This window comes from Charadrius vociferus, unplaced genomic scaffold (genome assembly GCF_000708025.1).
Source record: "Charadrius vociferus isolate BGI_N301 unplaced genomic scaffold, ASM70802v2 scaffold315, whole genome shotgun sequence".
Lineage (NCBI taxonomy): Eukaryota > Metazoa > Chordata > Aves > Charadriiformes > Charadriidae > Charadrius > Charadrius vociferus.
In genome coordinates this window covers 1,503,514-1,575,602 of record NW_009648453.1, presented here as the reverse complement: position 1 = coordinate 1,575,602, position 72,089 = coordinate 1,503,514, and the positions used below count along the sequence as shown (strand labels likewise).

The 72,089-nt window shown below is 41.4% G+C and overlaps 1 protein-coding gene across 1 annotated transcript; it reads right to left on the bottom strand.

The window, feature by feature from the left end:
- Positions 1–13,036: 13,036 nt before the first annotated feature.
- PPP1R1C (protein phosphatase 1, regulatory (inhibitor) subunit 1C) lies at positions 13,037–68,968 on the bottom strand. The gene is made up of 5 exons (XM_009885618.1): positions 68,888–68,968; positions 66,579–66,639; positions 46,208–46,245; positions 44,389–44,449; positions 13,037–13,125 (listed from the first exon to the last, which is right to left on the bottom strand). Exons 1-5 carry the CDS (start codon positions 68,966–68,968, stop codon positions 13,037–13,039), a joined length of 330 nt encoding a protein of 109 aa, XP_009883920.1.
- Positions 68,969–72,089: the final 3,121 nt, after the last annotated feature.

Genomic DNA, 72,089 nt, shown 5'->3' with positions numbered 1-72,089 from the left:
TCTTTCTTATAATGGGGAGAGTTTTATAGCATAAACTTACTTATTGTTCTTATTATCCTCTTTGTTCTACTTCAGTTGTGGTTTTATTACAAAATTTTGAAATGGGGATACAGGGCACCCCACTTCCCATGTCCCCTTAAAACCCATTCAATATAAAGAAAGGAAAACCAATACTTTTACATCTCTGAATCCTTAATGTCAGACTAAATGGTCATGCAATAAGACATCCTCAGCTCACGTATATTAAATACTGGAAGTAATAGTATAAAAAATCTATTGCTATGAATTTTCATTTGATCTCTGTTGCAGGAGAAAAGAAGAACTCTAGCTGTTCCTACCCCATGCTCTCAGAGGCTGTTATCTGTCAACTTGTTCTTGGATCATCCTGTTTCTGTGGAGAGTGATTGGACAAAACGATCAAAAGTGTAAAACCGAAAACCCTGAGCTGGTAACTCAAGGCACTTAACAGCTCGCAAGATTTCAGTTGTATTTGTTGTTGCTATTTCCTCTTCTATTCTGCTTTCTTAAACTAGCCCAAATACTTTTTTCAGCCAAAGTTGGACCTCGCTTTATTGCATCACTGACACCAGACATCTCCAGTTAACCATGAGACATGTGAAAACACGACATTTATCATCTGCCCGGGATTGCTGTAACATGTCACTGCTACTGGCATCCAATGGAAATGGAAAGTCAAAATGAAGCGTTGTTATAGATACTTGTTCATGCAACCATGCTGCATGCAACATTACAGTCCTACTTGTTAGCCTCCTTAAAATAGCTGAAAATAAAAATACGTAGACTGTACAGGGAAGTTGTGGAGTTACACTGACCAGCCTGCGTGGATGATGATTCTTCCCCACTGCGGTGGCTGCCATATGGAGAGAACTGGTGTTTAAAAAATCAGTATTTGAAATATCTCTTTAAAATTAATTAAATAGCATCCAGTATTAAAGATGAAAACATTCTCAGTCCTATAGTATTTTGGAAGACATCAGCAATGGTGTCAGACCTACCGTGAAGCTGGTGCTTAGTGTTTTGTAGGGTGGAAGAGACAGCTGCAGGAATACATGAAAATTGCTTCACTTCAGCAAAATAGTGTGTTGCCTCTCAGGCAGAACTGGAAGGTGACACTGAGGCCTTATGTCACAATTTGTCTCAAATGCAAAGGCGACAACATGGATCCAGCAAATCCGTGCTAGTGTTTGTTTCATTAAAAGAAAACACCAGACCATCTTTCTCTGAGAGGCGGTGAAAACGGAGCACGCAGGCAGTTACCTCTGCAAGAAGCCTCAGAATGAGCCCTCCAGCCCAAACTGTGAGACTCCATTTTCATCTCCACTTCCCTCGAGCTGCACGTGACCTCCCTTGGCTTGCCTAGGCGTCCCACGCAGCTGCAGCCAACCTCGTTTCCCTCTGCTGGAACCCGCCAGGAAACTTCCACGCTCCCCTTCGCGTTGTAGGCGCTCAGGCAGCTCAGGTCGCTGCACTCCCAGTTCTCCTTTTTGGACCCTGTGGTTATTACCTCACTGACCAAAAAGTCTTTACGATCAGCCATGGTCCACTCTGAAGAGGACTCGTGGGGGCGGTGGCACTGCCCTCTATGCAGAGGCCAATGGACAATTGAGACCTATGTGCTCTTCATCTGCTGCTTCAGGGATCGAACCGGAGCTCAACAGGCATCAGGCTCAACCTCAACAAGGTCACGCTTTGCCCCGACTGAAGAAGGAATGGTAAAACAGTCACCCTAGACCGAGGGACACTTCCATGTCCGTATCTGTTGACTGTCTCTTTTCTGACAGCGGAGCAATTGAAATTGATCTGGGAACAGTGCGAGCTCCAAGCCCTGGGATAAGGGCATGCCAAAAGGTGGAATTCCTGTCATTGAATATGTAAGCCATATACACGCTATGCACAAGTAGTGTGCGTAGTTTTAACTTAAGAAATGTTTGTGCATATAGGATGTAAAAAGTGCATTTAAATTGTTTTGTGTATCTGGTCCAGGGCTTGTATTTAGCATGGACAAATTTCTGTACAGTGCAGTTAACGAATGAAATGTTAACGAATGAAATTGTATCATATATGTTATAACGCAATCGCTATTTTTTGCTAAGAGTTAAGAATTTATATATTCTCTGCTAGTGTTTGAGCAAATTATTAGTAGCCTGGACCACTCCGTGCACCTTTGCATCCTTTTTGGGAATGTTGGATTCCTTTTTTTTTTTTTTCCTTTATAATAAAATGTAAACCATCTTATGGCTTCTTATTGTCATTAAGACAAGAGAAGAAACATAATGGTCATAACAGACTTTTTTTTTAATTGTAAATTGCCATATGCTATGGCAGTGGAAAATCTTGTTTAAGATCTGAGGACTCGGGACCTTATTTCAGGTATGTTGAGCATCCACAGTTCCCACCAAATTTGTAAAGAAGAAAAGACGACTGATATCTTTAAAAACTAAGCTAGTTAGGTATTTGTTTGTTACGGAGTTTTCTTCAACATTGTAATTTATGATTCACTGAGACTGAAAGTCTGGAGCAATCAGAATTTAGTGTTTTTATTGTGTTTTCAATTTCAGACTTTTGCCATAGTTGAACTTGACTTTTATTTCTGTGTCTCTATCCCAGCCTGATTTATATATTCTGCAAGAATTTTCTCCTGGAAATACAAGCAGAAATTATAACTGCAGAGTACTCTGAGCATCCTGGGGGGGCTCTCAGTGTCCTGTTATTATAGCCGGCACCAGGATCTCCCATTGCAGAAACTAGAAGGAGCTCCTGATCTCACGGGAGGCACTCATTGCCTGCAGAACTCATTCATTAATATAGAAATGTGATTTGTGTATGAAAAATCCTATTTGCTCTTTTGTATTCAGTTTTAATCACTGTGGTAGGTGTTACTGAAATACAAGAAGAAGAGTCCTTAGTTTTTCATTAATGCCAGCTGATTCTGTTTCTTTCTTCCTTTATTCTTAGCAAGACTTTACCTGGACATGACCCGAAGCTTAGTGTGTTGTTTGGATGAGGGGAAATTTTCTTTGGTGGAGGAGACTGATATAGCCAACACGTGTTAGTTAAGGCTTTGACCTGGGGTGAAATTCACGTTTGGATGACAAAAGGCTTCTTAGGAGGGCCTCTCCCTGAACAGTAGTTTATCTCTGAAACCTCTAAGGCTGCGCTACCAAAACACTGCATGGGGCCATAAGAAATGGTGTTTGTATATGCATCTCTCCCACAGCATTATGGGCATGTACCCCTGCATTGAGCACACTAAGGAGCTGTAGCTATAGATTAGCCCTCAAGAGTTTTATTTTGTATTTTTATCTTGAGATATCTGACAGATATATTATGTAATATTGTTATGGGTTATGATCTAGCCGGTATTTTTTTATTTAATTTTCAACAAGGCGATCTACAACTGTGTGTTTTTATTCTGCTGTATTTGTCCGTATTTCCTATGATGATATTCCCAAATAAATTTGATTTGAGGGCAAGGATTGTCCAGCTCCTGAGTGTTAGTTACAGATTTGCTTTCCTGAAGCATGTTTGCTCATTTGCGTATGGTTGTCTTTGAAATGTAGCGGAACATAAATCGTTCTTTCCAACCCTATTCCCTGCTTGTGACTCCACACTTTTTCCATACCTGTGCCAGTTTGCCGTACAAGCTCACTCGCATCCTCGTAGCACTCTTGAAAATAATTTCTTGAAGTGAGTCTTGTCTTCTTAGCCGTTACTGCTAAAATAGCCCTCACATGAAGAAAGCCATAACCAACAGAACATTTTTTTACCCCCCAAAATTCTTACTCTGGGTTGGTATTTATAGAGTCCCTGGGACTGTTCATGTTAGCAGCAACTCTTCAGGAAGGGTACGACTTTCAGAGGCACCTCCATGGCATTTTGTAGATCATCCAAGTTCAGTGGAGCAGGTAGTAAACAGGACGCCTTCCTATGCAGATCGGAAATGAATGGAAAGAATCCCATTGACCTAGAGGTGTATCAAATCCTGACAAGGACATGATGGAAAAAAATCAAGACAACTACTTTATAGCACGTACTTTGCAGTTTCTTTTTCCCAGATGCTATCCCAGCTACATGAGCAAAGGACCTCCTTCTGTTGTATAGATGCCGTAAGTCAAACAAACCACTACTCTGACCAAAATAACATCAAATTAACAAATAAATCAAGATCTCCAGTGGTAAGTGTCTAAAATGTATATTTGTAACAGATTATATGGTTATTACGTGAGAAAGAGGAAAATGTAAGTACAACATTCTTCAACAGCAACTTAAAGAGATTTAAATTTACAGTAGTTTAGCAGAGAAAGGTTTGTCTGAGAGGGGAGTGCATCCACTTTTAAATCGTTTTTTGAAAATCACATCTTTGAAAACTGGTATGGAAAAATGAGTGGAAACGGTGTTTAATATGGAAAAGAGTGTCCTCTATCAAACACACTATGCAAACATTTAGACCACTTCCCTGGGATAATTTCACTTTCCTGGTCATTTAATTATTTAATGGGTCTCCAGAGACCCCTTTTCCATGTCCCAGGGCAAACATTCAGAAGTTTTATCAAACTGTGAATGTCTTAAGTAGTCCTCTGGGAACAAAGCAGCAAGTCATAACCACAAAGTTATAAATGTGAAAAATCTCTTATAAAAACTGGGAATTTAACTGTTTTGGGTTTTTGCTGCAAAATACTTCCCTTGTGCTCAGGCAAGTACTTTGCTTATAGCCCTTTTGTGAAGAACTGTTGGAGAACTTTCCATTAGCTGAGCTTGGATAGATAATACCTGAACCAAAAATGCTCTTCTGACAAATTACATAATACATGAACTTTAAAGCTGATGAGTTTTGTGCATTTGTAACATCCTGTATAGATCATTGTTACAAACTTGAAGTGATAGAAAATTATACAAAAATAAGGTAGTCAAAATCAAAATGGCAGGTAAAATCTGGGCCTTAAGCTGGAACATGGTCAAACAGAATAGATGTTTTTTCCCTTTTGTTTGGACTGTAGTAATAAAGCTATCTCATCGTCACATAGGGCCTAATGCTGACGCACTTACAAGCAACACTCCTGAACCTGCAAGGACTTTCATTAGAGTAAGACTTTGGGACTTGTCTCATAATACCATGAACACACATCAAATAACATGAAAGTATTTGCTGTTTATTTGCATAAAGTCTGATATGATTATCTTAATCCAAATTCAGTGAGCCAAAGGGTCAAATTCACCTATGATGCAATTGCATGAAATCCAAGAGAGCCGGTGTCATTATACAAAGAATTAATTTGATAATTGGATAGAAATTAATTGTCTCTTGCTTTCTCTGTATTTAGCTGGTTCACTGATTGCTCTCTGCAGTGGAGGGCACTCTGAGGGTCTAATGAGTCTGTAAAAAGCACTACTCAACTTTAAGCCATCTTAAATTCTTTTATAAAAATTCGACTTCCTTTTCATGGAGACCTTTCTCCTTTGAGAGAGCACTGTCTTTATCTTTCCAGTCAGAAATGAACATTTGCCTTTATTGTTTGGGGTACTCCAGTAGATTCATAGATTAGTTTGGGTTGGAAGTGACCTTTAAAGGTCATCTAGTCCAACTTCCCCTGCAGTATGCAGGGACATCTTCAACTAGATCAGGTTGCTCAGAGCCCCATCCAACCTGACCTTGAATGTTTCCAGGGATGGGGCGTCTACCACCTCTCTGGACAACCTGTTCCAGTGTTTCACCACCCTCAGCGTAAAATACTTCTTCCTTGTATCTAGCCTAAATGTTCACTCTTTTAGCTTAAAACCATTATTCCTTGTCCTATTGCAACAGACCCTGCTGAAAAGTTTGTCCCCATCTCTTGTATAAGCCCCCTTTAGGTACTGGGAGGCTGCAACAAGGTATCCCCTGGTCCTTCTCTTCTCCAGGCTGAACAACCCCAACTCTCAGCCTGTCCTCATAGGAGAGGTGCTCCAGCCCTCTGATCATTTTTGTGGCCCTCCTCTGGACTCACTCCTACAAATCCCAGTCTTTCCTGTGCTGAGGACTCCAGAGCTGAATGCAGTACTCCAGGTGGGGGTCTCACCAGAGCAGAGTAGAAGGGGCAGAATCACCTCCCTTGACCTGCTGGCCACGCTTCTTTTGATGCAGCCAAGGATACGGTTGGCCTTCTGGGCTGCAAGCACACATTGTCGGCTCATGTCCAGCTTTTTGCCCACTAGTACCCCCAAGTCCTTCTTAGCAGGGCTGTCCTCAATCCCTTCATCCCCCAGCCTGTATTGATACTGGGGGTTGTCCCAACCCATGTGCAGGACCCTGCACTTGGCCTTGTTGAACCTTATGGTGTTCACGTGGGCCCACTTCTCCAGCCTGTCCAGGTCCCTCTGGATGGCATCCCACATCTCAGCCATGTTAACCACACCACTCAGCTTAGTGTTGTCCACAAACTTCCTGAGGGTACACTCAATCCCACTCTCCATGTCATTGATGAAGATAATAAACACTACTGGTCCCATTATAGACCCCTGAGGGGCACCACTTGTCACCAATCTCCATCTGGATATTGAGCTGTTGACCACTACCCTTGGGATGCAACTATCCAACTAATTCCTCGTTCACCGAACAGTCCACCCATCAAATCCATATCTCTCCAGTTTAGAGAGAAGGATGTTGTAGGGGACTGTGTCAAGGGCTTTAGAGAATTCCAGATAGACGACATGCGTAGCTCTTTCCTTGTCCACTGATGCAGTCATCATAGAAGGCCACTAAGTTGGTCGTGCAGGACTTGCCCTTGGTGAAGTAGTTCACAACTGGAATGAACGGCAGCGTATTTGTGTCAAGCATTGTAATATGATGCACCATGCATCTTTATTTTAGCTTTTTTTTTCTGCCCGAGAAAGACTCCTATGCTACTCGTCACAAAAGACCCCTATTCTTCTAGTCACAAGGTGGTTTGTGGTGGGGCAGAATTAGGACTGCAGCCAGAGTGGTTCTGGGGGACGTGTGTGTTCTCAAGAAAATAGTAGGTACAGGAGCAGGGCTACAGAGTTGATATTTCCAGGAAATTAGAGAATAAAAATGGCATGAGCAATTTAAATATTATTTATAATTGACCTTCATGTCTGTTTTTAATATTCAATCTGCTGAGTGTTTAAAAAAGCAATTAAAAGTTCCATATAATGTTAAAACCCTTGATAAATGTAATAAACAAATGACATATTCAAAAGAGAGAATCTATGTCCCATTAGGAGAGAAAAAGAAAGATGAGAGCAACATATGGCAGTATAATTAGCATGATTAGGGAAGCACATCAACAGAATTTATGCTGCAGGGAAAATGTAATAAGAAACCAACACACTTTCCTCACTGCCTTGAAAACTGCAAATATCGCTCTCTGAAAAGGAGAAGATGCAGAAAGGCTCTCTGGCATTTAAAGCTGTAACTTGTGTTCTTCTGTCGTTATTAAAGATGCACACAGCCATCTGCAAACCATTTATTTTTTGCAGAGTTCACATTGTCCCATTGCTTTGATTAATAAGGAGCAATATTACACCTCAGCTGCTTTTCAGAAAGATGCTATTTTGGAAACCTAATTAATACTCGTTCCACAGTTAGCTTGAGGTGTTCGTTAGTGCCAGATACTGAGTTCTTATTTGTTTCTCATTATGTGGAGAGTATTGCTTCTCAATGCCAACGTTTTTGTTTTGCATTTTGGAATAACCTTTCGACACCCCGCTTCCAACAGCCCTCCCTTCAGAAGAGCTAATAACACCTGTCATCATTATTTTAACATGCCTATTATGTCTGTTGAAGACAATGTGGGCTATTTACATAGCTAGACTAGCCTGATGCACAGCAAATATTCCTGCCATTTTCTGAACAGTTGGGCCAAAGAGAAAAGCAAAATTGAGAAACTTGGCAACGCACTTCAAATCGCCGCTTGCCACTAAGGGTCAGTATATACTAAGCAAATGAATCTGACAAAATTGAAAGAGTCTGGCCTAGCAGTAGTACGAAATATTCTTTCTGCTCTAAAAAGCCCAGATCATTTAATAAACCAAACCAAACCAAATCAAACCTCAAAAAAACCTACAGCAGAAATACCCCTTCTGTAGATATTGGACTTGTATAAACTCCATCATCCAATTCTGCTGTAACTGGAGATTACTAGCATGTTACCACGTGGCCTGAGGTTTAGTAGAGGGTGCACAAATATCTTGCTTGAGGTTTGCTCAAAGTGCTGCTATTCTCAGTGGAGGATAAAGGAGCCAATACAGCAAAGCATTGGAGATATTTAGCATTCACTTTGTTGCAAAGTATAATGCACAGTGTGAAAAGGTTAAATGTAATTGCCCATGTCAGAACAACTGAAACCCTTACTACAACTCACCGCTGCACTGAGAAGAAAAAAGAAAAAAAAAAAAAAAAAAGAAAAAAAAGACCCATGGGCTTGAGCCCAACATGGATGCCACAGGTTTTTAAAAAAAAAAAAAAAAGAGAAAAAGAAGAGCCATGGGCTTGAGCACCAACATGGATGCCACAGGAGAGGAAGAAAAGGGAGCTTTAGCGACATCATGTTCTAAATATGCCCTTACATTGTACCCCCAGGGCTAGGGGATAGATGATGCCTTATGTACTCCAAGAATAAGGTCCCTCACAAAAAAAACTGTGTCTCAATCTGTAAGAGAAAGAAAATGAGAGGGGCACCCTGCACCGAGGTAGGGACATTTCATTGTATGGTGCCAGCTGCTCGGCTCGTACCAAAGCAGCTCCACAGCCCACAGGAGTCCCGCTTAGCTCCTTCCCCAGACACCTGCAGCACTGCAGCCTAACTGGACCAGCTCTGGAGAGGGCTTGGACAGCCACCCAACAGTTTCTCTCATGGAATACAATAAATACATCTTTTAAAGAGTGAAAGCCACCACTGACCTGGCCCTTGGTATGGTAGTCTGTTAGAGGAAGTGCAGGCGGACTGGAAGTCCCTTCCTTACCGACTGGCCTGGACCTTGGACACCTGGACCAAGCATGGGCAGCAGGACTTCTGCCTGCAGCCCCACCTCAGAGTCAATGCAATAGTTTTGGTTCAGTAACACCAGGAGTGCAAGAACTAATGGTGACTTTTCAGTTTACATTACTGGGGACAAATAATGACATTATGAGAAGGCAGTGGGGTAGTCTTTGAAGACTTCAACGGCATTTATGGCTATCTGAAAAAAAAATGCAAGAAATCCAGTGATTAAATTGATAACAGGATAAGAGAAGCTTTCCTGTATGCTACACATTTCCCCAAAAGAAAATATGCTGTTGGCCAAAACCTGTGGCCATTCTCAAGTGAAAATCCTCTGACTTCAGTGGAAATTATTCTTTAGGAAGGGCTTTTAAATCTTGGCTCTTACTTTGTATCTATTTAAATATTATCTGGTGTTGCACCTGGAGAATAAACAACATATACCATCCTGTAAGTCAAGCTATGGAATTTTTCCAAATAACTTATTAGCACAATGTCTCAATAAATCTCTTTGAAGGGAAGAACCTGTCATGGAATAACAAGTACAGCATAAGAAAAAGAAACAAGGCTGTAAAACGCAATAACAAAACGCCTTTAAACCACTGTACTTTAATGACTTAAGGGATACTGGGAAAAGACTGAGATCAGTCCGAGGAGACAGCTTCCTTTCAATTCTGCGAATAACATTTCCTGCAATAATCTGAAAGCACGAACAAGAGCAACCGTACCACAGCATGGAAAGGCGGTAGATTTAGAAACATAGAGGAGGGAAGGCGAAAAAGGCACTAATCAGTGTTGCTCATTAGGAAAGAACTATGCTCATTACTTGCCTGGGCGGGTTTTCTCTGCTTTCTTTTTCCATCAGCCCATTTGTCAAAAATGAACAAATACAATCCATCTCTCAAAATCCTGCTCCCACCGAACCTGTAAGGCTCCTCAGCAGGAGCAGGTATTGTGAGAGGAGACAGCTCAAACAGGGAATGTGTCATCACAATTTCCCTTTAAGGTATTTTCATATTGGTGTTTTCTTTGAGACACTTGGCGTTCACTAACTATTTATCTACTTTCTCAATGCCCTATTGATTCATTTACACTAAAACAAAAAACAGAATCAATGGATTTTTTTGTTTTGTTTTAGTCCATGCTTTGGTGACATACACGTGTTGGGCAACAATGATTGATCACTGACTCCCATGAAGAGATTGACATCATTCGAGTGTCCCTACATGGAGCTCACCATGCTGTAAGACAACCGGAGCTTTCAATTACACGCCAAAGTATATGAGAGGCTCTCTATTTAGGGCTGCTGTTTTTAAATGTCAGAGGCTGTGCCAAAACCCAGAAAAGATGTAGTTTAGTAAGCAGACTGCTTTTTTCAGACCTTCCTTTCTGATTTACCCACACCGAGACATTTCTGTCATGGGGTTCACTGACAATTCACTGCAGCGTTTCAGCTCTGCTTCATGATGACCACTTTTTTCTGAGCTCTGTTGTTATACTGATTCTTTCCTTATAGCTCCACTTGCTGTATGCCTCACAAGTGGAAGATCAGACAAACAGGGTTTGCTTATCATTTTAAGCTAAAAATGACTGATGTATAGAAAAACGTGCATCTTGACTTTGTCCTTCAGACGAGGTCCCTCCGGAAAATGATGTCAGGATGGATCAATAGTAAAATCTCTGCAACAAGTCCTGTCCCTTTGCAAGAAAGGAGCAGTCTATTCCTGTACTCAGACATGCTGCTTGCATAACCTTGGGTCAAGAAAGAGAGAAAGAAACAGGCTTTTAAAATTATAAGACACAGCTGGAATATTTAGAGATGGAGAGATGATAAGACCTGGATTTAGAGACGCATCTAAATACTGGTGTGGCTATCTGAGGCTCTTATTGGTCCTTGATGTTTCATCCAGATCATGTCTGTAAAACGGAATTATCCTCTGCAATAAAAATCCTGGAAACACTCAGATCCAGTTCAAACTAAATCTTTTATTTTTTCCTATTATTTATAAAGTGTAATCATCCTCAAGTCCAACAGTCATCCTGAAACAGGGTGTTGCTCAGTGACAGATTCTCCAAGCTCTTACCAGGTATTTTGTGCTGCCTTTGAAATGTTGAGATTCTGAAGCGTTTGATACCTTGTCTTGGTATCAAATGTTATAATTCACACACATTTTTTCATTTGCCCATAAGTCCTAGAGAGTCCTCATCTGGCCTATGGGTACTAATAACCAGCAAAAAGCCATTAATATCAAAAGCACTTTATTAACAAGCAACAGAGATAGATGGTGTGAGGTGAAACACCGATGGCTGATTGTACTCCTAGTGAAACACCACTAGGAGTACAGTGGTGACAAGTGACTACATGAAGGGCCTGGTGCTGTGCGAAAGCAAAGCTGTGGCAAAGGTGGGACCAGAGCCCAGCTCTTCTTGCTACCGTTCCTGTATTAACTTTGGTCCATTCAAATGTTTTCTGAAGGGTCACTTCCTTCTTTTTGTTGTTTGTGGCATAAAAAGCCCTCAGTCCCCTAAGTTCCGTAGCTGCTTCTGTACAGCTGAAGAGTCCTTCTTTTAGTCTGTCTTGCACACCCATGCTGAGCTGGAGTCGCGGATCCTGTTTGCAGTGTTTCTACAGAAAACAGCAACAAAGAAGGCAGATACAGGGATACAGACGGAGGGCAAAAAGATGGCTCCCAAATATAAAGAAACACTTGTTGACAGATCCTATTCTCAGCAGGTTTTCATGGAAGAGCTCAGATGGAGAGTGAAACCACCATGCAAGGCACAGACAAAAGGCTCTGTGTTTTCATGTGCTTCCTTTCCTTTTTTTGGTGTTTGGGGTTTTTTTTGCTAGCTCAGCCCTTTAAAAGAGACTTAAAGCAGGGGAAGGCTAAACCGAGGGTAACACGTTGTATCAAAGGCAAAATTTAATACAAAACGACAGTGAACTGGTATAAAAAGTGGCCATTTTTAAAAAAGGAAATGATCTGTCAAGCGTGACTTTGAAGAAGCATGGTTTTCCTTCTCCACTTTATTTCACTTTATGCCATAGAGTTTGCATGGTCTAACAAAGAAAAATGTTGGTATGAAGCATGCCAAACTTGAACCAAAAACCCTGGGGCTCAGACACAAGCTGAATCACCACAGCTTGGTATGCTGCCATTTACTGGCTGAAACTGTGACAAAGACAGAGTAGTCTGGCCCTCTTCCTCAGAGAAGGCTTCACCCTGGACTTGCTGCAGGTGACAAAGGTGAATATCGGCATTTCCCCTGGCTCAGCTGGTGCATGGGACCCTACTCACGAGTCTCGCACACTCCTGTGTTTCCCCTGATCCCCATATCGACACTTTTTCTAATGCCTCCGGACAGCAATGGTCTTCCATAAGGAGAAGCCGTTTCGGGTGATGTGACCAGGCAGCCTCAGACCAAAAGCAAGACAAGTACTGTAAGCGTTGCATATCCAGGGAACACAAGGAGGAACGTCTTTGCATCTGTCTTCACTAGACTGAGTGTCATCTCCGCTTACTCTGTTTCTATCTACATTAATGTAAGTAACTCTAACAATAGTGGAAAAAGCTGCTCTTAACTGAAAGGATTATTTTACATGAACATTTCACTGCATGTTAGACAAACCCACTGTACAACATGCAACCATGTCTAAATGAACATATTGTTTATTTTGTAGCTTTTAAATCAGTTTTATTTACAACAGGTCTTAGAGTATAGCTCACGCAGTAGTTAAGCTCTGGCAGTACTGATGTCAGGTCACTAACACATTTGCAAATTACATTTCTAAGTCATAGAAAATGAAAGAAAAATGACTTTAAAATAACTGTTTTATCTTCGGGTATAAGGATCACAGAAGACATTTGCAGGCGGCTGTAAAACCCAGCCGAGGGCACTCCCCAGGGAGCCCCGGCGCCACCGGCACGCCGAGCGCTGCGGTGCGGGGACACAAGCAGTGGCGAATGGTCGGACGCACGCGCGGCCGCGCACTTCGGTTACTTTCTGTGACAGGGCCCGAGGCAGCTCTGCGCTCCTTAATGGCCCCACTCCTCTTCCCTTTCACTGACTCCCTCTTCTTCCTCTGGAAACGCTGAATCAGTCTGAGTCTTCAGATGCTTAATCCCTGAAAATATAGAAGTCATGGTTAAAGTTATGTTAGCTCGTGTCAGACATTTTTTTCCTGAAAGAAGAAACGAACAAAACAAACGAACAAACTAACGGCCAGTTTTTTAATGCCCATACTGACTGCCTTTTTCACGAACCTCATAGTTCAAACAATACTACAGTGAATTTCCAAGAGAAATACTTTCTTCCTTGAATATAGGATCTTTCGACATTTATCATGTTTTACTGAAAAAACTGCTGAAATATGCCTTGTAGAACAGAACAGTATTCTCTTCTCTTTTTTCCTTGGTAATCCTTGATGAGATTAGTATTTTCCATGCCAAGCAGGTTAAAAGTTTTCAAGGCTCAGACAGTAGACATGGGAATTATTCTACCAGAATTTCAACTTGAGCCTCCTTCTGAGACTGATCATCTGAAGGTCATCACTCACGCGGACCCCGTGCCTCATGGTCACAGCTTCCCACATGCACCAGAGGTCTTCTCCAGTGTGTGTCCCCATAGACTGCACACAACCTGCAGAGCTGTCCTGATGCAAAGAGTGCATCACACAACACCATGACAAGATTGGACCATTTCTCACATGGAGAATGTATTCTGTTGACCTCCAGATACCACATGGGGCTGGATGAAAAGGATAAATACCTATCATGGGATATTTGGAAGTTTAGGTTTGAGGAAAGTTGTGAAGTCCCTGCTGCTGGCCAGTTTCAGCCAGCAAGTGAAGTACATTCTATGAAAATTACTCAAATTGCAAAGTTACTTTCCCTGTCCCTTGTTCAGTGCAAGCAAGCAGGCCTCAATGAATGGGCCTAATCCCATCTCCTCAGCTCCTCCTTGATGTGACAGAAGAATTCAAGTTAACACAGGAGGCAAAATCAAGCTAAAAAGATGACAGAGAGGAGAGAACAGAGATGAAGGGTTGTTATTTTCTAAAAATCAAAACAGCAAATGCAGAAGGTTAGTTTCTGGTTCTCCTAGTTTTTTGGGAAAATATTGTAGTGGGAACATAACTGTTAGCAAAAAATCCATTATTTCAACAAAACATAAGACTGAATTAGGTTTTCTGGTATCATTATGGCCATAACATGGAAACAGTTTTGGTTTCATTACAGATCATACATATTTCTACTTAGAATTTCTAATTGTCAGAAAAAAAAATAATCTTCCCTTATGCATCAGTTTCGCTGTTTGTTGAGGAGAAATTGCACCCCAGCCGCTTTAGATAACCACAGCTGGATAATCACACACCCCACTGTCAGAGCACTTGTAGAGGCACAATTTTCAAAAAGGAATGCACCCTTAAGGCATACAGGGCAAGATCCAGATTACCTCAAACTACGAGTAAGAGGAATTGATGGTGTATGTCCAAGAGTCATGGCCCCAGCGTCACTTAACTTGGAGGTTCCTACACTTCACTATTTATTTCCACACCAGTCCAAAATATGAGATAGTTTCTTCCAAATGCATCACTTGAAAAAAATTTCAACGTAAGTTATTCCAGTTCAACAAAGTTACAAATAGCTGAAAACAGGATCTTACAACAGGTTGTACAACAGGAGTGCAGCCAGCTCCCCTTCCAACAGGAGCCCATCATTGCTCTGTGCTGGGCTCTGGACTCCTCTCTCTTTTTTTCCACACAAACAACAGTACTTGGTTCCCTGGGAAACTGTTGTTCAGACATAAAACAAGCAAATGAATTAATGCTTCCAAGCCACAGTTCTTGTAAGTGCGCCCTGCAATAACCAAACCATTTCCAATTAAGTAACCGTGATACATGAAGAAACACTTAGGGTGCTCAGCTACCACCAAGGTGGCCTCTTTAGCAACGCCCTTTAGTAAGACAAATACTTTAAATATGATTTCACCTAACTTAATGGACGTTCATCTCAAAATGATATTGTATTTGTAGGACAAATTTGTCTCCTGTTTATCTCTGGACTTACAGAGGCATTTCTTGCACATTCACAGTGCCTTTCTAATAGCTACTATTCAGTACTTCAAACAGGAATTGCTAGGAGCCAGAATGCGTAGTTTTTTAGGGAGTTTCTCAAAGACAAAAAGGAGATGGACAGAAAAGAAGGCATGTGATATCATGGAATGGTATTTTTGGTAGGACTAAGACTTGGCTATGTGGTTAAATTGCAGTATTCAATGTGAAAACTGCAAAAAATGGAGACAAATGACATCAGTGAGTGTTACCCATTGATTTTCAAGTAGCAGGCAACTATCGGTCTTATTTAATGATTTTTAATATCCTCCATTCTACAGCCTGCCTTCACCTCTGCCAGTCATTTAATACCACAGTGTCATTTGGAAGTAAAGACTCACAGGGTTTCCTGCACTGACCAATAAGTATACAAGACTCGATGTCATTATACACAAGCCTCAAGATGTTCTGACAGCATCAAGTTGTCAGAATTAACTAACCCTATGTGTGGCATTATGAAATAAGATGCTTAGCTACACAAAGAAGTGAGTTAGCATGAATCCTGGGCTGCATCGAAATAAGTGTGGCCAGCAGGTCGAGGGAGGTGGTTCTGCCCCTCTACTCTGCCCTCCTGAGACCCCACCTGGAGTTACTGTGTCCAGCTCTGGGGCCTCAACATAAGAAGGACATGGACCTGTTGAAGCAGGACCAGAGGAGGGCCATGAAGATGATCAGAGGGCTGGAGCACCTCTCCTATGAAGACAGGCTGAGAGATTTGGTGTTGTTCGGCCTGGAGAAGAGAAGACTCTGGGGACACCTTATAGTGGCCTCCCAGTACCTAAAGGGGCCCTACAGGAAAGATGGAGAGGGATTCTTTACCAGGGAGTGTAGCAATAGGACGAGGGGTAACAGTTTTAAACTTAAAGTTTTAGACTAGATATTAGGAAGAAATTCTTTACTGTGAGGGTGGTGAGACACTGGAACAGGTTGCCCAGAGAAGTTGTGGAAGTTCCATTCCTGGAAGTGTTCAAGGCCAGGTTGGACAGGGCTTTGATCAACCTGGTCTAGTGGAAGGTGTCCCTGCCCATGGCAGGCAGGTTGGAACTAGATGATCTTTAAGATCCCTTCCAACCCAAACAATTCTATGATTCGATGATTCTATAAATCAACGTAAAGGTAATGAAATTCCTGTCAGTAACATACGAACATGCGTGACAGAAAAGGCTGTCGGCTTTCCTGAAAAGAGATACATATTTCATGCACAAAGTGTCAGCCTTTTACAGTGCAAAAAATCCGTGGTAATAAAAATACTTAGTTAAATGATAGTAATCATATTCCTAGACTGGAAGCGTAACTAGCCACCTAACCTTGCAGTGGCTGCCAAGGGTAGTCAGAAGGCATCGGAGCTGGGCATGCCCCAGAGCACACCGACACATTCATCCACAACTCTCGCTCAGCTAAAACAATTAAAGAGAAGAGGTTGTCACAGTGGCCCTCAAGTGGGGTTATTCAAGCTGTGTGTCCTGCCCTTTGCCAATACAAAGCAAGTGACAAGCAGGTAGCGAGGTGGAGCTCTATCGACAGAGATACTTTTTTTTGTGCCTGTTGGATCTATTCATACCCAGTGTCTTTGTTTAGCAACATCTAAACTGTTTGCTGAGAGGTTACATTCTGGCTAAAGTCTGAGTGAAAACTTACTACTCAGGTCACTCCAACCATTTTTACAGCTGCTACTATGGTAACATTCATTTATTAGAAAGGATATTTCCTTCTCATCTTTTCAATCTTCACACACCAGTAACACAGTTCATGCCCTTAGCTTTCTCAAATAGTAATACTGGGGCACCAGAACGCTGTTGTTTGGGGTTTGTTTCTATTCATTGGTGAAGCATGGTAGTAAAGATGAGCAATAAATATAGACTCTAAGATTTTACTCATAGAAAAAAAACAAAACCAAACAACAAACAAATCCAGGATATTTGGGGGGATATATGGGGGATATTTTAGAAGATGTTGTTCATAGATACAGCAGATCCAAGAAAAATGACATCATGTTACCAGTTTCACATAAACTACTCAAGCTTCATAATATAGGTCCCAAATAGGGAGGACTGTGCTGATCCACAGAGCCACACTGTCTCATCAGTGCCCCTTATGTGAGGCAGTGGGTAACTCTGAATTTGGGGGCACCCTCACCCTCCTGCAGCAATGTGCCAGCACTGTCCTGATGCTGTTTTGTTCCTGTCCCTGCTCTGGCCCCCAGCCCGGGTCTTCCTGCCCTGATCTCCCCTTGTACGCAGCGGTGGCTTGCAGGCTCCGAGCCGTCCTGCTGACACCACCAGTCTCCGGTCCCCTCTGCGCCCGACCCGACTGCCACACCACAGCCTCACGCTCTGCCTGGGGCTTTCCTCTTCGTCTGGGAGGTCTGACAGAAAAAAAACCCTTCCAGCCCAAAGGCCGCCCCTTCTCATCGCTCGCTGACAATGATTTCATACCCACAGTGTGTTCAAACTCACTCTTATTCTGCCTTAAACTGAGCACTGCCTCTTGTTGCCTTTTTCCCTTTCCCCCCGCCTGCACTCCCTTTTATGCTTTTAAAGCCAGCAGGACAAGAATTGTTTTTCCTCAAAGGGCTCATATTTCACTGCAGGTAATTCAATCCAATTAATGCTGATGAAGAAATCCTTAATGCCAAGCCATATGCAGCAGCCGTACTCTAATACACTCTGAACTGGTAATTCTTTTTAGACGAAGTCACTGCCTCAAAGCGTATTTCTAGATTACTTATAAATTATGAGTGCAAATGGGGCAACTTTCTGGCATTTTGCAGTCACATAATAACATCTATGCTGTTTAATCAACAGCTGTCTTTTTGCTTCTCTCCATCTGACCAAAGCACCAGATTAGAAGGCTAAGCAGTGTCACAAGATATGAAATAACCAAGTGTTCCTGAATTAAATATCTCCTGGAAAAAAAATAAAAAATTGATTCAAGTAATTAAGGCAGCTCCCCATCTTAAGCAATTAAGGCAGCTCCCCATCCTATTTAACACTTCTTCCTTCACCCTGCTTCACTGCCCAAGGAACAGTGTTGACATTTACCAAACTCGGGATTGAAGTCTGGTTGGCAATTTGAATTCCCTAAAGTTTGAAGGGTTATTTAGTTTTATGATTTAGAGCTGATCCTCTCGCTATCAAAAACACATTTCCAGATTTTCAGAAAGCAGTGAAAGGCAAAGCTGACCCACAGTCAAAGCAGCCTGATTTTCAGCGTTTCAGAATTCAAATCACTTTGAAATTATCAAGCAAACAAACCTGGCCAAAGAGGATAATGGCCAAATAAAAATGTCTACTTTATGCCAATCCTAAATGAAATACGTTCTGGTTCCCTCAGCAAAAATGAGAATACCAAAACAAAAAATCTTGCATTCATGCCACTAAACAGGAAAAAGAACTTTTCTCTTTTATGGAACATTTTGTTCTGAATTTAACAGTCAAACATGTTTTGACTTCTCTGAAACTCCTTCCTCATTTTTTTTTCCCCAACTGAAATGAATTTTTGAATTAAAAAAACAACAGAGAAAGAGACCGAAACTAGTGTCATGAAAAACAGCATTCACCACAGGCCTTTGGCTAAGTTAGAAGCAGTGGGAGGCGGTTGTGAAGGTGACAGAGACCAGAAGAGCTGGCAGGGCTTCAGGGGCAGCCTTCTCCAAGCACAGGAGGGGCCTATACTGATACAGGAGAACAAGTAGCTGTATCAGAAGACCACCTTGGCTAAGCAAGGACCCCATGACTGAGCTCCAATGCCAAAAAGATGATGCATATAGTGGATGAAAGTGAAGCTAAGGTAAAAATGAGGAATATAGAGAAAAATACAGGCCCACAATACAGGGATGGTGTTAGGAAAGCTCAAGTTCAGCTTGAGTTGAAACTAGCAAAGGTTGTCAGGGGCTACAGGAAGAGTTTCTTCTCCTACCTTCACAGTAAAAGAAAAACAAGGAAGATGTGGGCCTGTAGCTGAGTGAGATGAGTAATCTAGACATAGACAAGATTGAGGTGCTTAGTACCTTCTTTGCCTTGCTCTGGACTGAGAAGGTCTACCAGGCCTTTGTGCCCACAGACAAAGTCCAAGGAGGAGAGGAAAGGTTGAGTCAGCAATCTCTTGAGAAATCTTGACCCACAGATGTCCATGGGGCTGATGAGCTGCACGCAAGTATGCAGAAGGACTAGCTGGTGTCAGTGTGAGGCCGTTCTCTGTCGTCTTTGAAGGGTTGTAGAAACCAAGAGAGAGCCTCAATAACTCACCATGCATTAGGCTGTGCCTGCAATACTGTATTTGTCCCCCACGTAGAAGATGACAATAGACGTGTTCAAATCCAGTGGAGGACACCAAGTTGGTCAGGGGATGGAAGTGCATGACCTGTGAAGAAAGGCTGAGGGACCTGGGCTTGCTCAACCAGGAGAAGAGGCAACTTTGGGGCACCTAACAGCAGCCTGCCTGTACTTATGGGGAGGCTACCCAGAAGTTGGAGATGTCTGGTCATTAATTGGAAGAGAGTATATTCTGACTGTATATAAGGAAGAAATTATTTCACTGACTATATTTAAACACCGGCGTGGTTTCCCGGAGATTCTGTAAGGTTTCTCTCCTAGGAGGCTTTCAGTACTGGACTAGACAAAGCCTTGAGCAAAATTTGGTGCTGATTCTGCTTCGTGCATCGGGTTGGACTGCGTGCTTTCCCAAGGTTCCTTGCAACCCAAGTGACTGTACGATTTTACAAAACCAAAACTCAGTAAATCCATCTTAGAGTTTATAAAAGTATATTAACATTAACTGTGTGACTGAAGGCTATGTTTTGAGCCAGGTGGGAGATTCAAAGGCCTCCTTTCCCTGGAACAGAGATGAAGTGCCTAGTTGCACCAGTCAGACTGATGTCAGGGAAAAGGTCTTTTTTCACTCCTTAAAATCAAGGGGCCAGACTAAATCAGCATTTCAGTACTGATTTCGGGAAACACACAAACTCATAATTAGGTTATGTGGCCCATTGTGATCAATATATACATATATGTGAACTAAATATATGTAAGCTATATATTTTTTCCCAAATACAAGGGATGAAAACAACGGGATTAAGGGCTTACATCCGACCAAGTGCCACTGTATTTGCAAAATCAAGGAAGGTGGGACACCTCTCACATATGACAGATATATCTACAGACAAAACCTCACATAGAAACCACAGCCCAGCCGTGGCCCAGTGCGTAGAAACATCAAAGAAAATAATTTCATTTCCTGAGAGGGAGGCATAGGAGCGGGCTGTCCTGCAGATCGAGTCCTGGCACACCTAGTGCCCGTTGCCAAAATGGTGCAGATTTCTGCTGGGGTTTCAGGGCTGGATCATGTGTCTCAGTCACTCTCGACTGGTGCATGGTGCCTGAGGACTCCTGACTATCATTGTAGTTAAAAGAATATGCCCTCTGCCTGCAGATTTAACAGATTTTAAAACTATATACTGCAGTAATAAAAACAAAGCCTACGCACTACTGTTACAAAAGAGATGGCTTTCTTGCTCAGCTAGTCATCCATACAATGGAAGTAACACAGGCTCTCAACACTTCACAAGATGTTTTGCCAGATGTTTCCAGAAGCGTGAGGTGCTCCATGTGAGGAAAAGTCCTCCCTTCTGCCGGTCAGTGCCAACGGGAGAGCAGTGAGACTCTGCTTGCGACAGGCACTGTGGCTCAGCTCAGCCGAGCACTCGACCCAGCCCCTCTATTTTTCCCCTCTATGATTTTCATCAGTTCAACAGAATACAGCTTAACCTGCCTCCATTCTCAGCATTTCCGACTTCATAAAAGTTTAGAAAAAGCAGGTTTAGTCATCTTCAAATGTTCATTGTCAGCTACACTGCCAAATTTATTTAGAAGTAAGAAACACATGTTTTGTCTTCCCTCCTTCCCATTTGATGAAGGTGTCAGAAATACAGCTGTCATTACTGGTCATGGAAAAACTCAAAGCTTACCCCCTGCACACGTACTGGACACACACATCTTAGGTACTTTGACCTTCTTGATCAAAAATTCAGTTGTTTGGCCAGAAAAAAAAAAAAGAAAAATTCCTACATATTGTTTGTTTGGTTTTTTATTTGTTTTAAACAGCTGAAATACAGAAGGGTATATACTCCATGCAAAAGCAGGACAGTAAACCAGTAAGGAAAATGCTGTCGTTTCCCAAATGCCTATTTTGAGCTTTCTCGTTTCCTCTTTGTGTAAATGACCTGCTATCTACCTCCCTCATCTGTACAATCAGTTCCTGAAACCTTTAATCCATTTTTACTTAATTGGTTTGTTTAGATAAGCTCTCCTTGCATACAGGTCAGAGTTCAGTGCATAGGCTTTTGTAAGTAACCCCTTAAAAAACATTAACCCCACCCTTAATCCTACTTGCCTCCCCAGCTGCTGCCCAACACTTCCTTCTACCATACAGCTCACCAAAAATAATGCTCACTCTCTGCACCTTACCTTTTTTATTTTCCTTTTTTTTTTTTTCCCTGTCACTACATCCTTCACTTCTTTGATCAAGTTGCCCTTGCACTGAGCCTGAAAGCTTTCTGGCAGAAGTCATTGTGATCTCTGTTTTCATCTTTTCCACCTTGATACACCTCTGATACTTTTTGCCCTGGTTCTTCTTCCACTGTTTGTAACACTTTTTCCTTTGCCACTCTCTGAAGGTTTTTCCCCTCGCTCCATCCTCTGAGGATGGGTGGCAAAGGCTGCAAATTTTATTCTACTCTTACTGTATTCCCTATCTTCCACAGTATTTTTCTCAAATACAGAAATAACAAACACGTTTATAAAGGCTCTGATGAAGAGAGTTTGTTCCTCCTGTCCAAATTAAAACTCTAGAGTGCATATTTGGCACAAGCTTGCAGAAGTCTAATCCATTATCTCAAAGTGGTCAAAATCAAGCTCTTGATCTGCAGTCTTTTCCAAAATGATTAATTCATTTACTATGGACAACACCATCATTTTTTCCCTGACATTCAGGCTTACACATTTCTGATCTCTGCTCTTCTCTAGGTCACCATATCCAATTTTCATCTAAGTCTTGTACATTTTTCCTTCTTAATGTGTCCAATATGGTATTTACCACTTATCCAATGAAAACAGTCATGGAAACTCTCCTTATCCTGAGGTCTTCACTACTACCACATCTCCTTCTCTAGGTTTTATAAATGTACCTTTGCTCCTGCAATCCATGTTCTGCAGTTACAATCACCTGAAACATTTCCCTGATCACTTCCTATGCCACCACTGAGCAACTCACTTTCCCTCTTGAGTGCCCTCCACTGATTCCTTCCAAGAGTTTTCAGACCAGTGGTGACTATTCATGCTTTCAAGGAAAATAAAGTTTCTTTGCATATTACAAGCACCACCTGTTCTCATTTCAAATCAGGAACTGATACAGCTCCATTTGCTGGGCTTTTAAATGTGCATTTTCATCCTTTCTCCCACATTGTGCTGAATACTGGAGAGATACAACTATCAGGCTCCATGGCCACTTCCAAATCCTCCTCAGAACTCTCTGTTATGGTATTTGAGAAATAACCTGAGAACATTTCGGTTGCCAGCACGCTGAGACAAAGACTGTCACATTCCTCCCTAACACTCTGTAGCCATTCCTGGGTTTGACTGCTGCACCCCAGCTGGGAGTTCCCCGGTGCAACAACCGACTTCTGTTAAATGTTTGAACAAGATTCAATGCAGCACAGTCCTAATCCCTGGTGTGGGTTCCTGGGTGCTATGTTAATATCAATACAATGAGAAGAATACAGTAGTCAGTGGGGGGTTGCCGAGTATGAACCAAGAGCTAGACTGTGACTGGTATTTGTACGCAAACAGAAAATGCGTTTCACATACCTTGCTTTGTGTTTCTTCATTCCCACCTACAAGAATGGCTTCGGTCTGCCAACCTGGCAGCAGTTATTTCCTCTTCTGATGCTCATGTTCATAAATCACATCAGATCACATGTGGTAGGAGGTTAGCCCTGCTTCCAAGCAGACCCAGCACAAGAGCAGCGGCCCAGCCTCGCTGAGGGTGGCAGCGCTGGCACCTTTGCCCCTGTGGGTGTCCCAAGGCAGCCACTCTTTTGGGTGGTCCCTGAGCCACCAGCAGTCCACAGAACATCAAAAAGTAATCTGTGAAGTGACAGCAAAAAAAACCACACGCAGACCCTGACCTTGACAATCCCCATGTGTGAGTGATAAAGTAGAAAATATATGAGGGAGAGAAGACAAAACAAAAATAAATGGACATGGAAAATTTTGCTTTATAGATACGGGCAACTGTAAACAAGTCTGTCTGGTGTAGTGTTTGGAAGTTTCCTAAAAGTTAGGTTGTTCTTTGTTGAGAAAGACTGAAAAATGCTGCTATGTGGAACTACCTGAAAGGACTCTGAACTGTACTTGTACCTGTAAGCCTTTGTTAACCAATGTTTCACAGCACAACAAAGCTAATCACTTGAAGCTTGGTAACAACACGCAAAGGTCTGCCCTTACTCCTGTGGTCAATGAATCTGACCACAACCAGGTCATTTGTTATTACACAGAGCTTGGTTCCACTCCTCCAGAAGTTAATGAGACTTTCCCTTACTGTTTCCAAAGAAAGAAGGGTCAGCTTTTGTAATTGATCTAAATTCCCAGTTATAAAGAGGAAATAACTTCAAACAGATACTGTTTATTTATAATTAATGTATGTAAAATACTATAAATTAACATTGTATGTGGCTTTAAAGTTTGAGCTATGAGATAAACAAAGTGACACAGAAAATTGGCACACTAGGTGTTCTCAAACTCCTGTTTAAATTATCCAAGGAAAAGCAAAGGCAGGTTGTCATTCTGTCCTTTACAGCTGATGGAGCTTTCAAAGGGCAGCACCCATGGTGGGCCTTCGACGTTTAGGATAAAAAGAGTTTGAACCACACGTGTGGCATCTTAGACTATGTTGATATTTTAGCAAGCTATAAATCAGCAACAAAACTTGTGTGCTACATTATTTTATACCTAAGTGCAGACTGAGGAGGAGAAAAAAATTCTCACGTCTGCTATGATTGTGAGGCCAAGATATTATTCAGTCATGCAATTTCATCTCTTTTTTCTTTTTTCCTCTAATGTGCATCTCTTTCAAAAGCGCTGATGACTAAATCAAAACAAATGATCTGAAGCACTCGTAATTCTGACGAGTTTATGAAGGTCACATATCTGATCTGGAGCAGATCAGATCATTGGCATATCCAGCAGGTCACCATGGCCTCCTAAATGTTTGTGAATGATCATTCGGATACCAAGCAACGAGGATTGACTAATTTTGTAAATGTCTGAAAGTTGTTACTAACTCGTCTCTTAGCTCCAGCTGTACAACAGTCAGTCTTCATGGCGAGCCTTTTAAATGGCAAATTTTGGGGCTCGTGCTACTTTCTCCACAGTCAAAAGACTTGGTGTTAAACTACGACAATGAAGACCGTATGAAATCGGATAAACTCATGTTCCAAATGTCTGGCTGCTTTCCATTTTGTTCTCTCACACAGCACTTTCTACTTCATTTTTCCCTCTCAGAAGTCACTTGAAGCAGCACTGGCTCCATAAGATGAGCATGAAGGAGCAGCTTCAGCACAGAAAGGCTTTTGTCAGTCCTCCACAGGCTGGCCAGAACATGCACCGGAGACAGAGGTCAGCTTCGCTGTGGCTGAAGGGACTGCATCTCCCACTTACGGTAGCCAAAAGAGTAAACAGAGAGGCTTTTGTCACCCCAGGCAGCTTCTGCTAGTATGTAAACATCTCATTTTGCTGGTTCCTTCCTTCCCTCGCTAACTCTCAGACTGCAGAAGTCAGCCAGTCTTCAGAGTTCAAATGAACAGCAGAAGCCCCTGCAGTCAGCTAAGTGGATGTTTCAGCCTGTAACAATCTCAGCCCAACACTAATTACTCTTTGGAAAGCCAGAAAACCTTTCTTAGCCGATTCTGTGGAGGATGGCTCTTGGTCAAATACCTCAACAACAACTTGAGCAGAAAAACATGCAGAGACGACTTCCACATTGGTCATGAAGGCAGACAGTACCGCAAGGCTCCGCTCCTGCACGGCTGCGTGTGCTGGTCTGGCTGGGCAGCTGGAGGCTGCAACAGGGAGAGGACTGACGTTTTCCAGCTGACATTTTTTCATCCCAATTTTTCATAGTTCAGAGACAGGCTGAGAGCTGATGATAAGTGTGCTTGAATTTTTAACCAGCACAGGCAGATCCTCAAAGGTGCTGTGCTCTGACGGGTCTTGGGAAGCTCGTTAAAAGGTCAGAATCACCCCCAGAAAGCAGCCGTCAAGGATGCCAAGTTTTACTGGCAATGTGTTTATTTGCTGGAATTGCTAAACCCTCACTTTTAACACCAGTACCCCTTCCAGCCAGGCAGCTCTCTGTCTAAGAGTAGATCAAAATCATGGGACTGGCAGATTTGTTCCCTTATGTCAAAGGATTACAGTAATACCATCAAATAAAGGGCCACATTTTCAAACCTGAATCAGCTGCCTCATAATAACAGAAGCCAATAGCTCTGCTACTGTCACAAAATACATATTAGAACTCCCTGGCCTTAAAAGTTTATCAGTAGCATTTTCAAAGCATGGCTTCTTTAAGTTAAAACGTCTTACATTTTCCCAGGCAACTTCTGTCATTCTCATAATTCACCACGTGCTGCTCCGGGATAGTTTATCTTTCCAGTTTGAGACACTCTGTAGGCTGACTACCTTAAAATAAGCTGTGAGGAAAAAAGCAGGGAATAGGTTTTACAGCTAGAAAATCACATCAGTCAAGACTTGGGAAAGCTGATGCTCAAGACAATATGACACTATGCTCAATATTTTGACTGCAGCATGTAAGTCTGTTTGGAGGTAGGGACAAGACAAGTTTTAGTTATGTAGTCTGCTATGTACAAAATAAAACAACGTTATTGTCCCACCTGCTGTAAGCAAAGGAAGGGAAAGGTTAAGGATAATTAGATAAATCTTAACTTTCATAAGAACTCTTAACTTCTGTATTCTAAAATATATGCCATCATTCAACATAAACTATGGATCAAGTGTAGAATTAAGTTGAAGGGTGTGCTTTATGCCAGAGATACAATTATATACAAATAATGGTCCTTTCCTAGCCTTACGATCAATGAACATTTACAAAAGTGATCCTCCTCTTGTCTCTAGGAATAAATGCTTTGTTCACAGGCGCTATTCCTTTTTGCTGAGGATAAAAAAAGAGTTCTGCTCCCAATATGTTACTATAATAAATGGAGATTTATATGTGAGAAAGCAAATTGAGTCTCATACCTATTTACAGCGTCCAGGCGGGTTTTGAATGTCTCCAGAGTGGGAGACTCCACCACCTCTCTGGGCAGCCTGTTCCAGTGCTCCACTACCCTCAAAGTAAAGAAGTTCCTTCTCATGTTAAGATGGAACTTCCTATGTTCAAGTTTATGCCCATTACCCCTCGTCCTATCACTGGGTGCCACTGAAAAAAGACTGCTCCCATCCCCCTGGCATCCTCCCATTAAGTATTTGTATGTATTAATAAGATCCCCCCTCAATCTTCTTTTCTCTAGACTAAAGAGACCCAAGTCCCTCAGCCTTTCCTCATAAGAAAGGTGCTCCAGTCCCCTAATCATCTTTGTTGCCCTTTGCTGGACCCTCTCCAGCAGTTCCCTGTCTTTCTTGAACTGGGGAGCCCAGAACTGGACACAGTACTCCAGATGCGGTCTCACCAGGGCAGAGTAGAGGGGGAGGATGACCTCCCTCGACCTGCTGGCCACACTCTTCTTGATGCACCCCAGGATGCCATTCGCCTTCTTGGCCGCCAGGGCACATTGCTGGCTCATGGTCATCCTGTTGTCCACCAATTAATTATCTCTGATCTATTCCTGCCAAGAGTGGCAACCAAGAACATTTTCTCTCTTCTAAATTTTTCCATCACTAGTTCTTAATGGGAAATCTCTGACCTGCTCTCCTGGCCGCTTCTTGTAATACAGCACAGTTATTCAAGCTTTTATCTTTTCTAATGAAAACTAGAAATGCATCCTTCTCCAAAACTGCTGTTGAGGCTGCACAAACCAGTCTTCAGAGCAAATGTGTAAGTATTTCTAAGGGATTTTACTTCAGCAATTAATTTTTGGGGAAAATGCTGTGTTAGAGAACATGAACTGAAGGAGTCTGAGCTGTTTGGATGTTAGGTGGGCTGAGACTTGCACCCAGTTGGGATGTGAGGCAATTATGGTTGCCATGGTATGGAAAAGTATGCCATGACAGAATAGTTGCATGGCTTTTTTTTCATAACATATACTTTAACTTCAAATAAAATCGCTTTCATTTGAATGGCAATTTCCATTAGGTTTTTTTTTTTTTTAAAAAAGTATTGTCTGGCAGAGATCTATTTATGGTGGGGACAGATAAAGCAGTACACCTCTGCTGAAAAATCTGCAACGAAGGTATCCTGTGGCACTGGCGGTGCCTTTGACACTGGGGAGGGCTGTGGCAGTTGGTCCAGAGCAGGGCAAAACCGCGGCACACTGCTGTTCTGCCAGCACACACGACAGAAGCAAAGTGAAAAAGGAAACTGCTGCTTAACTACAAACTTCTGAGCAATAAGAAAAAAGTGTAGCATTTTTATCTATCCTTTGCTGACAGTAGTTTTCTCCCAAATAAAAAGAAATAGGTGATATAAGCTTCACATAGTAAAGCAGAGGAATGCAATCTTATGCAGCAAAATAACCTCTCGATGGGTGGCAGAACCACTGATAACAATAACAACCACCTTTTCACTCCCCAGCTTGACCCTTTTCCTGAGAAGATGATTTTATAGATTTCCTTTAGAAAAAAAAAAACCAAACCAAATAAACAGCAATGTCAAAAATAAATGTACATAAATAAAAGAGAATAGCTGCATTCCCTTTGTGTAAACAAATATTTACCTCACCATATGTTTGTGTTTGGTTGGGTCTCTGGATGGCAAGGAAGGGTTTTTTTAATCCCAGGGCCATTTATAGATGTAAACTTCAATCATGTGAGTAGGATTCTCGTCCTGATCAGCTCTGTTTGTACTGCCCAGGCAAGACTTTGCACTGCGATACAGCCGCAGATCACACCCCATTGGGCAGGTAAGGTTTACCCAGAAAGTTTCTCTGCAAAACTTAACTAACCTATGTAGGAAGAAAAGTTTATTTACGTATAGAATTCTGTTAATGATAAAAGGCAAGCTTAAAAAGTAGTATATAAGGACTAAGGGGACACAGGTACTTCTGCAGTACCGAACACCACATTAGACTTGAGGAGATAGGAGACATATAAGACCACATCCAGATTCACTGCCCCAGTGTCATGGTTTGGCCTCAGGCAGCAACAAAGAACCAGGCAGCCGCTCGCACAACTCCCACAGTCGTGGAAAAAAGAAACCGTCAGGGCAAAACTCGAGGGTTAAAAGAATGCAATTTAACAGAACAGCAAAAGGAAAGATGAAAACGCGATTACAGTACCGCCGGGCCCGGACCGGCGCCGCCGCAGCCCACCCCCGACTGCTCTCCTTGCCCCGGCTAGCGCCTCTTATAGCCCGGGCATGGCTCACGTGGGAGGGAATACCCGCCCCCTGCCGGCTCCCGGGGAGATTAACCCCATCCCTGCCGGAACCAGGACACCCCGGTACCCAGCAGATGTAATTGGGTTATCATACAAGGACCAGCAGTTAAATTTAGGTCCAGTCACAGATTAGATGTAGAAAGATTCTGGGGTCAGATTTCACCAAGATTTTAGTTATGGCCCCTTTTGCTAGAATTGGAAATGCTCACCCTTAGTGACACAGGGCCAGTGCCACCACTGTCTCCCTAGTTTTGGCCATGCTGCAAAGGTTTTTGCCCGACACAGAATTCTTTGTTAAACATTGAGGAGATTTCGTTTCCTTTTTTTTTTTTTTTTAAGTGCAAAAATATGGGACTCTCCTCCTTGTTGTAATAATGATAAATCTTGTAAAAAGGTAACATGGTCAAAACCTTCCTTGCTTTACCTCCACTTCCTAGGGCTTTATTTGCCTTCTTTCCTGCTCACTGCTGTGGCTACACAAGAACTGTCCCTGTGGGATGTCCAAGGGCAGCCTGGGTTTGTAGCTAAGCACAGATACCCACCGACCTTTAGGTACCTAAATAATGAAGGCAGTTGCCTGTGATTCCTTATACGGTCAGCTGAGAGAGAGACTTCCAGGACTTGGTTCTTCACTTGGCAGCCTGTAACAAGCCCAGGGTAACTCCACGCCTGATTTCGTTTAAGAAGGATGGAATCAGGCCAGAGCATTTATAAAAATGACAGTAGTAGACTTCAACAGCTGAATAGTTGCACTTGTTTGGAGCCTTACAATATTTGTTTGCTTGTGATTGGAAAAACCCTGCAAATTCACAATTTCCTTTATGAGGAAAAAAACGAAAAAACATTTCACCAAAACATTTAATATTAGCAATACTGAAACATTTAATTTTTCTTGGTTTGTTGAACATAAAAATCTAGACATGCTATAAGAAAATTAGTTTGTTCAAAACACAAAGGACATTAAGTTTTTTGCATTCAAAACCTCACTGAAGATGCCTTACGAAACATTTTCATCTCAACAACTTCACGAGCCATTTCCAAGCAGCTGTATTTCAGTTTTCTTTAGGCATTCTTATCTGACTTCAATGTTAATGGACAGCATTGTCCAGCTGCTCTCCTTTTCCTGGACAACTGCACTGTGGCTCTACTTTTTTGTATTTTGGCTGACATACGGATTTTTTCTGAGGTTGTGAAACCCAAACAGAAGAGAAAAAACTTACTGCCTCATCCTGAGGGGAGAGAATCCTTGACAGAGGAGGGAAGGCTGGAATACTCAGGGGCAGAAGCCTGAGCACATGGTGGGGTGAATGAAGTCCGGCATGTAACGCCTGAGTGGCTTTTGCTGTTTCACAGCTTCTTCTGTTTCACCCCAAGGTCTGGTATGGCACCCTAAGCATTCTTTTCGGTTTATATTCCATATTTTTTACTTTTTGTTATTCTTTTTGTGGCTATTATTTCTTTCCATGGTCTGGGGCACAGCAGAATATTTGTTAGTGTCAAATTTAAATCTCTTGCTGAATACTCTGTGCAGCCTGAGATTTTTAGGGTACAGATAAAAAGCTTTCCAGAGACTTAGAGTTTTTAAAATGAAGACAGGAGCAAAATCTTTGCTGGTCAGCCAAAAATCCAAGGCGGTGTTTCTCTGTCACACTTCCATGTGCTGTGCGGCTTTCACTTTTAATTAATCCAGTCTGTTTGGTTTCTGTCAGAAGACTATAAGCTTCTCTGTTAATTTGCTGATGAATCCCCTACTGAGTTATAATTATAATCTTCATTGTGATCCTTCTTACGATGACAAAGGAGATAGGATTTTGGCATCAGCATAACCTGACATCAGTAGTATTGTAAACTTTGAAATGAGCTCTTCTTTTAAGTATTTTATAAACACCTTCAAAATTACAAAAACATTGTGATGATTAAACAAGCGATTGATAGGTCAGTGTTTACATTAAATTATCCCTATCGCAGTCGCTTCATGGGTGGCATATGAATAGCAGGCAATTACCTTTTTTTTTTTTTAATATATTACAGGTACTGTAGCTGTAGTCCTTACATCCAAGCAAGAATCTGTCAGGAAGAGTGAGCCTTTTCAGTTTTCACCCCCTCAGTGTCTGTGAGCTGCTGAGATCATCTCGAGCAGACTGAAGCTGAAGATGGCTTGAATCCTGCCCCTCTCCCTATGCAGCAGGCATTTCAGGCTAACCAAAGCAAAGCCTAAAATATTAGTTATGAATCGAGTCAGCTTAACTACCTACGAGCATCGGAGTATTTCTGGAGGATCAGAGCCAGTCCCTTTTCCAGTTTCATTAACACCCCCGGGGTGCTGATGATGTTTTTCTTGTGTTAAGAGCTAACTAATTTGGGGCTTGTAGCCTGCCCTAGTACTGATCTTTGATACTGAGACATTTTCCAAGGACACAGTATCGCTCAACCAAACTGACATTTAAAGAGTGCTCTTACAGGAGTAGGGAATGTACTGCCACAAAATAAGATGTCATCCAACAGACTGGAAAGTGAAATTCTGGTATGGGCAGCTGCAGGTTGAAGTTTTCATGTTTGTCACTACCATGTTATGATTACTTACATAATACATAAGTAAAGTAGCCATTGAATCACAGAATTGCTGAGGCTGGAAGGTACCTCCATGGATTGTCCCTGCTCAATGCAGGCTCAACTAGAGCAGGTTGACCAGTACTTTATTCAGAATATCTCCAAGGATGGGGACTCCATAAGCTTTCTTGGCAACTTGTTCCACTGTTTGACCACTCTCACAGTAAAAATCCCAAATTTTTTCTTATATTTAAGTTGGATTTCCTGTCTTTCAATTTGTGCTCATTCACTCTTGTCTTCTCATTACTCATAGGCTCCTTATTTTCTAGCACAGAGAAATGTAGTTCAAGGAACTGTGCCTATCACTACTGTTTCATAGACATAACTTTATTTAAACATAAAATTGCATCTTTAGTCTGAAAAGTAACTACATAGAAGAGGCAGTGCAGATGGCAGATAGATTTGGCTAATTTTCAATACCATTCCTAGTGTTCAACACAGGCTTTTCCAAAGAATCTGCGCTCTTAACTCCTAAATGCATGCTGGCCCCTGAGAACCCAAGCCTTGTAGCCTGCAGCTAACAAACACACTAAAGAGCTCCAGGAGGCAGCTCTGGGCACTGACCTGCTCTGGCTGCACTGACCGACCATTGGCCACGTCCCCAGTTTTGTCTGTGCCAACAGACAACAGGCTCCCAGCCTGGTTTAGGGAGCGGCACAGGCCACAGATCATTTTCACTGGGTATTTTGGATGAGTCCCACAGTCTGGGAGCATAAAAGGGTCTGCAGCATGGATGTGAGCTGTGTGGAGCCAGCTGGCCTCGGGAGAGAAACAGGCCCTCATGCAGATGGAGCTGTGGGACCTCACACTGCTGAGCATTTTGCAACTTAACTGTCTACCTTGTTCTCCTACCAAATACACGCTTAGGACAAGAGAAGCTTTTCTAGTTCCTTTTTCACATGTGACAGGTTTGTAGGTTTTAAATATGCTCAGAAGTGTTGGTGTTGACCTTGTGCCCAGTTACAGCTCTTCAGACTAACTGATACACCCTGTGTGATCTCTCATCATTTCTACCTACTTAACTTCACCATCAAGTCTGAGACTATGCGAATATTTTTGTGTGCTGAAACCTTCTCAGACACACCAGGCTGCTCTGAAGGAGCAGGGATAGCACAGCTCCCTCTAGGTTGGTGCAGCTGCTTGTGGGGGCTGAGATTTGATATCAAAGCTGGAGAATGAACAACATGAGGTCCTGCAGCACGCAGCAACCTCCAAACAGAGACCCCAAGCTCACATGTTGTCCTAACCAACCTGAAACTGAGGTGGGGGACCAGCCTGGGCAGCTAGGTGGCCTTGTCCGCTGGCCAGGCAGGCAGGCTGGTAGGGTGCTGAGAACGTGGGGGGCACATGGAGCTTGGTCTGGTAGAGCTGGGCTGCCTCAGCAGCAAACCAGCCATGAACCACCAGCGAACCAGCAGGTGCTGGAAAGCCTACTCGTCAGGGCTTCTGCTGGCAAGTCCACTCAGATGCAGGCTGATGCCTTTAAACCTTAAGAGATGGCTGGCAACCTGTTAAGTCCCACTGCTGCAGCCAGCAGGAAGGGGAAGAAGCAGGTACCTCTGTTAGTCCTATCCGAGGGCTGAACTGTGCTCACTCACACTTGCTGATCAGTTGGCAAATGGGAAGGGAGACACCTGGTCCCAGCATCTGGGAAAACAAATGACCCTTTCCCACACAACACCAAATCACAAACTTCTGGTTCTCCAAAACTGCCCGACCACAGTGACTTCAACGAGAGATAGAGAACTGTATTGCTTTGCTGCAAGGAACAATTTTCACAGGGTACAAATCCCTTGAATCAAGGGAGACAAAGCAAAACATGATGATTTATGGTGTTTTGCACAATAATATAGGTGGGTCTTCCTGCCTCTAAACAAAACATAAAACAATTTAGTACTTTAGTACTAAATACAAAACAATTTAGTACAATAATTCTTATGCACAACCAGGGTGCTTCTCTGTTTGGAAATGTGCAACCGCAGCGAACCAGAAGCCCTAGCTCAGACATCAGAGGGGATCTGGGACAGTGCCTCTGCACTGCTCTTTTAGGAGAGGAGAAAAGAGAAGATGAAAACAATGAAAGGTTTATTTTGACATCTTCAGTGATATTTTAAATTTTAAGTGTTTTCATTTTAACTCATTAAGCTTACTGACAACTGAAAACCCACCAAATTCTTATATTTAACCTTTTTTGGTTGCTGGTGAATTAAAACCCAATATTAAGAAATCAGTTATTCAACATAAATTGCAGTCACAGCAAACTGTTTGCATTACAGTAGATACAACCGGGCTCACTTTGCTGTTACCATGGGCAGCAAAACATCAGGGGCAAAATCTTTAGTGGCTCTTTATTGTGTGAGTGACTTGAGCTTGTGAGAAACCTACCTCTTCTGGTTTGCCTAAGGCATCAAAATACCCCAGAGCCAGCATCCAGTACAACCAGAATGTAATTACACCATGGAAGCACACTATCTAGCACTCATATTAACAGTCAGAGCCTGAAAACAAGTATTGCTCTCAATTTTCCTGGAAAGCACAAGCAAGAATATTAGTTTACTTAATTTCATTGTGGAAAATGTAGACAAAGTGCAGAAAAGGTAGACACTTCTCTAAAGGCTTAGATGCATTCTTATCAGAGTCATAGATTCTGTAAAAATGAGTTTTCATACTATTCTTACTTTTGATCTTGCTAAGAGTGTGAAGAAAGTCAGGCTCTAACCACTCCAGGGATTTGGGTAAAACCAGTGGCATGCAGGTGAAATGTAGTAATAACCTAACAGATTTTAGTTGGAAATTATAAATTGCGGTCAGACTTTAATGTAATGCCACTCCTTCTCTTATAACCTTTCTTACCTATTTCCAAAAATTTCCAACGTGCTTTTTCAGATAAGAGCATTTAGTAATTCCCCAGAACTAGTGGCAAGGAACTACACCTATGTGTCACCAGGGGGAGCTTGCATGCCAAAAATCCCATTGACTTTTTTTAATAACTCCGCTATCTTGGGCATGGCAAGGAGACTGAAAGCTGAATTTATGTAATTTCTCCTCATTCCTGAAAGAAAAGGAAAAACCTGCTGCCTCCCTTTGCCTTTGGGGGGTACAGCCAGCCTGTGGGTATGCCATTACTCTGGGATGCAGGCAGCTGCTCGCTCTGCTGCCCCAGTCGTTCGGCCCCTCTCTTTTGCAGGGTTCTCACTGCCTCCAGCTCCTCTCCTCACCTTTCCTGGGTGTAATGTCTCTCTTTCCAGGGTTTATCAGATGCTTGTTTACACATACTTCTCGCTTTGTGTGCAACATATGCAGTAAAGGTGCACCCTGAGCTGAGAGAATCACAGCAAACATTTTAGGCTTCTTTTTCTGCTTCTGAGTGGTCATAAGATCCCTCAATTCTTATAAATGTATTCCTAAAATTAGTTACTCTGTAGAACACTCAGAGCCTGCTGATAATCTCTGGCTATAAAAGACTCATGGGATTACATTGGTTCACAGGTTGGGTGAGCACTGAAAAACCTGAAAAATTCTCCCACTGTTTCAAGAAAAATTAGCAGCTACACCAGATGAGAACTTTTTAAACAACATCCTTCTGGCCCGTGCAGCTCACAGGAAAATGAATCCCTTTTCAGATCCATATGTTTGCTGCAGTATTTCCTGTGTTTTTCTGGTCACATTCACACACATAATTCATGCGAGTGTTCAGTCCTAGCTGTGGGCCTGAAAGGATGTGGTTGAAATCTTCAGGCTGCTCATGTTCTTGTCTCCATGCCAAAGCTCTGGTGGATGGTTTTGGGAACTCCGTGTTCCTGCTAAACTGGGCAATGTCGCATCCCAAGGGGTGAGGGAAGGGAGAAATTACGGAGGGGAGGAGAACCACACGGCCTTCTTTAGAAAATTTTTGCTTTTCAATAAATTCAGACTAACAGGCCTCCACTTCAAAAGGAAAAAAAAAATCATAAAAACCCCATACAACACCCCCACCACGAGAAACCCACCACAGATGGTCCCTAAGAATCAGAAGCAATGTTTCCCTTAGCCTGACCGCAAATGTCAGGACCACATTGTTCAGAGACAGAGACATCACAAAGCTGATGTACTGCTTGGACATTTACTCGGGTCAGAAGGAAACGTGATGGTGGAAAGTGAAATAACTAATGGGAAGCTACTGCCCCTGAAGAGCATCTTGTGGGCAGGAGCTGCTCTCGAGGAGATTGTCGCATTTCTCAAACCTTCCAGCCCCGATCCCAGAAGTGGGTGCAGGTGGTGGGAGATGTGCTGAGGGGCTGCGAGCCTGCGCCTACTTACAAGTGCTCATAAAGAACAGCACAGCTGATGGAGTTTCAGCTGGAAGGGGGTGGGATGATTTCACTGTACCAGTCACTGCTCAATGCACGGTGGTGCCATTCATGCTATACAAATCCACTATGAACTTTGGGCTTGCCCATAGCTTGTTGTGCTGTTTTTTGATAGCTCTGACTTTTGGAGGTGGAGATTTTTAAAAATTGAATCTGACTTTGTGGAGAGGAGACATTAATAGACACAGAGGAACTGTAGAAATACGTAGTTAGATACAAATGCAGAGAAGGCTTTTCTTTTAAGGGTAAATGTAATGAGACATGAGCTCGCATAGTATGGAGGCTTTTTAGAAAAATACTTCTTAGAGAAGTACCTGTGTATTTATACCCTGTACCTACCTCTGTCTCCAGAAGACCCCAATATAAAAGGAGTGAGCTCCCCCACCGTCTCCCAGGCGGGGCTGTAGGACGAGCATGCTCTCCCCAGTGGGGCTGATCCGTGGCAGGAGGGGTGAGGACCTGACAAATACACTTACCCCCGCTGTACGCATGATCCTGCAGCTCCTGCCCAGGAGCCCAGGAGATGCCAAACACTGAACGGGAGCAGGATGTAATCTAGGTCTTCATTCGGTCATCTTGCTTGGGATCATATTCAGGATTTTAAATGCTTGAGATGAAACAAAGGGGTAATTATTATTTATTACAACAGGGCTCACTGGAGCCAGTGTCTGCCATGTGGCTTGGTTGTTAACCTCCAGCATAGAACATACAGCTAAAGCCAGGAAATAAAATTTAAAACCTTGCCAAATTACTGGCTTCATGAGAACCTTGCATCTTCTCCTACAAAAATATTATCTTTTCTTCAAAAGCTGTTTCAGTTCAGAGCACAACACTGCCAAAATCTTTGGAATTTCGCTATAAATATGTCTTATGATATAAAGTAACCAGAACAACACATGTTACCCTTCCTGGGTTTTCTACTTCGTATTTTAAAATAGGTACTAAGTCTCCCACATTCTCTTTCTGTAATATTTCATGGTGTTATCTCTTAAAAGGTTGACTTTTTAATGTCATCTATTACTGCTTAGAAGCAATTAATAATATGATGTTTACACTACTCTATATTTAGTACAACAATGCTTAATAACACTATTTTCAAGTCATAAATGCTGTTTCATGGACATTTGTAAGATTACCCTTCTATCATAAAAATAAAGTCATACCCTTAAAAAGAGGCCAGTTTAGTATTCATTGCATGAAGATTAGAAAGAGACATCAGATATGTGGCCTTCATGCTGTACCGTATGACGTCAGTGGAAATACTCCCCTAGACCTTGGTCCATGTTGGATCAGGCCCTTCAGTCGCACGTGGTAATTTAGGGACCCATATTAGTGCTCGGCTCAATCTTTTCTTTTTCATACACCAGGTAATAGTGGCAGATGACGAGTTATAACACAAACATCCCAGTTTTGCTGTAGAGCAGATGTCAAGCTTAATCTCCACTGAACACCTCGGTCTCTCTAAAGGTACTGTGGCATTTATTGCAGCCGAGGCCAGAGCCATTTTGAAGCAGAAGCCGCCAGCTGTGTGAAATGAAACGTATTCAAAGCTGCCAACACTAAGAAATTAAATACAGACTGTGGTGGCGTCTGCCAACTTTTTCGGCAGTAGCAGAACGGTGGCAGCCAACTGAACTTGAGATGGCAGCAATCTAATGTATCCCATTCACCAACTCAGTGATTCACTAATTAATTTAGCCCAATATTTTTTTCAAATTGTATCTATTGTCTTCATACTACGGTACAAGTGTGACGAAGGAGAGAGAAGGGTAGAGAGAGCGAGAAAAGGAGATCAAGCACTGGAAGGTAGCATCTTGGAAAAGAACAGTACCATAGCCAGGAAGCTTGTTCAAGGCCATACCACATCAAGAGGTGTGTTGCATCAAGGAGCAGTCTGATTAAGACATGGGTAAGAACAGTATATAAATGAAGAGAAGAACTAGTTTTGAAACCAAAGCTGCACCTTTCTTTAGTGACCTGGTCAGGCAAAAGGAAAAAAAACCAACCTAATGGTACAAGACTGCAGCCTGAATTTTTTTATCCCAGTGCTTCAGGGGGTCCGGGCAGTTGTGGGACTTCCACCCATGAAACTAAATGCACTGATGGAGCTTTGTCATGTCACAACACATGAACAAACAAGAGCAGTGCACACCAATAATGAGGCATAGCTTTGCTTTCTGTTACCCAAGAAACAACATATTGAGACAGACCTTGTACCTAAAAGGAATGGATTGAAGAATGGGTGTCACCAGGCTAAAGAAAAGATGCTGCTCCAGGAACACTGCAGCTCTGCTCAGGGATTAGAATAGGACTCAGGCCTGACGCTGGGGATTGCTGCAGCCACTGGATGGTGCCTGCTTTCGTGGAGCAGTCCTACCCATCCGCACAGTGTTTATCGCAGCCCTTTAGCCCACTGGAGAAGCAAAGGGGTCTGAAATACACACTCAGGACTGAGGATAATTGGAAACTATCTCTTTCTCTTGTTCTGGCCTCATGCTCATGTGCAGCACGCTCACATTAAGAAAAAAAGGATCATCATGGGAAAGATTGGGAAAATGTAATACCCTGTGACAAAGAGACTTACCCACATAAGAAAAGCCTGACTGAGCAGCAGCTCAATCTGTGGATTTTCACAAACTTGGGCTTGGTGTTCAGAAAGCTGTGTAAGATGTATTCTATTGTGGCTAATATTAATTTCCTAAGAGTTAAATTTAAGCCAGTGTATGAAGCAGAAATCATGCAAAGACGCAGTATTTTTCTTTCTAGTATAATACAATATTTCTTGTTCTTACAACATATGTGTTTAACTAGAGCTAGAAGCTCTTCACAGAGTTTGCCATATAAGAGGGCAGCCTGTAAAATTACACGAGTTTCTGTAGTCACTGCTTAAGATTTACAAACTTCACTCCTCTGCCACTGTAAAAATCTGTAAATTTAGCCTGAGATTTTTGTTCCATGATGATTCTCATGGGGTCCAAACTCAGTGCTTACCACACTAACAATAATCCTCTGTGTCTCCAGACTCTATCCGTGTTCCTTGTTAACCTTCAGTCACAAAGTAATGAGATGCATCAGACATCATCAAGCTGGCCTAAGGGGTTACGAATTTGGATGAGGGCCACATACTGCACTAATTGCTTCTAATAAATTACATATTTCAGGAGGGACATCATGATTTTAATCATTTATTCTGCATGTTGTTTCCTTTGGAGAGAAGAACAAGCAGGCGCTAAACAAGCCGAGCATCTGAAATTCATGGCAGAAGCTAGAAAGAGCTCATTTAATATCAACCATCATTGTAAATACTAGAATTATGCATGTATCAAATCCCTGGGTCTGAACACTTTGGGAACAGCCTGTGAGTCCTGGTTGTTTTAATGAGTCAAACCAAAACGATGTCTTTGAATGTTCCTTAGATTTATAACAACTCAGATTTAATCCCATTTCAAATGTTGTAGCTGGGGCCTAGCTCAAGAAAAAAGCCTTTGTTTCTATGCAAAGAAAAGTACATTAAGAGGGGAATTTAAAGGATGTATTTCCCCAAAGTCTGAGAGTCAAATGTACCTTTCACCTCTGTGGGGAAAGACTTTAATTATGATTTGATGGCAGCTGATCGCAAAGGTGGTCCAGTGAACACAGAAAGCAGCAAGAACTTTCTTTAAAGCCCCCTGAAATCAGTAGGCTCTTGATGCTGAACTAAATAGTCCCCTGCAGGGTGCACTAGGATGAGTGAAGGTTTCTGATTTCCCTGACCTCTAGCACACCCACACAAGTAGGTTCACTGTTAACGAAATCCTTCAACCACTTGGGAATGTGCACTTCCTTCACAGGGGGAGACCTTGATGGTATTTAAATAGCTGCTAGTATTAATAGCGATAGCTGGTAGATGATGTGGAGACTTTGGAGCTCTAGGGAGCAATGCAGGTTTGGGAACAGCTCAGGCTGTCTTCTGTTTGTCTTCGTAAACTTTGCTTCCTATCACTGCGGGCTGTGTTTCCTTTCAAGGATGAGCTGAGACACCAAACAAAATGTGACTATGTAGGTAAAGGAAACCTGCCTGGGCACAAAGTATGCCTTGTGATGGAAAGCTGCAATTGTAGCTCTGAGACCCAAAAGCACTCTTTTGATTTTAAAGTGGTAAAAGCCACCAAGGAAGCACCGTTACCTGGGATAAGTCCAATCTGCGTCTGCCTTGGCCATCTAAGCTGCCTTCCACTTGGTGGCTCTCTACCTGGGAGGGTTATCGTCCCATTTTAGACTTCTCTGGCAAGTGTGAGGGGAAAAGGGTAAGAATCTGGCAAGACTTCCAGTGGCTCCGCTAACTCACTGACCAGAATAATGAAGATATCTCTAAAGATGCTATCTGGGGATGGGTGCATAGGTGGGTGGATGGATGGATGGATGGATATTTGTGCTAAAACAGTTGGGCACCTCACTTTGATACAGAGAAAAAGGACTAAAGATTTCTTCTTGGTTTTGTCATACAGAACGAGAAGCAGATCAGTAAATAGGAGAAACAGGCTTATGCTATGAGAATTGACTGGAAAAGATTGCCCTAAGTAAAACTGCCGACTCTTCAAATTGAGAAACCTTCCTCTGGTTGTTTTTATGATGTTTTTCATAGGGAGGGTCAAGCCAACCTCCACACAAGAAGAGCTTAAAATGAAATGATGGAGAAACGATGGAGATTCAAGATTAGCGTATTAGAGCATTGGAATTTATAGAAGGATGAGAGAATCTGAAGTTCAGACATAAAAGCTCAAGAGTAACAGATGAAAAAGTGATACAAACTGGGGGAATAAAGGTGATGAATACTCAGTTAAGAGTGCTACTATATCTGGAAAAAGACGTGACAAGAGGTAAATTGTAACATACTGAAAATATGATGAATTAATTTGGCACAATCTTCAGATACTGACTTTTGCCAACATTGCATGCTACATAAGAGAAAGGAATTAGCAAGCACTAGAGTAGCAGGGTTAGAAAAAGAAATACTTTTGAAAGCAAAATGGAAAACCTCTTCAACATCCATTAGGTTTAGTAATATAATACTAACAAGACCACTGCACTGAGCTGTTATCTGGTTTGCTGTCTGATTCGCTCTCCAGATTACAACTTAAATCAATAGCTCTCACATTGATTTTTCCAGCGTGCTGTATTCCAGTAAAAAGAACAATGCTCTGAGATGAGTCAGCTATTTTCTCTGTCTGTAGGGACTCTGGTGCATTTTTGGTTAGGAAAATAAAAGCAGGAGCCAAAGTACACACAAATATATAGCAATAAGAACCTGCCTGTTGCACCATAACATGACACTGGCTCTGCAGGGATTTGCTACAGCTTGCTGCAGCAACTACAGGCTTGTCTCAAGCTAGAGCAAGCCTTCTGAGGATGGAACCAAAATTTTTGGGGGCAATCTTAGATAATACCATTGTCTTTCAGTTCCAGTGACTGCTATGGCAGAGGGGAAAAATATGCCCACATTTAACCAAGAAGATGATCTCCATATATTTACTGTGACATGTAGAATCCCGGCAGTATTGCATTTTCACTTATTTCATACATTTTCAAGTATTTGCATATTCCATGTAACATTTTCTATAGTCCTGGTACTGTAACTAGTCATCCCTATTGTCTGATGTTGCTTCTGCTCCTTTTAACCATGTTAACAGTTTCCTATTTTGTTTATAATCACAACATGCATGTTCATTTGCTCTTGCTTTATCTCTCTTGCTTAGCCATGAATTCATGAAACCAACAACCTTCCCCTCACACAGTTTTGCAATTATTTCCAGGAACTTGCGAGAAATGCAGCAAAAGTGTTTGCAGTTCAAAGGAGAAACAATAATCTCAAGAGCTAATTGGAGATTTGGAGTCAGGCTGAAGCCTGACTCTCCCCACGCATTCTCTGGACCACCTCTCTGGTGCAGGCATAGGGCAAAGCTGGTGCCATGGCCCCTCATCTCCCCCACAGCTCCCTACACATAGCTGCTGTCTCGGCTTCCAGGCTCCAGAACTTTGAGTTGACAGCAGCTAAAAGCCACTAAAATGCCAGAGAAACGTAACAAATTAAAATGTTTGTCACTCTTTTCCACTATGTGTTCTGTTTTATGGAGATGTACTATCTCCATCTTTGAATGTAAGGTACTGGCTTACAGTCTATCCCAACCTTCCATTAATAACAGCCCCAGAGGATATGGAGCAGCCAAAGGGGGTGTAAAGGAGGGAGGCTCAGCATCCAGAATCTCATTCTTTACTGTATATTGAAGACCATATTGTGAACCTACTGAGGGAGAAACAGCCCACAGGAAATAAACATATGCAAAGGTCTGGGAATAGTCTGTAGTTATGAAGCCTGTTATTCTGAAAATACCGCTTAATATTGCTATCTTCAACTGCTATAAAACTAGAATCAGTACAAACCCCCTGTATTTCTCAGTAATGCTTTCATAGTACTCTGTATTTCACATTGCTACATATTTGCCTCCTAATTCCTTAGTCTAAACAAAATAACATTCATGGTTTCAAATTAATGAAGAGGAAGGAATAATGAATATTCTAATTCAAGTCATTTTTAAATAAAAAGGGTAGAATTTATGGCAGTTACAGTATGGTAAATCTGGAGCAATCCAGCCTGTTTACAGCGTTATCAACTTCCAAGTGTCCACCTGTGTGTCTGGGAATACCGTGTAGTGTAGGGTGTTAAGGTATTGAGGAGACCTATCTTGTCCTTTGCTTTGTTCTCTTTACAACATATTTCAGGTTAGTTGTGAGCTACCTTGAGTCACATATTTTCCTGCTTTCCAACTGTTCCCTGGGAATTAGGTTGATGTAGAAGCAAACTACGCCAGGTACTTCCCCAGGTCTCAGCAGGGTGTTAAAGGTAACCCTGAGCAGGCTGCAGTCCTTGAGAGGAGATGTAAGGACCTCTTTCACAGAGGACTTCATTTGCACAGTATTTAGTTTAGGCTTGTACAGCAAAATAATACAGCAGTGAGATCAATAGGTATCATTGCTACCCATGCAAAACTTCTTCCTTCCACAAATTATTATAATCGACTATAAGAAGATTATTTCTAATATCCAGTACACAAACTTTAGCTCATTTTGACAAAGAGATAGCAAGTCTTGTATGGCACCTGCGTGATGCTTTACCTGTTGCTAAGACGAGTGCTAGAGAACTGAAGCTACAGCATGGGATACATAGAATTAGCTGATATGGTAAATCACCTAATGATAATGGCAGTGTTTCACACAACAAATCAGATCATAGAATCATAGAATGATTTAAGTTGGAAAGCATCTTAAAGATCATCTAGTTCCAACCCGCCTGCCATGGGCAGGGACACTTCCCACTAGACCAGGTTGCTCAAAGCCCCATCCAGCCTGGCCTTGAACACCTCCAGGGATGGGACAGCCACAACTTCCCTGGGCAACCTGTTCCAGTGCCTCACACCCTCATAGTAAAGAATTTCTTCCTAATATCTAATTTAAACATTTCAGTTTAAAACTGTTACCCCTCGTCCCATTGCTACAGTACCTGATAAAGAGTCCCTCCCCAGCTCTCCTGTAGGCCCCCTTTAGGTACTGGGAGGCCACTATAAGGTGTCCCCAGAGCCTTCTCCTCTCCAGGCTGAACAATCCCAACTATCTCAGTCTGTCCTCACAGCAGAGGTGCTCCAGCCCCCTGATCATCTTTGTTGCCCTCCTCTGGCCCTGCTCCAACAGGGCCTTTTTTGACTTATTTATCAGATACCTTCCCTTTTTAGATATCCTACATTTTATGCCAGGTAATAAATTGTGTTACACAGAAGGAACGGAAATTGAGGATATTCATTGTCTATCAAGAGACACCCAGCAGGATAGCCCTTGGTCTGGAGTCCGAAAATAATCCTGTACTGACAAGCATCAGTCTGAGGTGCTAGTGAACCACGATAGATTTTGCTTCACTGCAAGCACCGTCAAGTCAAATTCTGCTCAGAGTGATTTGAGAAACAAGGCCTAGCTGTAGTGCTGAGGGACATGGTTTAGTGGTGACTTGGTAGTGTTAGGTTAAAGGTTGGACTTGATGATCTTAAAGGTCTCTTCCAACCAAAACAATTCTATGATTCTGTAATCCCTGCTACCTGCTGCTTTTATGTTCATTTCTGAAAAGCATGTGAGCCCTTTAAACATTTACCAAGATGTCTTATTTCCCCTTGTTTACACAAGAAAGGCTTCACACTTGCTATGATCAGATACGCAGCCCACAATTTTGGCTATTTTCCTTTCCCCAGCTGCCTGGAAAGGGAGGCAGTATGTACAGGAGTGGTTTTAAGAAGAAACAGAGAGCTGTACAGGGCCAGCACTGCTAAAACCTATATATTCAAGGACTTCTCTTCAATGTTTGAGATGGAATTATCTGTTATCCCAAATTCATAAAAGTATCAAGGCTTTGCAAAAAAAAAAAAAAAAAAAAAAAGCTTTTAAAAAAACCCCAAAAAACTACTGCAAGATTCTGTAGTGAGGATAATTAGACAGTGAGTATGAGGTAGCTTGTCACTTCAAAGTGTGAAAACAGCGATAGCTGAAGTTGAACCCATCACAGCTGTGCTGCTCGTGGGCAGAGAGTCACCACTCAAGCCCCACTGATTCCTCTGGGAGAGAAGACACAAAGCCACGGCACGCGGGGCGCGTGCCCTGCCAGGGCAGAGACAGTACCTGCACAGTACCTTTGAGGGCAGGTGGGGTGAAGACGCTCTGCTTCCTCTGCTTGGGAGAGGCGCTCTGGGACTGGGGAGGGACAAAACACAGAGAGAGGTGGTAAGAGACGGGCATGGGGAGAGTTTTCTGGTCATGGCAGCTCTGGGTCTTGCTCCACAGCTGCTTGCAGAGGGTGCGCACCCCAATCTGAGAAGTTTCTAAGAAAATCATGACTCCCAGGCAAAATAGATGCAATACTACCGAAAATTACCCTTCACTCTAGAAAAATAGTTAAGCATAAAATTAAGATGGCCTGTGCTTGTAACAGCCAATGTAATTGATTCTCATAAGGTAAATGAAAGTTTACATACATTAAAATAGTTGCAAGATTTACATTAATCAATATTCCAATTAAATATAGTGTAATGAATGATTGTATGTACATGTAAGGTAATATTGAAATTATGAATATCTAAATTTTTACATAAATAAATGGAAGATTCCTCCCTCCGCACTTTCTCAATGTGTTCTGTTACTCCTAAAATAATACTTTCAGCAACCAGTCACTCAACCTTTAACTGGGTCTGATTTAAGTGATGTATTTAGACACAGTTAAACTTTTTATGGCCCCAAAATCACACCTATACACAAAAGACAAATTATTCCAAAGAAATGGTAGCAAAATTTTCATATAGAGTAATAGTATATAATTATACAATGTATATTTACCAAATTCTAACTGGAATACATCCCAGTGCTAAAGCAGAGCAACTTTTGCAAAATGAAAGCAGTTAAATTGGTGTCCATATTATACCAACATGAAATATGTCCATATACAAAGAATAATAAAACTATATAAGGTAGACACATAGCTAGCTTTTGAAGACATAAGCACCATATCACAATCCTAAGAAAAAAGTTTAAAAAAAGCTGTGTGTAGGCAAGCTTTATTTTTTTCTCTAATCAATTTGTAGTTGCATCTGGTCATAACACTGTTGTCTTTTCCCAAATATTTGCTAAAAATGCCTTTTTCCCTGAGTACTTTGACCGGTATATAGTCTGTGAATTTTAATCAGATCTATTTCTTCAAGGAACATTTGAGACAGCTCTTAAAAAAACCACTTTCATATAAGTATGACCAATCCTATTACCTTACTTTATCACAATGGATGGAATGATAACATTTATAAATAAAATATTGTCTTCTTTTGAAAGAGAAAGCTATTTATAAACACTGTGGGATAGGTTGTTGATCCTCACCCTAGTAAATCTTTATAAGTCTGTATTTGAGTCCAAATTTGAACCAATCAATACCTCCTGCTGCTATTTAAAGTGCTGCCTGCTTCTCTGAGCAATGGCTGAAGGAGAAAGAGATCAGGGAATTGCAGGAGCTACGCAAGGGGAGGTTAGAAAACGAGATTGGAGGAGCCGACTTCTAACTCTTCTGCAAACAACATCAATGCACTGCCTGCTGTGGGCTTGGCAAGTGATGGGAAGAGAGAAGGGTTTGCAATGCTTTTGTAGACCAGCAGTGATCCACAGACCCAAAGCGATGCTGGATGCGCCAGGTTCGCTATGATTTGCCAGGGCACGGCAGCAAGGCAGAGGGCAAATGCCTTTCCCAGTTCCCTGCTCCAGGAAGAAGGGAGAGCTGGCAGAGCTGAGGTGCAACACAGCTTTACACAGTCCTGGTTTGAAAGGGATGGGCCTTAACAGGCTGCATTACTGAAGATGGCATGACAATGTAAATAAAACACTAACTAGGATGAATCAGTGAGTTTCAAAGGGGTTTTAACAATAGGTCTATTTTAACAATAACTATGTTTTAAAAAAAAATATTTCACTTACCTCTGCCTGCGAGATGTTTGTTCTCTTCTCGTCTTTTTCTGGCGGAAGAAAAGATACGGAAAGAGAAAAGTTAGTACAAAAGCATTTCTCAGTGCTAACCCTTGCAGCTCTGCCCTGAACCTTGCAGCACTACTGTAAATAAGAAATTACCCTTCTGATTTGCAGCTATTCTTTCTTCATTGTGTGCCTCAGAAAACCCGAGGCCCTGATTAGCATTTAGACATAAGCACTACATATAAAGCCCTTAACTCCCATTTTTTGTCTGCCAATTAACAGCAAGCGAGGGAGTGCGTTTAGCAGCAGGTCCTTTGGCCAGGCTCGCAGCAAGGCTCTACAGTCAACGGTGGCCATCAGGATACGTGGCTGCCCTGCCCAGGGACGGCACATGTGCTCAGACAAGGTTTGTTTGCCAAATGGTACACAGCAAACTCACAAAGGGCTCTTCTGGACTCCAATAATAATCAGTAAGAACCTCACCTCAGCCAAGTTATTAATATACCAATACTGGTGCTGAAGAGCACCTAGCAGTTACATGTAAAATTAGCACACCAAAGCTTAACAAAATCTAGTCTTACTCTTAATCTTAAAAGTTTCATTACATTACTGGTGTAGTTCCAGAAAAGACTGTGAAATATTTCCCAGTACTGCTTGGTTTTGCTGCCTTAATTTGCTTTGGACTATAGACATGGCAGAAATGGTCAATACAAGAGATTTCTAGGGAAAACAAGCACCTGAGAACCTGTCTGAACTAAGTAAAACTGCAGGGAGCAGAGGAGGGTCAAGGATCTTCCTAATCATTGCACTTAACCAGTTTGTGCATGAGATCAAATTATTTTTCTACTGCTGTCTTGATGCAGTTAATGGTCAGAAAGTGCTTGCCTTCTAATGATGTTTTCCCAAATATTTGCAAAGATCACATAGGACCTTTGATGCACAGTAGTTTTGAGCTCTAAAATAAAATGCTATTAAGAACAGAGACATCAATCTCTCCCTGTACCAACTCCCCTTCTAAAATTTTCCACTTGCAGATATCACTGCAACTTCCACTGAGGTGTGGCAGATCTGTAAATATAGGTTTGAGGGAAGAATTAGGTCTATATAATATCACTTCATCTAACTTATTCTCTAGATATTGGCTGCTTGTGGTGTGCTGTGTGTGAGGGGAAGAGCCAGTCCAGGCAGATCGATTGCATTTTCTATTGTATTCTTTACTGTTGCATCTGTGCATCTTACAAACATTAATTGACTTACTGGATTTTTCAATGTATATATTTTCCATTACCTTTATATGAAGACATTCCCATGACTTATACTCAAAGTTAAAAAGCATGGTTGAAAACTGTGCTGATTACTAAAGCATGGTTCCACAGATACAGAATTAGACAGGACAATCAGGAGGCCAGTTCCTGCCATTGACATTTGTATGAACTTTGGTAAGGTGACTAATCTCTTCCTTGACTTCCCTACCTGTAAATAACTGCAGCAGTACCTATTTAAGTATGGCAGTGTCTATTCTCCTTTGTAAAGCACCTTGGGGTATGAAGTTAAGCTGGCTAAATGGGTGGTTATTTACATGCTTGTAATCTTTCTTATTAGCTGTATACCAAACAGACACGGACTTCAATGATTCGACACTGGATTTTTATTTTTTTTTTTAGCTCAGGATCCTGGATTTAGTTTAGAGGCTTAAATTTGAATATATCAGGAACTTTCAGCAGAGAACAATGAAAAGTAAGTTGTGTCCCATTCCTTCCTGAAACTCGAAACTTGCCCAGATTAAAAATATGTTTTGTAAACCCAAGCTGAGGCTTGCATAAGGAGCAAAACCTGCAAGCAGCAGCTTTGTTGGTTTTGGGGTCTTGTTCCTAAGGATGTGCCCAACTCTAGCCCTTTGGGCTTGTACTTTTAGTGTTTTTAGTGGGGTAACATTAAACCTACCATAACTGGAAAGTTTCCAGGCTTTCCTTTCACCCAGCAGCCCGTACATGACAGGCAACTTTGGGAACAAGAACTGGTCCTGTATGGAGTTAGAGAGATCATTCATATCCAAAGGGCAAATAGTGCCAATGAATAGTAGCAGACAACATGGAAATTTAAGAATGATTTCCAAAATCCCACAAACAAATGGACTTTCAAACCCAGTAAACAGAGATCAGAAATGAACCTTAAGGACCAAAAGAGACAATCCTGAGGACATGAAGTCTTTCAAGTGAGTTGTGAGATGAAGGAAAAGTAGAACTGGTTGGAGATGCAGTTTGGTCAATGGTACATTTTGGCATGCATTTATTTTTGAGGACAGAAAGACCATTGCATGCTTATTTTTGACAGGCATTTTGATAGAAAAGACTCAATGGAGAATATAGATGTTTAAGGAGACATGACAAAGAACAGGAACAAGGGAAGCTGAGATTGACGAGTGCCATAGACTGAGGCAGAGGGTAGAAAACAAACAAAAATTATTTCTATAGAGGATGAGAAAATGATGAAAGGCAGGAGATACACAGAAGGAAGAAGGAAGTGCTTGCGTGTAGCTGAGGTAGTAATGAGAGACAGGGACAGGGGGTTATAGCAGAAGTAAAAGAGGAAATTTAGTGATGACAGAGAACAGAGCTGCAGTGCAGTGTGGGCTGGAGCTCAGTCAAGAGCTCTTTGCCTGGGGAAACACTTAGAGCCATGTTGGTCTAAGTGAAGGATTACATTAACAATTGTGTGAATATTCTTCCTTGGACAAATAGTGTGTTTCCAGTGTAAGTTAAAACACTTTGAAAGCAGTCTAAATAAATTCATGAAAGCATGTTCTTGTAACAGTCTTAATAAGAAAGTGTCTTTGAGAGACTCAATGAGTGTAGGAATTGATGCTCTTACTACACCAGGTCAGTTCTGGCATCAAGAGTTTTCACGTAGAAAATGTTTGAGACAACAAAATTAGTGTTGAGAACGGAATGTACAAGATAAAAAGAACATCATAAGTTAGCTACTGCAAATTAGAAATATCCGCCTACCCAAGTCAAACAAGCCACACATTTCTCCCCACCCCTTAGATCCTTCTCAAATCCATTGACAATTAGAAGCTGAATTTTTTTACTGAACTCTTTGAGCATAAATTCCTCTTCAGAAGGGTCAGGGAATAAACAGAAACTAAATCACAAATATCAGATTGTGATATGATTTGATTCAAAGGAGAATATGAAATCCTTTGTTTCTCAACATCCTTCAGTTCCCATTGACTACTGTGCAGTCAGGATTCTGCTCACAAAAAATCAGTTATACAGAATGAGAAATTTCCTTATAATGTTTATAACTAGGTAATTATATCACAGATAATGTGAATTCAAGTGATCAGCTATTTCTCTCTTATATGAAACAAAACCCAAGCTCTCAGTAGATAACTTCTCCCTACAGGTTTGCTCTCTTTTTGGGACCAGGAGGGAAGAAGTCTTTTTAATGATGCTCCATTTTCGTCCCTCACAGACCATAACATTGTTCACAGAACATAATACAGCTGCATTATATTCCAAATCTGAACATATGGCATTTTTCCAGTTTAACTTATTCTTGGCTGCTCTAAATAGCTAACAGGAGTCTAATTACTCAAGTCATTTCTTGACAGTTTTTGTGGTTTTCTTTTAAAGTGGTATAATAGAAATCACGTGAAGAGCTGAGAACAGATTTGTACATACCCGAGCCACTGGAAAGTCAAGGTACATAAAAATAAGACTGGAGCTTTGTTTAGAGGCTTTTTACACCCTTGTTGAGGAAAAAGCAGTTGAGGACTTTCTCCTGTGCTGGGTAAATAATGTCTGAGGCTGGTGTAACCCTTACCTCATGTAGACTGGAATAAGACCCGATTTCCATCAGTCCAGATGTGTACACAGACCTTCTGAAATGAAGACTTATTTCTTTAAGGAGAGACACTTCTGAAACTCCGTTTACCTGCACAGAGTCTATTTTAGCATTACAGCTCTAATCTTCAGTCTTTACCCAGAACAAAATCTCACCCACTCACAGGGAAACCTGCAAGATTTGGCCCAGCTGAAATATGGAGGAAGAAACACCAGGGAATTTGTCTCCCAAATGCTCTTGTTAGCAGAACTCTTTTGAAGGTTTATTAGCACATCCACACAGCCAAGCCGACATAATAAGCTGAGCTACCCCAAAGGTGTCATTATATGAAGTCAGAAATGAACCGAGCGGAAGGATGCTGGATATAGCCAGGATGACAACCCCTTGGCATTGCTGATCGCCTTTCCTGTGAATCTCCACTCTTGGGGCAAACGGCATGACCATGCAGGGGGAAGTCTTATGGTGGTTTTACAGTAGGATCAAAATTCATCTGTCTCTCTTCTCCCACTGGATAATGTTAATGCACTTGGAACAGCTATGCAGGGCAAGAGGTGACCTATTTTAAAAGACTTGGCCTCTGATATCACCCATGGGCTCTGCAGCCGAGTCATCCGGCAAAGGCTTATCTCATCCAGCTAAGTACCCGGCTTTCTTTCCCCTTGGCAAGAGCAAATAAAAGCCTTTTCTGCAGGGTTTTAGTCAGGCACTGAAGGAACAGAACCAGTCAGAGAGGCCAGGTTTTACACAAAAGAAACTCAGTAAGAGACTGGTATAATTGTTGGAGAAAGCTTCATGTAGGGAGTTTGGAATTTTCCTTGGGAAAACAAAGCTGAGGAGTTTCAGATAAAAATCACAGGGGGCTGATAGGGCTTTGGATTTCGTTAGTTTTTGTCCTAGTGTTTAAATTTTCCCTTAAAAATAATAAACACAATACTCTGTAGTTGCTCAGATGATGGAAATAGTCCATGAGCTGCATGTCTACAACAGGATTTAGTTAAAGAATGATTTAAACAAGAATAGCTTGAATCTGAAAAAAATTAGCTTGAAGAGAGACTTTAAGGACACAATGTCACTGTCAGTCTGGAGCCTTCTTATAAACCTGCACCCACCCCTGTATAAACAGTGCCACTGGAGAGAGAGCAAAGGAGATGAACAGAAGCACAGATCCAGCCTTTCACATGCAAACTTTAGTGCAGGACACCCCAAGCTAGAGACAAATCAGATGATGCCACTGCTATGAAATAGTTCAGCCAGTTTCATTCCATTATTTCATGTCATTTGTTTTGATGAGATGTCTCCATGGCCAAACAGTACCGTGTCCATCAGCAAAGCTTTCTCTCTCAAGAAGTGTGAAAGAAATGAACTGATAGCTGACTTCTGATCCATATGCTCAGCGATGACATACAGTTAGAAAAGGGAAATAACTTTCCTGGCTCTGGCTCCGCTTAGCCATCTCCTGTGACAAAGAGGAGGGTGGCTCTCTGCTCCTGCTGCGGGGTTGGGGCATATTTGTGTGCGGGGGCAGTGGGCGGCAGAGATCTGCTCCCGGCCTTGCACTGTGGCAATTGTGCAACAAGGCAGGCCACCTGTTTCAAAAACTTACCTTTGAGTGGCACAGGTCCCCACAATTTTAGGAACTCAGAAAAAAACCAGATAATTTTCCAATAATTCTTCATTCTCCTGCCACTAGTTGCAGGCAAACCTGAAATTTTCTGAAAATTTGGTTTCAGTCATTTCACGTTTTGATTTCTTCATCAGTAAAATAAGAGTATTCTTAAATCTACCAGCTTGCCTCACTGGTGTTTGGCCGCGAGCGTTTGCCATTGGTATTTGTAAAGCAAGCCCATTGAAATCTGATTTAGAAATTGACCGTCATAATTTTATTTTGAGTTTTTTTTCTGTTGTCAAAACTACTTTTCCTTTCCTCTAGAACACAAAGTAAGATCAAAAAATCTTTCATGCTCTGCTTTTGCCAGAGTTCTAGCTGCATATTTCCAGATCAGCTAGCGTCTCATCACTTTTTACTACGCCACTGAGGTAAGAAAAGGAAAAAATTCCAAAAAGGCAAACTTAAAAAAATGCTTATGTAGCTAATCATTTGACTTTTGCTGGCTGGTTTTTATTTGCCTGTATCCGTCAACGAAAACTCGACTATGGGTATAAATGCAATTACATTTAATTACAAAAATATATCCTGGTAAGCCCTCCTGGCATGAGTATATGTTTCTGAAAACCTTCACATTGCAAAAGCACCTCATTAAACTGCAGTATCCCAGCTGCCGTGGTAAACGTAGCTGGAGGGTCTGCTCCCCTCTTCAGTCAAGTGCTGACAAGAGAGTGCGTACGTTGTGGTTCTGCTGCATCTCACACACTAATCAGCATCTAAATTACTGCCTGACCCTTTAGGGAACACTAATAACAAGATTTGTATAGGAAATATTAATAAAAACATAGGGGAGAGAGAGGACTTTGCTATATACACAAGCATTTGCATGCTTATTCTAGCAGGCGTTTGCAGTTAAGGTATGAAGCATGGAAAAGGTCCTGGGGAGATCATAGGGTAGCTTTTCCCAACTAGGTCCTGACTGTAACCAGCCCTTTGGAGTTCACTAAAATGCCACAGGCCAGATGAATCAGCTGTTTGGACACTTAAATTTTTCTTTCTAGGTAAATTAGCCCATTTATATTTACATAGCTCTGTATTTCCCACCTTTAATATTCAAGTAGCCGTTACTAGTACTGGGAGTAGGGGCAGACATCCCCTCTGTTAGACCAAATCCTGCCTAATGGTGCTCAAAGTCAACCTCTACATGAAAAGAAATCCTCACAACACACACAACAGCATCCAATCCAAACAACATCTATAGCTCTGAATGTCACACAGACAGTATCCAAGGACCCACTTTCAACTGCACAGCCACAAGAATATGAAATAAAACCACCTCTCAGAAGTTACACAGATCAAAATTCTTTAAAACATACATTCTGAGGCCATAATCTGGTTGGAAGAAACTGGAGACATTACAAACCTCAAATGTGAATCTAAACATATTTGTTTACACCACACAAGTCTCAGAAGGAAATTATAGTGCCTGAATCACAACCTTGTTATTCTGGTTTCATGCCAGACTCATGGAAATCAGTCTAGTTTCACTGGCATTAAACTAGAATGTAATGGTGACGTATCAGGTCTGCAGCATTACCACAGAGCAGTCATGAATTATTACAACAAGCACAAAAAATCATCCCTCTGTGAAGCAGTTTGTTTTCAACTTTTCATTATCCCTCCCTATGACACCTGTTAAATATAAATACTAAACAAATTCTATATAAGTGCCATGAATCAAATATAGCTTCTCAAAATATACACTGAAAGAGAATTAAGATTTAATTCTTTATTTTCTCTCTTCTTATTAATAAGGACTGAGTTGTTATGCCTGCCTTCTTGCAGTTACGCTTCTGCCTGTCTTTGTGGTCTTCCCACTGCTGCCAGCTCGGTCAGGCTCTTTCTGAGATTGTCCTGTCTTTGAATGACAGAACATGAAAATGGCTTTGTGGAAAAACCTGTCATGAAAAAATCCTTCCATGCAGAAGTTTCTTTTCCCCTTAGCACAAGAGGCTCTGTTCTGTAGCCCTGTTCCCTGAGAGGGTCAGGTGAGCGTGGAGCAGACCTTCCTGACATAAAGTCCCTCATCCATCATATGGGGACAATTACAAACTTGGCAGGTCTTCCCAGAGAAAGTAATCAACCCAGGGAGAAATATACTTGAAATAAACATTCTGTTTGGATAACTAATGTAAAGATTGACTCTAAATCACAGTATAAACAATGCTAGGCTCCAAGTCGCTTTCTTCTAGTTGGTTTCTAAGCAGCACAAACTCCTCTTTGCTGAAGCAAGGAGAGATGGCTTTCAAAGAACAATGGGCTAAATAAGAGCAACCAGGAGGACTTAAGTAAAAGTCTTTTTTTTTTTTCTTTTTTTCTTTTGATCTGTCAGATGAGACATTTTCTGGACCCAATATAAATCTCTTACTAGATAACCAGGAATGAGTCTGAGATAAACTTCTCATATAATTTGCAGCTGACCCATGTGGACTTACGGCATCAGAGCTGGGAGAAACCTCCAGCAAGACCACAGGGTGTCACTGTGTGCAGAAGCTCCAGGTCAGGGTCTGCCTCTACATTACTTCAGAGCTCCCTTAAATTAACTCAATCCAGAATAATATCATTTAGTACAGCAAATTACTACTTTCTACTTCCAGCACAACCAAGTTAAGCTTAATCACCAATCTGCACTGCCTGTTACGCTCCGACCCCCCGCAAAGAAGAGTTCCATCACTGCCCAGCTCAGTGTTGCTCCAGCCAAAATGAGTCCAGCACAGGAGTTCAACACATGTGGAGGGCTGCTCAGTGCAAATACTGTGGCAAATAATCTACAGTCTGCATCGGCAAAATAAATCAGGCAAAACAGAATTTTTGAGGGAAGTGAGAGACAGAAAATGATTTTACTGCTGACTTTACTAGGCCATAAGCAACAGGAAGTTTTGCCATTGACTTAAAAGTCAAGATTTTATTCTAGATATATAGGATGAGGTAAAAAAAAAAGGAAAAAAAAAAGGAGAAAAAAAGGCAAACTACTTTCTCATTTAATGAGCTACTTCTAGAGTTAGTGCAACTGGGAAAGAACTTCAGCCATATATAAACTGGTTTCTTAGTCAGAACTCTCACGTGTTATCTAAGTAATGACAGTCACATTAATATTCACTGCATCTTTGAAAATCCAGGTTAATTTGTTCACCTAAGTAAAAATAAGTGAGACAGACTGAGGAAAAAATGCTGATTGGTGATGTGAAATGTAAAATCCTTGGCCTCTGGGGAAGGTTGATGGTAAACTGAAGTCTCAAAATGTGCAAAGTAAGACTTAAAAGATGATACGCATATGACTCTCTTTTATGCACATCTATTTACAATGATTCAAATCTCTCTTTTAGATTGAAATATACATAAGAAAAATTCCCTTATTATTGAAACAAACAGATGTAAACCAGGGTGACACTGATTTTCTGGCGTGAGCCAGAAGGGGAATGCGACAGCCAGCGTTTCTGGGTGCCCCAGGCAATGCCGGAGGGCCAGACTGAACTACAAGAAGACCTTGGAAAAATAGAAAATCTCAGAGATATGAAAAAAGGCAAAGGACAAGGACTAGAAAATAGACCTAAAGCACAGTGTGGTGTCTCAAAGTTTGTCCAGCTGTGCAGAAGGTGAACTTGCCTCATTGCAAGTTGATATTTTCACAGGGTCTCTTCTAACACAAAAGCAGATGTCAATAAAGTTTACATCTTTGCTGCATGGAGTAAGGGCAGTTTCCACACTCACTGTATAACCTCACCTGGCCTGGAACCTGACAGTGAAAGAAAAGACTCGCACAAAGGAAATAGGGGGGCAGTGGAAATAAAGACAACTTTGGAGAGGTTAGAGGAGGGCCAGAGCTGTTGAGTGACTGCCAGCAAATACTCAGAGAAACGGGTTCAAAGAGCAGAAATGTCCCTCTGAAATGAATTTGCCCAAGTAAAACATACTGCCAGACTACTAAATATTTGTACATAATGGCTACTGTTTTACCAAATGTTATCAAAGCACTTACAAAAAACCATCCAAAAAACCATTGCATAGCTTGCAATTACTTTGTCCATTGACTCAGTCATAACAATGTATCAGTGTGTGAAAAGACTTAACATGTTCATTAAGCATTTTCAAATACAGAAGGAAGGTAAGTACCTTGAGAAGACAGTTACACAGAGTTGTGAATTCATCAGTAATACTGAATAGTATTAGTAATGTGTTACTTTCCAGCTGCTTGCTTGCTGTTATGTTCAGTCTATGCTCAAATGACATATTGAAGATGTTGAAGATTTAAATGCAACTGAGGCAAAGATCATGAAGAAAAACCCATGGTTACCAGAAATATAATACCAGCTGATCCCCTGATACACATTTAAACCAACTCCTAATAGCTCTATGTGCAGGAATCAATTGTGATGGAAAATGGCTCAGAATTGACCCACCGATTGCAATCTTTCTATCGGAGTTACAGCTGGAACAGCTATCACTGCGAGCATCTCTTTTCTTGGTTGTGAGCCGTAGGAGTATTCTAAGCTCTAAAATAACACCCAGCAGCAGCAGCAGCAGCAGCCAAAACTAAAAAAGTCAAACATTTCTTAACATGCTATAGCTCATAAAGCCATTTAAAAAAAATGTAGATAAACAGTTGTGTATTGTACATTCTGGAACGTGACATTTGCCAGGGGAGAAGAAAATGAATACAAAACAATAAAACTCTTCCTTAGCCAGTGATTATTATTGCTGCCTTTGCAGTTTCCTTCCTTTTGGAATAATACCGCAAGGATTTCGGTAAGAATGTGTTGTAAAGCTAGTCCTGGCCAACTGCTCGCGGTTTGCTTGTGGTTAGAATGCACACGCATAAAGCTCCTCACATACATGTGTCATCCTATGCATGAATCAAGTGAGCTACTAATACTAGTACTTCTTGGGGTTTATGACCCCTTTTACAAAAAGATGATGCAAATACCAGTTTTATAAATTCATTATTTGGTTTTCTAAGCTTTCAAATAGTCAGCAAAATGAGGTTCCATAATCTCATTCTCACCATCAGCACGACCAGGTGGGATGGAAAAGACAGGGCAATCATAGTTAACTCAGACTAAGTCAGCTGTAATTTCCAAAGGCATTTTTCAGAATTTCTACTAACCTCACTACATACCAGAGACAGAGGGGACCCTGGGTTTTGTTTTATACATCTCCGTCCGTACTGTCAAAATCAGAAACACATCACCATAGAATGAGCTCTTCCACACCCTCCTATGGGATATGCTGTACACATTAAGGCCTGAGTCACACGCTAGCACCAGCCTTTTAGGGTGCTTGAAAGCACATTTCTAAACAATTACAGCTCTGCTGACTACTTACTGTATTTCAGAAACAGACAGTAAAAACCTAATGTTGATCCAGATCAAAACATCTTCTGGATCACAATTCTTTAGAGGGAAAGTTATTTTTTCTCCTCTACCTCTCCCCCCAATCGCTAATTCATCAACACAATTCCACTGCAAAGACTAAAAGTTATGAAATTGCACTTAGTAATACAAACATGTTGCATTCAGACCAGCTGGGCTCTCAGGTTAAATTGCTCCCTGATTCTGTAGCTGTCCTCCAGATCCTGACATAACAGGCAGAAGTGCTGCAGCTACACGGTGGCTGATCCCAGAGTTATTGCTGTTTGGTGGTGGCCAAAGAAAGGGCAGGAAATGTTCGACCAGATCTTCTTTACTTTCTGCCACTGTCTGAGTGCAGCTATGGCAGGGAACTTCAGAAAAACTTGAAGGGAATATTATTACCACAAGCCTTTCTCTTTTCTGAGCAGTGGCGGCTCAGTGCTGAAATGTAAATGTTTTGGCTATGGGATATCTAGGTACCAGGATAAGTGGTACTGTAGGATGCAATAGAACTCACTGATTTATTGAACTTTCCATCTGCATCACTCAAGCTTATGTTCAATCCTGTGTGACTCTTCTCTGCTTGTCTCATCAGGATGAAGGACGTGGCCTCAGGTGAAAAACATAACATAAATGCACATTCCTCTACTTAGCACTGCTAACTCTGTAAGTGCTTTTTGGTTCCATGAGATGAATAATGCCAAGACATTAATTCTCTGTGGTACTTCTGCATCCCAGGTATCCCAGGGATGAATAAAGGGTGAGCATGTAACTGTGCTTCATTCTGCTACTCTGATAATATCTCGATCCCCCCGTTAAAGCCATTTGAGAAAAATATTAGAAGTGATGATTTTGAATACAGACACATGAACAGGGTTTTGAGGGGAAAAAGGGGAAAACAGAGCTCCTTCCAATAGACATATAGTTTAATTCTACCCTACAACTGCTTTGATTACTGTAAGAAGAGACTTGTCTGGTCCAGCTGATCTCATTTCCATCAGTTGGTGACACAGACAGCTCAGACGCAGAGGGCAGTGAAGCTAAGCTCCACACCTCCCTGCGCTCTCCCTGAATCTCTGCACTCCAACCTTGTGTAGTTGGCAAAAACTTCAATGATTGATAGCTTCGTCTTGCTTAGAGTCTCTGCCAGATTTTGGTCCCGATTCATTAAATTCCCACTTTTGCTGTGTTTTGAAGTGAAGCTTTTACTTCAGTTCCTCCGTATAGAGAGTTAAATTTTGTCTCTGAAAGCTCAATAAATGGGGCTATCTTGATTGATGTTTTAAGTGCAACCCCTCCCCAATATTCTGAACATAATGAGGTTAGTGCTAAAAGCTGGGTTCTCTCTCATCTGTCTGCATTATCTATTTATTCCGCACACGTCACCATGGTAAATGAGTGCTGCATTAAGTACTAAATAGTAGAGGTCAAACAAACCCTGTGTTGGTTTCGTTTCCCCTCAGCAAGGCTGAAACATTTACTAATGGATTTTAGTTTATTACCTGATGTAAAAAAAATAAAAAAAAAGAAAAGATCAGTGTTATCATATTATTGAAGTATAACTTGAACATAATCTCAAAACAAACTAATTTGATATTCTTATTCAAAACATTTTTTTTCTTACAATGTTTAAATAGACTTCATTTCAAGTAGTCTCTAAAATTTTTTACTATTCTAAAAAAACACTTAGAATACAAACAGAATGTTTGCTCCAGACTAAACTGGACCTATTTTGATCCAAACTTCTTTTAATGCCACTAACTTCCCAAATTGTATGTTCATGTAGCTGTATTACATATAGCTTAAGTACTTTGACTACAAGAAGTAGTTAATTACACCCGAGCATTTTTTAATAGAAAAACTCACCATCTACTCAGAATTATCACCAAAACAAACCATAAGAGATGTACAAGTATTTTGCACAGCGCAAATCTGTTAGAGTTAGACTTCTAGCAAAATATTAATCCTTGTGAATGCAATAAAGTTAGAAGCTTTCCAACTAACTTCCCCACCAGGTTAGGTAGATGTACGCACTGCTGTTCTCTACCCAAGGCACACCTCTGTCACGTTAATACGCACGAAGATGATAAGAGAGGTAAACAGTCTGAAACCTTATCAGTCCTGACGCCGAATAATCAAGCAGCTGGAGATCTGTGACATGAAGCCATATATATTAAAAATTATTTGCAAATAATCTCCTGGGGTGGAAGAAAGCTGTTTCTATAGTACTTTTGTATAAAGAACAAGGAAAACAGGTGAAGAGTACAAAGTCCAATTCTAAAAATATCTCCTTCGCTTTCAGATAGTTTCACGGATGTTGACCCTTCCAGCACAAAACCAATGGGAGGCAGGGAGCAGGAGGAGCAAGTAACGTCACGGCACACATTAGGAGCTTAGCTGCACTGATAAATAAAAAAGTATGTCAATTCATGGGTTGCAGATTTGAAGCTGGAACGAGAGAAATGGGTATATGCAATTCCACCCAAATTGGGAGCATGTAAACTGGGAATTTTTGGCTTTATGGACTCTCAGCTGCACCACTTTTCTGGTCTAGGTCAGAAATCTGAGTCCTGGTCATGACTATCCAACCTCTATTCCCAGTCTGCTGGGCTGGCCCAGCCCTCTCCGCAGACCAGAGCTTTGTCAGGAACTCAGGAGATGTTTGCATCCCACAGTCCCCCTTCTCGTGGAGGGAAGGCAGGCTTCGCTGAACAAGAGGGACTCATTCTTGTTTTGACTAAATGTACTCACTTCAGCCAACTAGACTGTAGTCAGTAGAAGCAACCAAGCTCATACAGGCTATGTGTCATGTGAAACGTCCCTATGCAATTGTCATTAAACGCTGAAAATGAAGGAAGCATGGGTAAAAATAAACACAAAAAAATGGGGTAAAATAAGTGAATTTTGACCAGAACAGGCACAACGCCTTTTTGCTTCGACTTTCTTTGGGTAGTTTTCAGTCCCTTCTCCTCATTAAAGCATTGCTTACTGACTAAAGAGACAGTTCAGATTCTACTTGGCCACTATGTGAAATAGTAGGTATTTCCTACTGTTTCACGCTACTCATTTTACACAATCCTTAAAATGTTTCCAGGAAATTTTTATATTTGTGAAGTAATATGTCCATGACCTCAAAGAATAGTGAAAATGCATCTGGCTGTGTTGGTGACAACCTTTGGTTTAGACACAGCAGTGCCCGGTGCAACCCAACCGACTCAAGCCTAGTCCTCTGGCTTGCTGTCTTTACCATACTGCAGGCAGCATGACAGCTCTTTTGGCAAGTGATGACAATGACATACAAAATCCTCACCCTCTTATGGAGGGTTTTCATGAAAGATGCTAAGGAAAGTGTTGTGGGGTTTGTTTTGTTTTTTGGGTTTTTTTTTAATTCACTGCTTCTGTTTGGACCCTGTGAGCTGTCACTTCTTGGCTGCATAAAAAACAGCTCAAGGACAGTTTCTGGTCTTTTTTCTGTCTTTCTTTCTTTCTTATTTTTTTTATGTCCCTGAACTTTTCTTTTTCTTTTCATGGATCAGCTCATGGAGTCTTTACTCACACTGATAAAGTTATGCTGTGGCTTGTCCCGGGAGTTTCTGTGAGCCTGAACTGCAGAATAAATTCAAAGTAAAGCAAATGAAAGAACATCTGAGGGTACTGTTTAGAGGTAAGAAAAAGGGATCTAGTTTGCCATTGAACATTTGCAGTCACACATCAGCCTGCAAACAGCAGGATATTTTCAAGCAAAGACATTTTCCTCTCTACTTTGGAATCCCTATCACCGGTCAGGTCTTATGCAATGTTTATTTCATATATTTCATTGTTTCACTGTGTCAAATAGCCCTTTCCAGCACAGGCCTAAAGAGCACGAAGGTCCTCACTGCCCTGACCAACAGCGCCTGATCTCTGAGCATCCTGGTGCCACTGATAAGGTACACTGAGCTGTGCCAGTCCTGTGGTGGGAGGGGACACAAATCTTTTTCATTGCTTATTGCCATATCTCCACCAACTCCTTGACTGAAATAAAAACAGGCAGCACACTTAAATGGTATCCACATTTAGCGTATATAGAAAGACCAACTAGTTCAACCAAAAAAAAAATACAGTTAATGACAGTTTTTATTAACATACTTCTTTTCTGAATGCTTTATTACCACATTAGAAGCCTAAATTTGCAATTGAAAACAGCTGCTATTTGGCTTACTAACTTTCTTTTTCCTGTACCAAAGTAAGCAGTATGTCCTACCAGAATCTCAAGCTTTTGAAAAACATATCAGTTTTCACGAACTGTGAGTCCAAGAGTTCTACGTTGACTGAAGTTTCAGTGAGATTTTTGCCTGAGAAAGCGTGTCAGGACTGCTTTACAAAGCCCAGAACCTAGTAGGTGCCTCCTACCTAGTAGGTGTTTTTTGATCCCAGTTTAATTTGTCTTTGGAGAAAAAAAAAAAAAAGTGACCATTAGATGTAAAACAAACACATCCATTCCCCTAGAAGCATAATCTAACAAATATTTGTCACAAACATTAATGCTGGGTAGAACACATTGCATTTATCCCCTCAAAGGTGTGGTGCTGGTATAGTTTGCATCATCAGAAAAGCACATCTATACATGGTAATGAGATTTATTGTGTCTAGAAGCAATTTAGCATGAAAAACCTAATCTACTTTGGGTTGCTGTGGGATTGCCACAGGTGTAAGAACAGTTTTTCCTCCCACCACCCATCTGGCTATGTTGTTTGCTACTGCACTAAATATTGAGGCTGCTCCTGAGGCATCTCGGCAGACCGCTGGAGAACCGGCAGTGAGCTGAAAGGCATGAATCTGGACAATGGAGAATCAGCTGGGAGCAAGACAGAAAAACTGCTAATGCCCAAAGACAAGCTGTGAGCGAGTTCCTTATCTGGAGACAGGTACATCTTACTTATCTTCAAGTTATGATTTCCAGCCTTCAGAAAACTCAGATGTACTGAGTTGCACTTGGAATATATGTTTCATATTGCTTTTTGCAGTGATAATATACCCTTTCTGCCTTGAAATGAGATTTGCACAATACAAAAGGGCAGCTCTGGAGAAGAACTACATTGATACATACATACATACATACATACATACATGCTACATACATACATTGCTATGTTTTCCTTACTTCCAAACACTGACTAACATTTACATTACAAACAAGGAAGCCAAAACGTGCAACTGAGTAGGAAGGAGAGTGGGAAACAGCAAATACACAGAAAGTCCAGAAATGCAGAAGTTTATCTGAATGTTTACCCATATTCTAATGCTTCAAGAAGACCAAGAAGACTTTGACACAAGCTGAGCAGCCTTTGCCAGCCAGACTGCTTGATGTTGTGTTGGCTGTGTGACAAGGCTGGGCCGTACAGGAACGCCGGCACTGTTTTCAGATCACAGCGAGACCTAATGGCACTAAACCTGAGTTGTGGTCTGACATGCTTTCCTCCCTCAACTGGCACTTCTCTGCATTGCCACCAGCTGGTTCTTGAGCCATCACAGGATGATATGCTGCTAGTTTAAAGCAAGGCTAGACTTTTATTTCAGATAATAAGGATTGATTTTCACATATTTTTACTATATACTACATATTCTTATATTTTCATATTTTTACAAGGGCATGTAGTGATAGGACGAGGGGGAACAGCTTTAAACTGGAAGAGGACAGGTTTAGACTAAACATTAGGAAGAAATTTTTCACTTTGAGGGTGGTAAGGCACTGGAACAGGCTGCCCAGAGAAGTTGTAGATACCCCACCCCTGGAGGGGTTCAAGGCCAGGCTGGATGGGGCCTTGGGCGACCTGGTCTTGTGGGAGGTGTTCCTGCCTATGGCAGGGGGGCTGGAACTAGACGATCTTCAAGGTCCCTTCCAACCTAAACCATTCTATGATTCTATATATTCTGCTGTGCCTGGTAAGGAGACAGGACGTTGTGAGTGTAGTACGGCAGTGCAGAAATGGTTGCTTTCACCGTATAGTGATTTTCAGTTTCTAGTGGCTCCAATGATATAGTAAGAGAATGAGGAAGCAGGAAAGCTTCAGCAATTTTTGGATTAAGCTCTTGTGCAGCTTAATAGTTAAATGTATCTTTAAAACTAAGCATATGCTTTTGTTCCTTTTTTAAAGTACAGACATGGAGCAGCGGCGGCTATAGCAGGATATGAGTGGGTTACCCCAGTAACACATACAGGCATCCTGCACAGGATGAGATGCTGCACGTTCTTGTAGTTCTGTCCACTAATATTTGGTTTTGCTTTCACAGATAGTAAAAGGGTCTTATGATTTCAAATAAAAGCAAAACTAATAAGATAACATGAAATCAAACATCAGATGCTCACAAAATATAACTCCATTAATGGTCACTGAAGCACAATAAGGTTAAGTAACTTCATAACTTGAGTCTCAACTTTCTAGCGCTAGCTTCTCTGCTCAGATGTGGTATAACCGATCATAGAGCACTTTACAGAGCACTTACAGAAAGAGTTAAGGGTTTATTCACTGCTACATTGCTTTGCAAGCCTGTATTGTCCACTGCAACCATCGTTGCTGGTGCAATTTCTGTCAACTTTGATTGCAATTATATATGATGTCAACCAGAGTGAACAGGAGAAAATGCACCAGTCAATGATACTAAAGGCTGGAAATTAGCTCCTGCAGGCACATCTACCACCTGTCTTTAAATCATTTAGTGTGGTCTAGCCCTTCCTTGGAAGTGAGGAAGCCAAGTAGACTCTTCTTATAGCTTTTGAGTAGCTGTCATTGGTATAAAATAACTTAGCCTTAGTAGATGTTCCATTTTCACTTTATAGCACAATGGACTTGACCTAAATCAGTGAAGACAGATTCTTGTCAAAGCTGTAGCAGACATCAGGGATGGATGAGAAGACTTAGAAGAAAACAACTATTTTAGATCTTCGTATGGCACAACTCAAACTGAATTTATTATAAAGTTCTGAAATGTCCAAACACATTTTACGGCCTTCTGGTTTCCAGATGGGTCTGCACCCAGAACACCAGAATACCACAAAAATGCTGCTTTTTTCCTGCTGCAATCAGAAGCAGCTGCAACAGAAGGCTATAGAAAAGTCTGATTCTTAGAAAATGCCTGTCTCTGGTTTTCAAAATAAAAGAAGTTTAGATAATTTGAGTAAACTTTGCAGGGGCATCCAAACATTTATAATCACATTAGGACACACATTTCAAACCCTTGGAAGCATATCCTTCTCTGGCTGTTTGCTCCTAATGAGGGAATTGGAGTACTGGATAAAATTCAAGAGACAGGATTCTGGTCTAGCCCAGCTCTAATTTAATAGGTGGCCTTTACAGTATCGCTTAAATCCTCTGCTACTCAGTTTCCCCGTTGACCTTGGGAATCACGCTTCTAAAGCAATTTGCTGGAGTTTCAAGTTCGCACACTTACTATTATTATTTTATTCATTGTACACATGTACAGTGGTGAATTTAACATTTTTGGAGACAAACTGTTATCCAGAATCACACTGAATTCCATTCAAAATCCAAAAGAGACCAGCATTTGGAGTTTAATCAGCAAGGTGTCAAGAGTCCCTTGGACAAGCTGACTCCTCTGAAAGTTGAAGGTACACAATAATTTCAGAAACTACACAGCACCCTTCAAGATCAAGCTCATAAGGAATTTTTTCACTATTTATGCTTCAATTGTAAAGCTATTATCTGCCTTTCCAATTTGGCTTTGCAGGCCTTGTACTCAGCGGGTTTACGCAGCTACATGTGCACACCCCATCCAAAACATTTGCCCATATTGAGCATACAGTATGGAAATATGCACATGCATGCTCATGCATAAACCACAGGGTGAGGTGCAGGAAAATGAAGGTGCTTTCGAAGTTTTTATTTCTACTCTGACTTTATGGAAAATTGAAAAACAAAGCAAGATTATAATTTAACCAAGAATACCTTCATTGACATTAGTTTCCAGTATCTAGTGGGATAATATCTAAATGAGTAAATATAAATAAGTGAAGAAGGTGAATATACAAGCTCTTGGGCTTATATGGAAGTTGACTGATACTTGTAGCAATCCTGACTCATAATAAAAATGATTTATTTAAAGATTTATTATGAACATTGCAGGAAAAGAGATAACAGACACGTACCACTTTGTTTACAGTAAAATTTCCTGTAAATTAAAAAGAGTTCTTATTCTCTGTTTGGTTTTGATTTGGTACTCTACCAAGTATCTGTTTATAAAAGGAAATACGACGGTACAAAGTGTACACAGTGAATTGCAAAAGACATTAATAGTCAAGGTGAATTTGCTTTAAATTAAGTCCTATCAACACAGACACAGTAGATCCCATTAAGGTAAGGAAAGTCAGTCTAAGGCAGATCTTTCACATAGCATTACTGAAAGATGAACCGCCTGAAACTCAGGCCAGAAAGCCGTTCTCCAAACTGGGATTGGTGTTAGCCCCGCAGCAAACTCGTGGGTCACTCTCAGGGTCAAAAGAATATAACCTCAGCCATATGTCAGGCTTGAACCTCTCTAATCTGTGTGCTGTGCTGCAATGATCTCAAGCCCAAGAGCAGGGCTCTCTAAATGTTTCCTTTTGCCTTTTCTGAGAAACTTCAGCTGCTGCTGATGTTAATCAGAAGTGGAGACCCTCAGCACAGTGCAGTAAGCAGAGATCCTAACAGAGCTAAGATGGTTTTGTGTCAGTGAGGTGTCAGTGCATACAGTAATACCGTAAGAGACATATCTGTGAGAAAAAGCCTAAACTGCTTTTAAAAAAAGATTCAGGTGATGAAGAGAGAAGGCAGGAAAAAAAGTTGCAGAGCACTATATAAAAGAAAATTTTGATATAAAGTAGGTAGTGTGTTTCAAAGGGATTATGTCTTGAGGACTTTTCCCTGTAATCCATTTTTGCTGAGCTTTTTCACTTATAATACTCCCTAAACATCTTGTTAAAGAGTCTTTCTGAAGTCACATTTATATGACAAAGTATGCTGCAACTTCAAATCATCCCATCCCACAGAAAATCTTCTGTGAGGAGTCTTGGATGAAGATAATGTATTCACAGTTGAAAAGGAATAATGAAAACAGACATCACATGTTTCAATCAGGAAACTAGAAAACCTGTTTTGCAGAAGCAATTCACTTTGTTGAATTAGCCCTGGAGCCACCCTGGTATCTCTAGGGATCAGAAAACCAAAACTAGGACTTCATAGATCTCCAAAGTATCCACCCAGGGAAAGAAAAGGTTTGTGGATGGAAGTGCTGGATCAGGGTCATGTTTTCCTTGTACATACAACAAAAGATTTACGTGGAGGTTAAAATCCTGAAATGATCTACATTATCTGGAGGCCAAGAGTTACACATATTCATGGGGTTTACTCCGAACTGTTCTAAGATCTAGTGCTCTGAAATTAATGCTGGATTTTAAAACCATGTAGTTAATAAAACAAATTTGCAGGCAATCCTGTGTACACAAGTTCAATGGTTTAGAAGGTATGTTGGCACTTACCTGGGGGCACGTGTTCATTCATGATGACGAGCGATGCTGGTGTAGGCCTTCTTTTCCTGATCTGTAACATGAATAAACCAAGGAGAGTCATGAGGGTCCACCAACTGCCCTGCACCCAAAGCAAAGCAAAAAAATCCATCTGGTGCACTCCTGAGTATAGAAAAGGCAAAGTTAACAAAGAAAATATTTAAAGAACAGCAGCATGGCACTGTCTTCTGAGTGCTCGTCTGGTCTGCCAGTGATCAGGGTCATGCTGCTGCTTGTACATGGGAAGTAAAGGCATGGGGGAGAGCTTTCCAAAATACCCTTAGGATTTGCTGTCATCTTAAAGAAGTTTTTGGATGCATATTGCTGACACATATCAGTCATATCTTAAAATACTGACATTTATCTTTGCTTCAGAAAAGTGATTGCAGCAGTTTTGGAGGTTATGTGTGCAAATACCTACTGCTGTCGTAGCTTTCACAAGTAATCATGAATACTTTGTAAGTGCAATTGAGAGTTGATATTGCATGTGTGTCTTCCAATGAATTGATATTTCTAAACTGTGGCCAGAGGTGTTAGTACTGTTCTTTAACTAAAGAAAAAATATACTTGAGACTTTCAAAAGAATATTTTCAAAGAGCACTATACAACAGAACTTTACTTATCAATATCGTATGCAATTCTTATTCAGGGTTTATGTGGTTACATATTTTTGCTCCATTAACACTGGTTGAACTACACGATATCAGACTACCCTCCTATAATGCACACATTTGCATTGAAAGCTTTGTGTTGCTTCTCTAAAGCCTCCAGGCTATTGATATTCTATTGAATTAAAGAGAGGGATGAAGAGTATTTACGCGAGAAACCATTCTGACACAAAACCTCAATGTCAGTGCGTTTGTTCTTTTTTAGTTGCTGAGCCAACATCTGTATTTAGCTGGGTTCAAATTTTGCTTTCAGAGGTGTAAATGGAAAATTACATCATCAGGGTTAATGGGTTTATTCCAGATTAGCGTAACTGTAGCTGACAGCAGAATTTACTACTTTAATTTCATCACACGCCCACAGTGAAACTGTAGAGCACTTGGAATTAAACTCACAACATAAAAAAAAAAGGACTGCCCATAAATACTAGGCAGAATTTGGGCCACAGCATTTCAAAAGCCATGGGAATTCCAAGAAATCCTAATCCTATGGTTCTCACAGATTTCAGAAAAATATCAGAACACATCCTTCTTGAATTTATTGCTGGGATGTTCCATAAGGTATGGACATCTCACAGCTCAGAAGTACCTATGGACAAAATGAAGACCCGCAGCAATTCTCCCCTGCACCCTTCTAGTATTTCTTCGTTCAGTGGTCACTCACAACTCATCATTTTCTGGCAAAGGTGGCTGCCTTTTAAGAGACACGACATCAGAATATTCAGGAAACCAGATACCTGTCCTAAAGGTGCAAATAATTTCATAGCTAATGGCATGGAACTGTCAAGGTTATAATACTCCCCTGGTATCATCTAAAACTAGACTTACCAAAATAGAAGCAAATGTCAAGAAGGACTTGCACTGAGAGAAATGTACTGGGTCACCTAATTACAATTTATCCAGCTTTTCTCATAAGATTCCCTGGGTCCTTCTTTATGTGCATCTACGCATAGTAATAGATATCTTTTCCTCCTTAGACGTCTGTATTGCTATATATATTACACATATGTGTATGTTTTGGGAGTGAGTCAAAGCCTAAAATAATACACACATAATTCCAATGCAGACATAAGTCAGGCATATTTCTACATATATATATTTCAAATATATAAAACTCTAACAATAACATAAAGAAGACTGTATAAAAATACAGGAGGTAACTGAAGTGATAATTATTGTGCAAAACATAACTTGTATTTTCTCATGTTAAAATGAATGGTAAACACGCTGTACTTTGTGTAATATTTCCATTAGGAACCTATCATCATGTTTTGCTATATGTACAAATAATAAACTTTAGTTGATTTGCTGGGAGTGTGCATTCACGTGAAGTGTATGTATTAGGGTACAAGTCCAGTTATAGAAAAGGCACAACAAATATATACTGAGTAAACCTACCCAAGGTAAAGAAGCCTTATTCTGGCTAGAGGACTTACCCTCCTCCCTCTTTGGGTGTATCCAGACACCGCTATAACCTCCGGAGCATTTAATCTATAGTCACACTACTACAAGTTAGAGAAGCATTTAGGCCACAACTATTACCTGTTCTCACCGCACATCTCGCCCCCATTCCTACCCCATTCCCTCAAAACACCGCAGGAAACACTTCTTCCTTACCTGCTCAGCTGCTTCGGGATCTATTTGACTCTGAAACAGTGGCACAGCAAACTGTATTTTTTTAGGGCTGTTGGGCTCCATCCTGATGCTGAGGTGAGTCAGACGAGAGAAGAGCCCGGAGCTTGAGACTCGGTCTGCGCCTCTCCCCGGGCGCCCTCCCCACAGCCAGGCTGGGTGCTCCTCAGGAACAGCTGTAACTCCCGACTTAGCACGGGAATCTGTGTGAGCCCAGCAACTCCCTTATTCCACATCCACGGAGATGCCGCCGGCTTGGCTATTTTCTTTTTTTTTTTTTTTTCCCCCCTCTCCCTTCTCTTCCGCAGTCCTTCAGATCCTCTCAGCACAAAGCTGAAAGGAACAATAAGCTAATTGTGTACCAGTTCACTTCTACGTATGCCAAGCATTCACTCAGAAGCTAATTGAAAATGCAATACTAGCATTGCATGGCCTGGAGCCCTGGGATTTGAAAAAGAGGATCTCTCCACCGTACATTACTAACTGGCTGCTCAGAAGTGCAATGCAAGCTCCCTCTGAGTATTGCTGATGGGCTCTTAATTATTGATGAACACAAATCAGGAAGTTTTCAGATTTTGGGGGTGGCGGTAGCAGGAGGGGTGGATGCAATAATTCCATCTCTGTTACAGTCTGCCAGAACTGCTCTCCTCTTCTCACATATCAAACAATTGCCTTTGCTCTTTCAAATACTTTCCTAAACCTCTTCCAGGAAGATTTTTGATGATGATGCTACACAGATGCCTGCACTTTCATGAAGCTTATCCGGTGTGCTAACTGGGTCTACACCTTAGGCTGGGTTTGCAGATTTAGACTACGATCTCTTCTGGTGGGGTCCATCTCACATGATTTCAGATACTGAGAACATCCATATTTAAGTCAGCTATCTGGGCTCCCTCATGCTAGACACATCAAAGGGCATTTCACCCTGCCCTGGTTAAGTGGAATATAGCGCTTACTGGAAATGACAAGTTCTCTCCTCTAACCCTAGAAAAAGTAAAGATGACTCAGACTAGTTACCTCACTTTTAAATGGCTAAAATTCAGAGGGCAAATTTCTGCTTCGGGGCACAAAATCTGTACTTTCTTCCAAGGCCAGGAAAAGAATTTGGTCAATCATACCAAGAGTACCCTTTGGTGAACATAATTTATTTTCAATTTCCATTAACTCAAAAGAAGTGTATGAAACGATACACAGTGACCACTGACTTAACCTACCTCTTTGCTTCGAGCACCTGACCACTGCTAAGCAGCAGAGCAGAGCTCCTGTGACAAAGATGTGCTTGATGCCAAAACTGCATCCCCAGATGGAAAATGCTCTAAAGCCAGTTGAAAGGGCTACGCTGAAAGTTTAGCTCTAAGCCAAATAGTGTTGGGCCAATCTCCTGTCACACACTACCACCAATTGGGAAGATTTTCTCTAAAATGAGGTACAGCAGGAAAAAGCCAGACTGGCACAGCCCATCACAGAATCAGCTTTACCTGGGATGAGGTTACCTGCAGAGAGAAAGTGCACTTTCGTCAGGTTTTTGGAGGGCCTGTGAACTCTCTCAACAGGGAAGGGAAACACAAACAGCCAGAAAGAAGAACAAACAGATGAAATTCACAGAGTAACAACTTGAGTCTGCCTCTGACAGATTGCAGTAAGGAAACAGGGAAGCAGCTGAATTCAGAGCTCAGGCTGAACACCACCAAAACTCAGAGGAACTTGAACATTTCTTGTTCAGGCCACTGAAAGCATTAAGGACTTCCACAGTTCATCACAGGTTTATTCAGTCACTGAGTATTTTCCCACGTGTGGCAGTGGAGGAGGCAGGGAAGGAGTGGGGATCACGGTTAAGAACAATGCACAGGCTGTGCACAACAAATTAAACCGGGAATGGAATATGTGTTTGGCTTTGATTTATACAAACGAAAACTGTTAACACATTATCGGAATACCAGGGTATTTCTGAACAGAGGCAAGCACACTAGCTAGTTGGTTTATGAAGAACCTGATAAAGCTCAGGAGGTGAGAATACTCTAAAAGTTAAAGACCCAGTTAACTCCATGATCAAAAATAACTGTCAGTGAGGGCTGAAATTTCCCTCCTCATCCAAATCAAACCTACTGTGTACCATAGTGGTTTCCAGCTGACAGTTAGTAGCTGGCAATTTTCCTGTTAGATTTATTGTGATAGTTTATGTGGCGCTAACTTAGAATTGTAGAACTAGAGAAGAGTCCCGCTTGGAGGGGACTTCTGGAGATACCTGGTTTCACCTGCTGCTCGAAGCAGGGCCCAAGATCAGGTTATCCTGGGCCCTCTCAGGCTGAGTCCCGAATATTTTCGGTGCTAAGGTGAAATGCTCCGTTTCATTTACCACAGCAAATGAAAGAGGTGCACAGCATAGTCATGCGTAGTGTTTCATACAATCATTTTTAAGCCCTCACTATTCTTACAAAGATGAATCATAATTTGCTTTATAGATTTCCACAAATGATTAGAGCCAGAGCACAATTGCAGCAGTTCTGCTGGTACAACTAAGAGTCTAAGACAGTACAGTACGAGAAGCACACGCCGCTTTCACTAAGGACAATTAGAGAGTTGTTTTCAGGACAGTCTAATTATCCAATTTCAAAAGTCCTTCATGAACAGGCATGCCATTAACTTCAATGACAGCTTGAGACATAGCAGATATACACAGGGATACACCCAGGGGGAGGACATATACAGGGATCTGAAGTTGTGGCTTTTGTCTGATAAAATTTCATATTTAAAATAATTTTTGTTTTCTCAGTCCCTGATAACGTGAGAAAAATATTTCCCAGCTGCTTTGCTATTATATATATATGAATAGTATATTTTAAATATTGGGTTTCTCTATAAAAAAACTCTTTGCCCTAAAATATCTATTATAGCTGTCTATGAAACTTCATGTATTACATTATGCTAGTGTATGTTATGTAACAGTGTATGTTATTGTATTGCAGGAGCTATAATTCTCATTAAAAAGGCTTAAGATTTCTTATGTTAATGATAAAATCAGTTGAAAGAACATATTCAGATAGTGAAAAAGTATGAAAACATTAAATGCTCAAAGGATTATAGAGGTGTGTTTCAGCTCTAGATTTCCGGACATGGCTGTCTAAAGGAATCAGGTCTCAAATCATTGCTAGCAATGGTGTCTGAGGAAAAAGCTCAACAATCACCT

What these genes read in the sequence shown, in the direction of transcription:
- PPP1R1C (XM_009885618.1), bottom strand. Translation starts at nt 68,968, where the DNA reads ATGGAGCCCAACAGCCCTAAAAAAATACAGTTTGCTGTGCCACTGTTT. An exon ending in GAATGAACACGTGCCCCCAG is followed by an intron (nt 46,246 to 66,578) that starts GTAAGTGCCAAC and finishes TTCTTCCGCCAG; the next exon opens with AAAAAGACGAGAAGAGAACA. An exon ending in CAAACATCTCGCAGGCAGAG is followed by an intron (nt 44,450 to 46,207) that starts GTAAGTGAAATA and finishes GTCCCTCCCCAG; the next exon opens with TCCCAGAGCGCCTCTCCCAA.